At 41.1% G+C, this 72,089-nt stretch overlaps 2 protein-coding genes and 1 long non-coding RNA gene across 3 annotated transcripts; 1 reads left to right on the top strand and 2 right to left on the bottom strand.

Moving 5' to 3' along the window:
• Positions 1-5,200: 5,200 nt before the first annotated feature.
• Positions 5,201-7,761, bottom strand: LOC137282705 (uncharacterized). Its single transcript, XR_010956835.1, has 3 exons — positions 7,691-7,761; positions 5,943-6,291; positions 5,201-5,419 (listed from the first exon to the last, which is right to left on the bottom strand). It is a non-coding gene; the product is annotated as an uncharacterized lncRNA (long non-coding RNA).
• A 28,150-nt stretch (positions 7,762-35,911) lies between these two features.
• LOC137282704 (protein O-mannosyl-transferase TMTC4-like) lies at positions 35,912-67,982 on the top strand. The gene is made up of 17 exons (XM_067814492.1): positions 35,912-35,979; positions 37,828-38,154; positions 38,870-39,089; positions 51,386-51,473; positions 53,289-53,401; positions 54,514-54,615; positions 55,307-55,471; positions 55,975-56,177; positions 56,590-56,770; positions 57,591-57,647; positions 57,847-57,918; positions 59,495-59,577; positions 60,441-60,548; positions 61,500-61,641; positions 65,577-65,691; positions 66,258-66,437; positions 67,106-67,982. The coding sequence occupies exons 2-17, from the start codon at positions 37,841-37,843 to the stop codon at positions 67,237-67,239; spliced, it is 2,277 nt and encodes a 758-aa protein (XP_067670593.1). The 5' UTR covers positions 35,912-35,979; positions 37,828-37,840; the 3' UTR covers positions 67,240-67,982.
• Positions 67,983-68,810: 828 nt separating this feature from the next.
• Positions 68,811-71,221, bottom strand: LOC137282703 (uncharacterized). The gene is made up of 2 exons (XM_067814490.1): positions 71,047-71,221; positions 68,811-70,317 (listed from the first exon to the last, which is right to left on the bottom strand). Exon 2 carries the CDS (start codon positions 70,314-70,316, stop codon positions 69,210-69,212), a length of 1,107 nt encoding a protein of 368 aa, XP_067670591.1. The 5' UTR covers position 70,317; positions 71,047-71,221; the 3' UTR covers positions 68,811-69,209.
• Positions 71,222-72,089: the final 868 nt, after the last annotated feature.

Genomic DNA, 72,089 nt, shown 5'->3' with positions numbered 1-72,089 from the left:
AGCAAATTCTCTCCATGTGATCTGAGTTACATTGACCTAAAGTAAACCATAGCAGAGTTATGCCCCCTTATCTTTATACGTGCATGACCTCTCTGTCGACGTTTGACGTCATAGTAGAAAATCGATTTTTGACATTTATTGCGGGTCATTTTTGATTTTGTGAGTATGACGTTATGCATCAGCACATACATCCATTTCATATACACTTATGTCGTTCAGATATCAAGCTGTATTTTCTTCGCTCACACTTTCCGTAAAGATGCCAAATTAAAAAAATCGTAGCAGAGTGCTTTTATTGGTGCACGATATGTCTATTTCTCAAACCCCAGAGGTAGCCGCAATTATATTTATACCAACGGATAGGAAATCAAATATTCTACATGTCTGTGCAATTTGATAGTCGTACGCAGATCCAGGACCACGCGAGCGCAAATCTCGCACAACGTTCACTTTTCAAACTTTATGAAAATGTGCGCCTGAATAAAAACTCGGCATCCAGGGGGTTAAAACTGCCACCTGTCACTATATAAAAGGATCCTTTTATATAGTGTTACAGACACGTTAGTGACAGTACATACATTAATGGCAATTTTTAGCGTTACAAGCCCTGTGGCCTACATCATGATGCAGTCACAATTTCATATTATGTAAAACCATATGTTATGTTGTTTACTCATGGTGCTCAAATATTGATTACTATACCCGGCATCAATCATATTGAGGCTGAACTTTGATAAAGATATTTCATTATTTCATGGGATTTTCTATCTAGAATATGTAGGCTAACCCAATGAAATTAAATAAATTTTTAACCATTTTGTCAATCTGACTGTAGATTGTTGTCATGTTATTTTGACAGGATGACATTTCTTAGAGAAATTTTGAGTAGTGTAAGACTGATCCGAGGATGTGAATTTCTTTTCCTGTCTTGCTCCAATTATTATATGGCACACCGGACACCTCTGGGTGTGTTTTTTCTATTTTTGTTGTTGTCTAGGTGACATGACCTCTCTTGCAGGACCTCTTGGGAAAATCATCCCACACAAGTACCATCACCATGTCAGCATATATGTGCTATCGACATATGTGGTGTCAGATATGAGAACGAGTGATGCCTTCGTGGAGAAAATGGGCAAGGGCGCATCAGTAATAGTGATGGATTACTCTGAGCAGGTTTATCCACACATACTCCAAAACCTGACACCCATTGGAGAAAAGGCTGTGGCAGAAATCCACCCATGGATCTTAAACCTGTTGGTTGATTGGTGCAACTTTGACTCAGTTATCTGCAGTCAACCTCTTGTGAGTTTGTATTTAGTAAAAATGATTCGATCTACTCTTTCTTAACTTCTCGGACACTTCACACGTCTACTAACATTTACATTTAATCTGGCAAGCTGGTAATTGTAAGAAATGATCGAGTTACATCCCTTGTCAATTAAATGTCATACTTTTCTGTAACAGTTAACAGTTAAAAATATGTGTTTGTGCAGATGTCAAATGACAGTAGTCAACCTGCAAGTATCTTGCATACTGAGGAAGGACCCATGACAGAGTCAGAATTAAATTTGGCCGTTCCATCATGCAGCAGCCACACAGTCCAGTCCAGGTGACAACATTCATGGTATTGGTTGGTAATATATTTTCTTCAATCATTAATGACATGATTGTCACATTATGATTTGTTTGATTTTAGCAAATTATGACCATAATCAGTAGTGGTTATATTTTGCAAGATTGAAGAAGTAGGCCAAGTAGTCACTGAAATGAGATTGGTTATCAATTTCATTATTCATAAACACAAAACATTTATTCCAACATTTAGGATGTGAAGCAATTTCATGTTGTGATGTATTAAGTTCATCATCATATCAAGAGAAGAAATATGATCAAAAAATGTTTTGTGTCTACCTTTTTGTACCTTCAGTTCTATACCAGTTTTATACTTATGAATCTATCTTTCACAGAAACATTCGAATGGAACTGCCAGTCCACAAAGCTCCTGTTGGACAAGTACCGGGAGCATAAGGAGAAGTTCAATCAACCAATCAAAAAGATATCTGTTTGTCGTATTATTGCTAAGGAAATGCGCGATTATCGCTACAATATCCTCAATACTGATGCTGAGCGCAAATTTCGCAATCTAAGAGCACATTTCAAAAAGACCATTGCCCACAATAACAAAAGTGGGAATTCCCGCAGTAAATGGGAATACTTTGATCAAATGTTTGAACCTCTTACAAATGACCATGCTATCTGCCCAAAAGTTGTGAAAAGTACAATGGTGCCCGAAATGTCAAAGACAAACCTAGAGTCCCTAAGTATCACTCAAGAACAAAACACACTTGAATGTGAATCAAATTCACTCACTACAAAAAAGCCACAAAAACCACAAAAGAGAAAATCAACTCCACCCCTTTTGTTTCAGGTCCACATGGAACAAAAAAAAAAGAGAAAGAAGCCGGACTTGCCGCATTTCAGAAAATGCACGATGAAAATATGCAAATGCAGAAAAAAAGTTGGAAGAACAGCACAACATGAATGCAGCATTCATGCAGTACCTACAAAACTTAAAATGAATTTTGTCATGACATTGGAAACAAAAACAAGCAATATGGTTTGTTCACTTCAGTATTCGTTTCTAAATAGCTTTATTTTGTCCCAAATAATGAGACAGTACTAACTTCACACCCATGGTATTCAAAATTTCACCATACTTAGAACACTGGCTATACACAATAGAACATATCTTCAGATTTGTCAGGGTCTGAAAACTGCTTTAATTCTTAGAAACATCACTTCAATACCTAAAAGTCATCACTGAATATTTCTTGAAGACTCCAGAAGTTCATGTTCAAGATATGCTAGTATTATTATTTACCATCATTTTACAGTAGCACATTGTATCACATTTCTGTGACAACATGAATTGGAAAATTAAAAAAATAACACTTGCCAATTTTTTTGATGATTTATAATGGTTATGAGACGATCACCAATTGTGAGATTTCAGGAAATTGCCAACACTAAAATGAATATTGTGATAAACCTAAATTATTGCGCACCGTTTTAAGTTGGGTCAGTAGCTTTGTTTATCTTTCAAGAGAAAGTTTCAAGTTACATTCCATGTTATTGGAGAAAAGGTGACTCAAGAGAACTACATGTATATAGCATGATAATGATTAGCTCACACGATAACCATGTAGGTGAGTTTAGGAGTGTAGGAGGTTTTTTTTAATCCTCACATTTCAGTCATCAGACTTGTTATGTTCTTGTTATGTTAAAGATATTTCTGTCATTTTGTCGAAGTTAGCTTCCCTTTGCCTGGCATACATGAGAAAGAAAGGGAATGAATTAAATTTGATTCTTAACTTGCAGTAGTAAGTATTTCTTCTTGTTTGTAAATATCACATATTTGTACAAATAGGAACCGACACATTTCTAAACTTATCTTACCTCACGTGACGGATAGCGTGAGATAGGATGAATATATAAATATGCAGTTTATGTTAAAATTTTCAAATTTTTAAACTTATCCTACCTCACGGTAATCCCCGAATCATATAGGATAAGTATACAAATATACTTTTTGTCTAAAGTTTTCGTTTCACCACGTCTCGTAACTTCTACACAATCAGCAGCATCAGACATTGTGGCTGCTAATAACTAATCATTATATTCAGTATAGACCATACTATGTTTTTATACAGGATATGGGAAACATCTAACACACACTTCATAAATAATTTGGGACATTCTCATATTCACTCTATTTGGAGGGATTGATTTAAGAGATGTTAGCCCACTTGCACTATGCGCAACTTAAGATAAAACCCTAGTTGCACAATCCAAATGCTGCAGTGTAGTGTGTTAAAACATCAGAGGTTTCCCCTGATGTCATAGCAACACAAAGACGCAGCCTATTCCTGCTGTCATAACTGAAACGTGTCTACAAATAGCAAAATTTTGATGCCACATCTTGCAAAGGTTAGGAGGAAAATTACCTGACATGTATGCTTATATAATCTTATAATGTTTATTTATTTATTCTCAAAAATGGACTTGCATCTGGTTCAAAGTTGACTAATAACTAGGTTGCACTTTGTAATACTGATTTGTACCATTGCCAGTAACACAACACTAAATTGAGCCCCGATCACATATAGAGAGAATACTAAACTATGTCCCTTGTAATAACATATATATGAAACAAGTGAATCTTTTGGTATTTAGCGAGCAAAAAGCGAGTTAGATACCAACACCATTCAATCATTTCATAAGTATGATGTTATGCAGGACATAGTTTAGTATATTTTTTCATTTTTTTTATGTATCAAGCAAAGTGCCCCTTCCCTAGGTATTGAACGAGTGAGCTGACACCTTCCCGCGAGTCAAGCAAGGTCTAACACTATTATGACAGAAGTACATTTGTATTAGCAAAAAATAGCATTGTGACGTCATAGTCAATGAGTCTAGTTTTATGCTGCACCCAGCAATATTCCAGCTATATGGTAGCGTTCTGTATATAAACTAGTCTGGACCACACAATCCTGTGATCAACAGCATGAGCATCGATCTGCACAACTAGAAAGCAGTGACGTGTACCGATTAAGTCACCAAGCCTGACCATCCGATTGTCTCTTATAACCAGTAAATTGCCTTTTATGGCAAGCATGGGTTGCTGAAGGCCTATTCTATCCCAGACCTTCATGGGTCTGTAATGTCATAACTCTAACACACTTTGATGTCATATGTACAGCATCACGCAATGTTATTATACAATGTGCAATAACATCCTAAACTTATTAAACAGTGATATCTTCAATGGGTGAGTAACAAAAGCTTTTAGTTCCCACATAATGATGCAGCAGTGCATATAATTTCACTACAACTGAGATGCGGTGTGGTCCCTTTTAGACCCAGCTAATCTGGTAACATTGTCTGGTTCTGCCTTATCTACCATCTCAGTGTCTGGCTGATAGTCACTTCCATGATCATCGCTGCACTGAGATTCATGTGTCAGAATTAGGTTGTGTAGCACACATGTTGTGACCACAAGATCAGGTATACAGGTAGTGAGGTCCATATCTAAATACTTCAGCTTTTTAAATTTTCCCTTCAACAGTGCAAATGCTCTTTCTATGACAGATCTACAGGTGCTATGGACATGATTGTATCGCTTTTGGCAAGGAGTGAGATGACCATTATCTCTGTATGGTGTTAGGAGATATGTTTCGAGTGGGTATGCTGCATCCCCTAACAGGTGTCCCTCCTTAACAATACCTTTTTATTCAAACATTTCAAAAATGGGACTCTTTGAAAACCCTAGCATCATGCACTGATCCTGGGTAACCAGCAAACACGTCCACAAACATCATCTTGTCATCACAGACAGCTTGCACATGTATGGAAGGCCGACCTATAAAACAAAGAAAAAGATATAGGTTCATTATTTTAACTTTTGAGTGTTGTTTAAGCAAGCCTGTACTGCATGACACTTTAAAAAACCAGTATTTGCTCTCTCCAAGGCATAGGTCCCCATTTCATCAGAATCTCGTCACCCCTAATCACAAACATAATAATGTGGAAACACGCATTAACAAGCCTAGAGTGTTATCCAAAGTATACTGCATATGACATAACCATAAAAATTATGAAGCCTAGACTAGTGCATAATATGTGCCATAGCAACAGCACAGAGAAATACATCTTAATGTCGTGGAAAAAGTGGCATGTCTCCTTAGGTGTGAAGTTTCAAGTTCATGTGGTGCAGTGGTTCCATGTTTATGCTGGAGAATAGTCTGGTGAGCTAAAAATATGTAAGTGACCTGTTGTTACTTACCTATATCCGGAAACCCCTGTCGTGATATTGCTAGAATTTTGTTACATTGACAATAAACTTAAGAAACATACGCACACCACTGTTGTCAGTTTCCTAATACCTTTCCTATTGATATAGCTTCCTCTGTCATCGTTGCCCTTGATGTCAACATGGGTTCCATCAATGCAGCCAAGAACCTGAGGGAATCCTGTCTTGTTCTCAAACATCATCATGATTCTTTCAGCTTGCACTTCAGATGGCCATGCTATGTAACGAGGACTAAGGTTGCTCACTGACTTGCAGAACTCCATTACAATTCGATGTTGATGTCCCCTGTCAATACCAAACCTATCTCCATCTTCTCTGTAAGATTCCCTGGTACAGAGGAACCATATGGGGGACAGTACTTTACCTTCGAGAGACTGTGAAACACATCTACTCATGGAGCTTGTTATTTCACCCATTAGAATCTGCCATAAAAAAACCCAACATATTCCATTTATGTGAACTAACTGGGATTAGTCAATATTTCTTTCAGGAGAAATGAAATTTACTGATATGGCTTCCCTTCCAAGCAAGTTAACATTTCAAGTGCTGCTTGAGTGCAGACAAAAGCATGGTAAATCATAATCATACTGGTCACCTAAAGAACACAAAGCAATATTAACAGCTGTCTCCTATCGATCTTTCCAATAAATGGTTGAAAATAGCTTGTGTATGAAAAAAAAGCATGTGTTTAAGAATCAGTAACTGTATAAAATGAGTATCATTCTTTACACAAAATTACAAACCTTTGAAATCCAGTTCAATGGTGAAATGAACTGAAGTTGAAGTATATGTCATTCAATACATATTGCATTTAGATGGATGTGCAAACAGGACTAAAACTGCGAAACATTAAGTGCAGCAAGATTCTCGATACAGGCCTTTGACCAGAATCGAACCGAAGTCTAAAGAAGAATCTTTAAGACTGCCATTCAAAAGCTTCATTTGAGCATCTTGTTAAATATACATGTCAACATTATAAATACAAACTGTGTTACGATTATTATTAAGTAAATGGAGTCACTGAACCCATCACACAAGCTAAAAAAATCAAATTGTGTGAACCCATCACACTAATAAAATTATAAATTGTGTGAACCTATCACACAAGCTAATATAATTATAAATGTGTGAAACCCATCATTTTAGCTAAAAAAAACAATTTATGCACAAACCATGAAAGGGCACTCACTGCATAAAGGATGATGAACTTGACAGTCCTGTCTAGCCAAGGGGGTGCAGAGCTCCAGGATCATTATTGTGTACATTTATTTCCAGCAAGGAATCAGCAAGTGTCATAATTCAAAATCTGTACCTGATATGTACTTTTTTTCATTTCTTAAACAAATAAATTAATTCTCCTTTACTCCTTAGGGTGAACTGGGACTGTTTTGGAGTTTATTATGAGATGTATTTATTTTGCAAGGTAACAATCAAATTGCCCCTGCTTCAAAATGCCAAAGACTTTTTGATAAATTACCATAGGCGAGAGTCCAATATAATGAATAAAATTACAAGAATCAAATGAAATGAGTAATCGCAACAATACACAAGTATATATAGTATAATATTTATCTGAACAATCTAGAGTTTTTGGTTAGTCTTGTGCAAAGGTGAGCTCACTGAGGATAAGAGCTGAATGTAAAAACCACTTGACATTCACGTGCTATGCTGTTGTCTAAACAGGCAAATAATTCAATCCCTCCCACACCAACCACCAGTATCATGGCAAAAATCTGTTCCGTGAGTATCTTCTTGTCAGCTACAAATCTGATTGTGTGATGTTATTTGAAACGCTTAAACTGGGATGACAAACAACGTTACCCCTACCGTTGTGCGTGACATCCGGAAATGCATATGGCAATCGTCCGGACTGTACCTGTTGACCGTAGATTGTATATACTCTTTCATACGAGCGTGCTCCTCCTCTGGGAAGTTAGCAAAGGCCGCTAAGGTGATAATGTGCTCGTCCTGCCCTGCATCATCAAAGAACTCATCCATGGTCATTAAATTAGTCGGTTCGTCATCGATGACTTCTTCGTTCATATTGTGGCAGAGTCAACTTTGTATATAGTTACTGCTGTAAATATAATAAACATGTGAATCTTTTAAAGTATCTTGTCATGGTATTATTTTGATGAGATATACTATCTCATTAAATAGCCTAAATCTACCTAAATTTATCAGTTATTTTACCTTCAACATTTTATATCCTAACCCTAGCTCCCTAAACACCAATCTAGTCTCAATGTAATCTATTTCAGTAATACTCATTTGCACTGCATGCTTTTCTCCTGTCAATCCCTCTTAAAGCATGTCCTTTGCTCAGGCTAGTGTGTAAGTTCTATTGTTCTGTGTTCATCCAAGCATGTAAGGTATCATGGTATTTAAAGTTTAAGTTGATCTAGTTTTATGTCAGTATCTTATGTGGTCAGCGTCAGACAGGTTGTGATTTTTTGGGATCGAGATCATGGTGATCTGGACTGTGTTTCATATATGAAGATAATGTGGACAGGATGACGTAGGTGTGTCAAGTTGGCAATAGCACAGGTGTCACCAACCTGGCTAAATCGTCTTTATTACAATTATGTAATAAAATATCCACCTCCTCACACCCCAGTGGCTTTGTGGTTTTGTCCGCATCCTAACGCTACTACATCTTGGAGCCCCCAGTGAGGAAGTTGGACAGGACACTGCCATAGACGACGGACCTACGTCTACCACAGATGATGAAGTAATGACCACAATAACCATGGGCAATGATGACACCACCCACGACCCATGATCATCGTTCAGTGAATACACACTGTTGGAAACTGTTTGCCTGTTGACATGTGTGTCTGTGTGTATATATGGACACTTGTGTGACCAAACAAATGGACACTTGCATGACCCTGACCTCCTCGTGAAGTTCGGCCAACTGCACTTCATACATTGAATATTATTTTCAAGATGTTATCCTAACTGAAGTAACATTGGGTACCCTTTAGTATATTGCTCCGGAGCTAGTATATCTTATCACTAAGGTGTTTACTTTCTAATGTGAATTTATGGTGCTGTCTTTAGTTAAGTATTAGTTAAGATTAGTTCATGTACTTAGCTGGATAACTTAATTATTAGTATTACTTACACATCCGCGCTATACAACCACGTTGTGTCTGTGTGTATGAATGTGTATTAGTAGTGTTAAGTAGTTAGTAAAATTATTATTTATGTTCATAATCACTACTTAGTTTAGTTAACTTTAGTAGTGTATCCTAATAAACCTGTATGTTTAGGTTATATTAGTTAGTTCATAGTTTAGTATACTGGTTCCCTTTGTGGTACAGTTGTAGGGTTTGTGTTGTGTTCATTCATTCCTTTAGTTATTTCATTCAGGTAACTAGGGGTTGTTATCTCATTGTCTGCTTCTTATATCTTCATTTGGTATTGCCTGGAATCATTCATCATGTAGCATACCATATACCGGTATATAAACCTCCTGCGTGTGTACCCCTGCACATATTTACCTGATTTAATTTATCATCTAAACACAAATCAAAGTAAACATGTAACTTATACTCCTTAAGTTAATATTTCATACCACTGACGTAATTAAATATGAACAGTCCCTAAGCCTTATATATATTTAGGGTATCATTGATGGCTTCACCGTAAGCTCTACGTTGTAAGCCGTGATACAAACTCTGCGCATATTTCATGCAGCACGTGTTGCATGTTGTATTTTCCGCGAATTTTTCTCACCAAGTTCCTGCGTCTTATATTATTTAGTTGTTTGTCATTTGTGTACTTTATTTTCGCAACATGGCTGAATCGGGAATGTCAGAAGAGGAGGTGAAACAACTTGTTTCATCACTGAAGAAGTTGGATTTAAGACCCAAAGCTGATACACCTCAGGATCTCTTAGCTTGGATCTCATCGGTTAGCAAGTCGACTGAGGAAGCTAAACCATCGATTCCACCTACAGTTACGCTGGCTAAGACGCCACAGCTTCCTTATTTTTCAGGGGATAGGAAAGGGGACGTCGACTTCGACCAATGGAAGCATGAATACACATGTCTTTGCACAAGATATTCGGAGCAAGATGTCGTGGACGCCGTACACAAATCACTTCGTGGGAAGGCAGCAAGGGTCGCCATGCACATTGATAAGGATGCCCCGTTGAATTCCCTCATCACCAAGCTGGACAGTGTTTTCGGGATGGTGCACACAGAACACAACATCATGGCCGAGTTCTATACTGCTAGACAAGGAGAAGAGGAATCAGTTGCCGATTGGGCATGCAGACTTGAGGACATCTTGGATCAAGCCATCATGTTAGGAAAGGTGAAGACAGGAGAAAGGGATGTCTTGCTTCGCGACACTTTGTGCACAGGGCTTCGCTTGGACCTGAAGGACATGTCAAGCCATAGATATGACCAGGGAGGAACACTGGAAGCCTTTCTCAAGTACCTGCGACAACTGGAACAGGATCTGCGACAGAGGCAACCAACAGCGAGGAGACCTGCAACTAGCAAGTCATCTGTAACCAAGGAGCAGTCGGAACTACAAGAGATCAAGGGCATGCTCAAGTCGATGACAGCTGAGATTAACAAACTCAAGGAACAAGTCAAGAGCAACGAGAGGCCTCAAGTCAAGGAACATCGTCAAGGTAACCAATGGAATCATCATGATCAAGGTCAGGAGGATGGATACTTGCCACCCAGAAACTGGACACGCCAACCAAGGTCAAGAGGGAACAAGCCTTTCTGTCAAGGTCATGGACGAGGCAATCCTACAGGACGAGGAGATCCAGGATGGTTTCAAGGACCTCAGACCATGGATGACATACCTAGATGTTTCCGATGTGGACAGCCAGGTCACATTCAGCGTGGATGTCGTGCACCACTTCCGGGCCAGGGAAACTTGCAGAGGCCTATGGGGAGGGGCGGCCATGGGCCTAGGATACAAAGTCAATTCCCATCAACAGTTAGTGTCCGAGTTGGTTGGCGAGCCAACTGAAACCAACATACTTGTCAACGGGATCAAGACGAAGGCTTTACTTGACACTGGAGCTACGATCTCATCTATAGCTGAGGCATTTTATCGCCAGAACTTTCCTGATGTTCCCCTGGAACCGCTGAAGCAGCTTCTCCATGTCGAGTGCGCGGATGGAGAGCTTCTACAGTACAGTGGTGTCATTGTTGTCGATATAGATGGTTCTGGAAATGCATCTACCAAGATACAGAGTATGCTGCTTGTTGTACCAGACAGCCAGTACAACAAGACAGTACCTATCACACTCGGAACCAACATTTTGTCCATATACCTCAACCAGTGCCAGGACAAGTTTGGACCAAGGTTTCTCCAGAAAGCCAATCTCCATTCACCGTGGTACTTAGCCTTCAGGAGTATGGTGATTAGGGAGAAGGAACTAGCCAGGAGGAACTTCTCCATCGGTAAAGTCAGGAGCCACGAGCCAACTGGTAAGATAGTGCCTGCCAACTCGGAGATTCATATCTCAGGTTACATTGACCAGCCCCTACCGTATCATGCTACTCATGTAATAGTTCAGCCTACTACTGGATCACAGATACCAGATGACCTTGACATCACGCCCACACTTGTTTCATATGATGGAAGCGGTCAAAAGCTCTATGTGGATGTACATGTATCTAACCTCACTACAAGAGCCATCAGCATTCCTAGCCGTGCTACACTCTGTGAATTGCAAGTCGTCAAGTTGGAGGATGTACCACGCCCTACTTCTAATCAGGACTCTAGTGTACTGGACCTCATGGACTTTAAAGAGTCAGCCGTCTCAAATGAGGAGCTAGCACATGGAAGACAAGTCATCACTGACTACTTAGACGTCTTCTCTACTGGCGACACAGACTTGGGACACACAGAATCAGTTAGACACAGGATTGACCTCAAGGATGACATACCATTCAAGCAACGTTATCGGCGCATACCACCTGCCATGTATGAAGAAGTCAAGGAGCACCTTAATCAACTTCTACTCTGTGGCGTCATCAGGCGCTCACGTTCTCCATGGTCGTCCAACGTTGTCCTGGTTAGGAAGAAGACAGGGAAATTACGTCTATGTGTGGACTTTCGCCAGTTGAACCAACAAACCATTAAAGACAACTATGCCATTCCAAGGATTGAGGAGATGTTTGAAGCGCTTGCAGGATCTCGGTATTACTCTACGCTGGATATGAAGTCCGGGTATCACCAAGTGGAAATTGAGGAAACTCACAAGGAGAGAACCGCTTTTACAGTTGGACCACTAGGTTTCTATGAGTACAATAGGATGCCCTTCGGACTCTGTAACAGCCCAGCTACCTACCAACGGCTCATGAACGAGTGTTTTGAGGGACTTCACCTGAAAATCTGCCTCATCTACTTGGACGACATTATCATCTTTTCATCATCATTTGGAGAGCATCTGGATAGACTGAAGCAGGTATTTCAGCGAATTAGAGAAACTGACCTCAAGCTCTCACCAGACAAGTGTTCGTTCTTCAAGAAGAAAATCAAGTTCCTTGGCCACATCGTTTCAGAAGAAGGTATCATGGCAGATCCAGAAAAGGTTGAGAGAATACTGAATTGGCCACGACCATCAAGTCCAACAGCAGTACGACAGTTTCTTGGTTTCGCTGGATACTATCGAAAATATGTCAAGGACTTTGCCAAGATAGCCAAGCCACTTTCAGCCCTCATGCCCCATGGAAAGTCAAAAAAGTCGAAGAAGCTACCAGAGGGACCATGGCATTGGGGGGAGGAACAGGAACAAGCTTTCAATCATCTGAAGGAAATGCTAACCTCACCACCAGTCCTAGGTTACCCTAACTATGGGACACCATTTGAACTTCATACAGATGCCAGCAGTAAGGGAATCGGCGCTGTACTCTATCAGGAGCAGGATGGCATCAAGAAGGTAATAAGTTATGCCAGTCGAGGACTAGGGAGATCTGAAAGAAACTACTCAGCACATCGTCTGGAATTTCTTGCACTCAAGTGGGCCATATGTGAGAAGTTCCATGACTACCTGTATGGAGCAAAATTTACAGTTCTAACGGACAACAACCCGCTGACTTATGTCCTCACAAGTGCCAAGTTGGATGCGACAGGCCACCGATGGCTAGCAGCACTTGGATCCTATGACTTTGACATATTCTATAGACCAGGGTTGAAGAACACAGACGCAGATACTTTGTCAAGGCTACCAGAATACCAGAAGCTTTCCTCAGAACAGCTATCCATGGACACAGTCAAGGCAATCTGTGGAGTCGTTCATACCCAACCCTACGTGGAATCCCTCTGCCTCTCAGCAGCACCGGTCGATGAAGAGATATGTTCCAAGTCAACCGACCTGAAAGGAATGTCTGATAGGGACTGGCGCATGGCCCAAGCTGAAGACTCTACCCTTAAGCCATGGATCCAAGCTGTTAGGATGAAGAGGAAACCACACAGACAGGAAGTTCCAAGCACGAGGGTCAACACATCGATATTCAGGTCCTTCAAATCACTTGTACTTGACAGAGGAATTCTACATCGGCGAATCAATATGGATGGAGAGACAAAATTGCAACTCGTACTTCCATCAAGGTTCATCCAGGGAGCATTGCAAGGCCTTCACAATGACGTTGGGCACCCAGGACGTGATAGAACACTCTCATTACTCAGGGACCGTTTCTACTGGCCAGGGATGCAAACTGACACTGAAGACTGGATACGAACCTGCAACAGATGCTTGAGGAGGAAGACACCAACCAACATCCGAGCTCCGTTAGTTTCCATCACAACCTCGCAGCCTTTAGAGTTAGTCTGCATGGACTTCCTTACGCTGGAAACGTCAAAGGGTGGATTCCAGCACATCTTAGTGATCACAGACCACTTCACAAGGTATGCTTTGGCTGTTCCTACAAAGAATACAACTGCCAAGACTACAGCAGAAGCATTTTATAAGCACTTTGTGATGCACTATGGTATGCCATTGAGGATCCACAGTGACCAGGGAGCCAATTTCATGAGCAGGATGATGAAGGAGCTCTGTTCTACCCTTGGAATCTCCCAATCAAGGACTACTCCCTACCATCCTATGGGAAACGGTATGACTGAGCGCTTCAACAGGACTTTGCTCAGTATGCTAGGAACCCTTAAGCCAGAACAGAAGCAAGACTGGAAATCATTTGTTGCGTCTCTCGTCCATGCATATAATGCCACAAGACATGAGTCAACGGGCTACTCCCCTTTTTATCTCATGTTTGGAAGGGAACCCAGACTACCAATTGATCTTGCCTTTGGAATAGAACTAAATAGGGAGCATAGTAGTTTGACCACCTACGTCCAGGCTCTAAGGGCAAGACTGGAAGAATCCTACAAGATAGCAACAAGAGCATCTAAGCAATCCCAGGAGAATCAGAAGGCGGGATATGATGTAAAGGTTAGGGGAGCTACACTACGGCCTGGAGAACGTGTTCTGGTGAAGATCCTAGCTTTTGATGGCAAACACAAACTTTCTGATAAATGGGAAGAGGACCCGTACACCGTTGTTTCTCAGCCTAACATGGACATTCCAGTGTTTGTTGTGAAGAAGGAACGAGGAGAAGGAAGGTCTCGGACCCTACATCGGAATTTGCTCCTACCCATCGGATCTTTGCCAGACGACCCTCAGGAGATCAGACCTGAGCCACCTAAACCAAAGCCAAGAAAGAGGACTGCCAGGACTGTGACAGAGCCAGCAGAAACTAATGTGTCAGAGGTGGATGAAGTAAGGTCAATCACAAGCCTTCTAGTAGAATTTCCTACAGAGCCTGATGCTTTCACAGTTGTCACTACTGAATCTGTGGAAGAGGAGATGGGCAGCGCATCTTCTGATGGTGACGACCATCAGTCAGGGACTGGGAATGATCCCGGCATAGAGGATGTATCTGTCAAGGAAGAAGTGCTTGAGGATAACGCGGAACCAGTGTTTGATACGAATCCAGAGGACCTAACAGGAGAAGCCAGACCTCCTGACTTGCCACCAGTCCGACCCAGACCTATGCCTAAACCACCACCAAGGACATCACGTCGTCAGAGGAGACCACCGGAATGGCAGCGCTCAGGGGATTACGTCATGAGGCAGACGACATTCAACGACTGGGATGACAGATCTGACTTAGTACAGCGCTTGGCCTCAGCAGGTGTCTTCGAGCAATTTGGTGGTGCGATGTCACAGTTTGTTGTAAACCTTCTTCACTCAAGTAAATGACGAGGACGCCATTTGTGTGGAGGGGGAAGTATGTGGCAGAGTCAACTTTGTATATAGTTACTGCTGTAAATATAATAAACATGTGAATCTTTTAAAGTATCTTGTCATGGTATTATTTTGATGAGATATACTATCTCATTAAATAGCCTAAATCTACCTAAATTTATCAGTTATTTTACCTTCAACATTTTATATCCTAACCCTAGCTCCCTAAACACCAATCTAGTCTCAATGTAATCTATTTCAGTAATACTCATTTGCACTGCATGCTTTTCTCCTGTCAATCCCTCTTAAAGCATGTCCTTTGCTCAGGCTAGTGTGTAAGTTCTATTGTTCTGTGTTCATCCAAGCATGTAAGGTATCATGGTATTTAAAGTTTAAGTTGATCTAGTTTTATGTCAGTATCTTATGTGGTCAGCGTCAGACAGGTTGTGAGCCGTCAGTTTGAAAGAGAGCGGAAGCAATTCGAACTGTTGTAAACCCCGGATGAGCGATTATTTTGCTTACTCCAAGCGATTCATGCCTTGCAACGCACCCATACTGTCACTGCCATGCCTCCCGTCGTTTCATATGTAGGGGCAAAAAGCACTTCCCAGAATCTGAACACAATAGGCTTGAAATCGTCTTCGTTCGAGGTTGTAGGTTGTGCTATCAGACCTAATTTTCGGCGTAGTCTTTGACATACACATCGGTTCTCGACCAGCTAAGGTACATAGCGTTCACTACATGAACGCTATGCCGCACCTCCATAGGCCGCAATGGTGGAAATCCTTTGTCGCACTTTCGCGCACTCGTTACGACTATTGCGCACGAAAAACTTATATGAATGGCTTCTCTGTACTCATACCTATATGTGTGCCCTAGTTTCGTTATCAAAATATTAAAAAATAAATATTTGCAAGACATCAAACATCTCTGTCGATCGGTCGCATGAGCGGCGCCATTTTAAATCACATTCATGTCAATATATGACTATAATAACTGATTCATTGACTGTGAAGCCAGTTTTAATTAGATATATGCTTACCTTCAGTCACACTGGTTTCTTCTTTGATCCTCTTACTTTCCCAGTCACTATAACATGGACATGCAAGTTACTCTGGAGGTGGAGTTTATAATTCTCATGAACCATTGGTGCACATGATGTTGTCTTTACAGATATGACCTAACTTGTAACTTGATAACTTGATATATATATGATAGTACCAGCCAAATGAACAGTTTGATAACTTTCACTTTAAAAAGTCATTAGTACCGAGTGGTACAAGATGTGACCAAACATATTTTATATTAAGTGAAGACTTAATTTGTCACCTGACACTTTGATTTCTTCCTTAAATTCAACTGACTGGTGAATAAGGGGCAAAGAATTCCTCAATTTCTGAAATTGAAATTTTACATCTGCGTTTACATATGTAACACAACACGCTTCGTCAATCCAGGCTAATTTTATTGTAAGGAGAAAGTACAGGTTTAAACGGGCGATGGTTATGGCTCTGGCTCTGACCCTCAGTCTCACTCGGGACCTTTTCTGCTGCGGGCTGCTGGAGAGGTTGTTGGTTGTGTCTCGGTCGTCTGCCTGCCGCTGTCTGCCGCCTCTGTCTCTTCTCTCAGAAAAACCTTCGTTCTTATGGGCAGAAGTGTGTGTCCTACTTTGAGCCCCCTGACCCAATTCGTGACCCTATCGTCACGTTTTCTGTCAGGCATGTCGTACCGACATCTTTAAGCTGTTTGTCACACCTGGTCGTCGACTCTTGGTCCATAGCCACAGGCTGAAGTATCTGGTCATGATCCTTCACCTACTGTTCCAGGCTGTTTAACTGTCACAGTGTCCCACAGTTTAGTACATGAACCAATTCTTTAGACCGATGGTCATCTATCAAGACTGTCCATCGTCAGCCAAAACATACACACACTTGTTAGCTTTAGTAACCAGTCCAAGCATACGTGACTCTCTTCAGGTAGCTTGACCCTCGTTACAGTTTTTCACCACATAGCTGTGTTACACTCGCCCCCATCTACTAAGAAATATCCGGAGGAGATTTCTTTAACACCGAGCCAGTGTCAGAGCCCTTTAACAGAACCAAGTCTACTACAATAATGCCCATATTCACATTATAAGTACAATCATATCCGCATTATCCATATTATCTATACAAGTGCTGACCGATTTACCAGTATATTCGATATACATAACTGACAGTGTCCGTGTTTTCCTCTTAACCGAGTTAGGGTCACACACTTGCACAATATTATTAGCAATTCCAGTCACCATTATAATCTATGTATGTACTGACTGTTTCTATTTACACATGTGGAGAATTCCGTCCTCCCAACACTAATTGAAAGTGTCCTTGAACTTCTGTGCATTTATTTCACTTCTAAATGCTAAATGCATTAGTCCCTTTATGCTTCACAGTAGACCAGGAAGATCACATCACACACTGGTTACATTGATGAGGTCTCCCAACTTATGTACACATTATGATGCCCGTCCCTTAGGGCTCTAGGAAACACACCGTCTTACCGTCAGACGAACACACCCTTCTGGCCTTCCCTGGACACCTTTCCTCATGAATCCAAAGCCGGATAGAGGCGACGAACTGCATGTTTCACAGTCTCCACGTCTTCTTCTTTAAATGGCGCAGAGGGTATCCCCTCTCTGTGGGCAATAACCCTGCCCTCCGGTTCAACCGTCGCCACCTGGTGTCCCACGACCAGCCCTGTGTTTTCTTCTCCGTCCTGACGTAGAGGCGCAGAACAACCACCGTGTCTGAAGGAAGAAACTTCTCCTCCCGAATTAATCGGCGCCATCTTGTAACTAGGAGTGCCCCTGGCATCTCTCCTACCCCTCACTCTCTGGGTTAACCATCTCTTAAACCTGTGCTATCCTAAAACTATCCCTATGATACTAACTACAATTACTATAGCCAAGATGGCATATGGCCATTTTGGATCTTTATCCTCTATAACCTGATTCTGCATTCCCTTCAATTCATTTACTAACTGGTCCATTGATATTGTTTCGAGGTCTTTTAACTGATCTGGCAATTTCGTTGTGTTCATCGTACTGAGGGTAGAATGAACCGGTTCCCACCATTTTAGACTTGTAATATTAAATACCTTGATAGCTTCAAAGAAAGATTCTTCTACATGAAATTGACTTTGTTTCTGGTAATGTGGTGGCAATGTCACGTGATCATTTGAGGCATAACAGCCTATATTTAGCCTCACGATGCCTAATGGGGGTTCAACAATGACTGTCGAGGCTATTGCTACATTATCGTGGCAGATAACAGAGAAGCTTAGTTTTCTCATGGTTGTAACTACCCACACGCCATCAGATAAGTATTCTGCTAAAGGTAAAACAGATTTCAACCTGATAATGGCTTTGCATTTGTCTTCAAAGTCAGCTTTCTTATTCACGAATAACGTAGTGATACACAACTTACTTAGGTTTATAGGATAAACAGGGCTTTTAATAGAACAATAACCAGTACATTTTTCTAATTCCTCGGAGGTAAGTAATACAAATTTAGTCCGCTCCACATTTACCGCAAGTGAATCTGCTTCCAGCTGGTATTGTGCCACCATGTTATCTAATTGATTAGACTGGAGATTCTCCATAAACCTGGGTACTGGTAGATTATGAATTTTATAAACTTCATACTTTCCACTAACATCTAGCAAAGGAATTTTTAAAATCACTAAGATCTTATGTTCATATATAACCGTAGAACTTTGCAAAGTTCTGTAACATCGCCATAACTCTTTGCTAGGATCCTCTGGCAATTGTACTGTTTGAGGCAAGTGGGTACTAATATCGATGAGTAATTTCTTCAAATTAGATGGGGTAATAGTACTTGGTGTCAATTTTCCTAGTGCCAGGATGTTTAACTGTAACTGTAAATGTTGTAGATAAAACATTGTTTTCTGTATAACTTCACGAATTTCTCCAACGACCAACGAACATCCCAAATACACTATTACATAATGTTCAAACTTTAACATTCTATCTTCTAATGTTCTGGTGATATTTAGGAACTTCATGTCCACTTGGTGTAAATCATCTGCTAGTTCATTGATCATATGTCTATTTTCTGAAATTTCAACCCTGGAAGTGTACAGTATAGAGAGGCTTTCTTCCACAACATGCGTTAGAGCTTTCTGATTCCTAAACAAAATTTCCACATTCTTATGTATTGCTTCCAGGTCTTCCTCGGATGCTGTGCCAAACAGAAAACTCAGTGCTTTTCCTACAAAGGTCAGTACCGATCGTTTAGATCTGCCTTTACTTAATGTTTGAAGGTCTTCAAACATTTCCCTTAGCTTCACTTGTGTAGCTCTCAGTGATGAAATATCACTGCTTAAACCGCTGAATAACACAAAAATATCCTTCTTAGTTGGGTTGTAATTGACTGACTATGCTATTTGTAACTGATGCAACTCCCTCTATATCTGCTTGTAACTTGTCGATAAGCCGTTCATAAGGTTTCAAGTCTGTAACAAATGTTACCAGCCAATGTGACCTCATTATGGAACTGTCCTTTACCTTACGGAACACTACATTTTCACGTATTGATAGTGAATTAACAATGGTTAACCCTAAGAGGAAGAAGATTACCGTTGTTGTCATTCTTCTGTGAACAGAGACAACAACTCATAACCTATCATATTATATTTCTATTTCTACATCTCATCCTAGGATGACTCCTCACTTCAAAAGGCTTACAATCGCCTCTAGTAATCGTCTTGTCTTTGCATTGTGTTCTTTTTACCAACTGCTTCTGTGTCTCGTCTGTTACTGTCAATGACATTGACCTCCATCAACACAGTATCTGAGTCCATTAGTCTGTCACTACTTTCATTGTCGCTACGGACGGGAGCAAGTTTTGTGGGTCCAGCAAATCTTACCTTCTTGTGTGTCATTTCAGAGTTACTTTCTGAATGTGCATCGTGTAACCGACTTCTCATACGTCTAGATAATTCCATGAGGGGGATATCGTCTTCCTCTGAAGAGTCATCCCTTTCCTTCCTGTATCTCCTAGCTATTCTATCGAGAGGGGTGTCACTGTCATCATCACTGTCTGATTCACTACTTTCCGGGGGTACTACCAAGGTTGCCTTTCGACGGGCTCTACTGTTTCCTGATTGGGGAATTTCCCATTCATCAATTTTGGCTGACCTTAAATTTCCTGCATGGGCCTCGACAGTCGATCCATCTAACTGATTTCTGATGACAAAAGTAAGAGGGGACTTTTGTTCGACCACTCGATAATATGGAACCCACTTACTTTGAAGTTTGCTTTGCCGTTGGTTACGCTGGTAGTAGACGGGGTCACCTACTTTAATTTCTACTGGCTTGGCACCCTTGTCTGCATAATGTTTCTGCCTACGCTTTGATCTCTTCAAGTGTCTATGCACTAATATGAAAGCTTTGTACTGCTGTTGCAAGGCTATCTTGTGTTGTTCATCGCCTGCATATTTTCGTCTGGGTTTCAGAAGGTTATCTAGGGGTAACACAACATCTCTGTTGTAGAGTAGGAAGAAAGGGGAAAATTTGGAAGATTCACTTACATTAAAACGAACTGCAGCCAAGGTTTGGTTCAAATATAAGTCCCACGTAGTGAGGTCATCTCTCAACTTCTTGGAGAGTACATCATGAAGGGTTCTGTGAAACCTTTCTACCCTAGCATTACCCTGGGGCCGGTAATAAGATGTAGTGACGTGATCAATGTTTAATGCCTCCAACGTTTCTCTCATTACTCTATTCACATTTTCAGTGCCATTATCTGTGACAATTTGTAATGGGCAGCCAAATCGGGGGAAAATTTCTTCAAGTAAAAGATGTACTACGTTTTCTGCACTTTTGTCAGGTAGGGCAAAAGCCTCTGGCCATCCACTATAATGGTCCACAAAACTGATAATATATCTGTTTCCCGACAGAGACCTGGGATAAGGTCCTGATAAGTCTAATCCTGTTTTCGCAAACGGGTATGGGGGAATGTCTGTTTCCTGAATGGGTGTCTTGTGTTTTCTCATTACTCTCTCCTGACAGGAGACACACTGATTGATGTATGCATAGAGATGTTTGTACATCTTGGGCCAGTAATATTTTTGCTTGATGGAGTCATAAGTTTTGTCAATACCCATGTGACCATTGTCGTCATGGTACTGCTTTACAACTAACTTTTGAAGATGTGTTGGTATCCACAGTCGCATGATTGGGTCGTCATCAGGGTCAGATATAAAGTATACTACGTCGTCCATGATGATCATTCTATTTTGCTCTACCTTGCCACCCTGTCCCGTTTGAATAGCTCTTTTTGCCTCCATGATCCCGACATCTTTCGCCTGCTCAGTTGCCATGTCATATCCCGACATTCCTGCTTTGGACTTAACAGGGGGTTCCTGTTGTTCAATATCGCAACTAGCATATGTCTTTGGAGCAAACCTATTCGAATTCAGTGCATTGATCTGAAATGTGTTCTCACTGATTTCAATTTCACCTTTCTGACCCTGGTCAGCCTCGTGTGTCATAGCTTGTACGGGTGCTTTGTCCTCCGGTAGCCTAGACAATAAATCAGCACATGTATTCTCAGTCCCTGCAATATATTCTATCTTGCAGTTATAGCCACTAATTCCAATCGCCCACATTTGAATCTTTCTGTTCTGCATTGGCGATTCCAATAGATACTTGAGGGGTTTATGGTCAGTTCTAATGACAAATTCTGCATTGTGCAAGTAGTGGTCTAGCTTCTGTAACGCAAAGTGTATAGCAAACTTCCTTTTCTATTGTAGACCACTTAGCCTGAGAGTCACTTAGTTTCTGTGATAAAAAGTAGATTGGCCTCTCATTGGGAATGCCTGGGAGGAAACATGAATCTCCCTCACAAGCCTGAGTAAGACACGCTCCAACACAAGTGTCACTGGCATCTGTGTATAACACATATGGCTTGTTAGTGTCAGGGTATGCTAACAATGGGACAACAGTCAGACTGTCTTTTAAGAAGTCAAATGCTTCTTGACACGCTATCGATCATTTGAACTTGGCATACTTCTTTGTCAGCGATATTATAGGTTCAGCTACTTTTGAAAAGTTTGGTATGAACCTCCTGTAATAACTGCACATTCCCATAAAGCTCCTGACCTCTCTTACCGAGGAAGGTTGGGACATCGACCTTATGGCCTCCACCTTTCTCATGTCTGGTTTCACTCCGTCCTTATTGACAACGAAACCCAGATATTTCGTCTCCTCCTTCATAAAGCTACACTTACTCAGCTTTAACTTGAGACTGTGTTCTCGCAGTTTGTCAAGCACTATGCCAATGTGTTCTATATGCTCATCCTTGCTTGATGGGAATATCAGAATATCGTCCAGATACGCTATAGCAAAAGCTTCACAACCCTGGAGCACTATATTCATGAGTTCCATGAATATAGAAGGTGCATTGCTCAAACCAAATGGCATAACTGAGAACTCAAAAAGACCCCTGTGGCAGGTGAAAGCCGTCTTTTCACGGTCATTTTCGTCCATTAACACCTGTCAATAGCCTGATCTTAAATCCAGCGAACTGAAGTATGTTGCATTGCCTAATAACGCCAAAATATCGTCAATGATCGGCAGAGGATGAGATATCTGTTTCGTGATACGGTTCAGTTCTCTAAAATCGGTACAGAAGCGTTTAGTTCCGTCAGACTTGTCTACTACTACAATGGGGAAGCTCCATGGTGATCGAGACCGTTTAATAATCCCTGCCGCTAGCATGTCATCTATTGCTTTGTCCACTATCTTTCTTTTGTTCAGAGGGGTCCTGTAAGGTTTTAATTTAATTGGGGCATGGTTGCCAGTGTCTAATGTCATCTTAACTGTGTCTGTGTGACTCAAGTCCATATCTGTCCGCGCAAACAAGTCCTGGTTCCGCTTGAGTAATCCTATAACAGCTTCCTTGTGTTCTCTTGGTACATCAACCTCTGTTTCAAGTATCTCATTAATCTGTTCTGTCACTTTGGGGTTCAGCTCGTCTGTTATTTCTTTCAGACCTACACTATTTGTTTCAGGCACGGCTTCTATCCTTCCTATGATACATCCCTTCCTTAATCGGAAAGTTTTATTAGTGCTATTCACTATCATCACAGGTATTTCTCCCTTCCTATTTAATTTGCCTACAGAATTCCCTAGCATTAAACCTGGTTCCGAGTTGATATAATCTTCACTTTTCCCTTGGATTTCATATGAAGTATTTGTATCAAAGTATGTTTTTTCTTAGTACGGGCTTTGACCACATTATTTGTCTGGGGCTTGATGACTGACCTTGTTGTGAGTCTGATTACTGATGCTATTTGTATATCCTCCTCTAAGGGAACATAAGCTTCACCTACTTTTAACCTCCCTAGGTCAAAATACAGTCGAACTCCGTTGTCTGTCAACCACTCACGACCTAGAATCACATTGCGATTGATGCCTCGTACAACATAAAACTTATGTTCCATAGTTTGTTTCCCTATCTTGAACGGTACCTTTATACATCCTTCCACTGTCAACGGATTGCCATTCACTGACTGCAAAGAAATATTTTCAGATATTGTTGTTGGGGTTCCCCGTAATGCTTCCTTTACCCTGGGGTGAATCAATGATACCTCAGCCCCTGAATCCACTAGCGCCCTATACCTACGTTTTCCTATTGTTATTACACACGAGTTTGGATTCCCTGCCAAATTAATAGTAAAGGTGTTTCCTTTTGTAGTCTCCGCCTGTACCTCACCAGGAGGAGACATACCTAGTTTAAAGGCCTGCGATCTCTCCGTCCCGCGTTTATGTCCTGTCTCCTAATTGGGCACTGTGCCTTGAAATGTCCCGGGCGGTTACAATACCAGCATAGCCTGTTATCCTGCGTTTTGTTTTCAGAGGTAATTGCATTAATGGTTCCCCGTTTACATTCTTTCGTCCTGTGTCCTGGAATGCCGCATTTGAAACATTTTTTTGGCGTCCTGTAATGGTCTACTTCCATAGGTTTAGGTGTAGCCCTGCCTATTCTATCAACCCTTTCATGTGTCCCCAACCTCAAATCAAATCTCTTTCTCAAATTTTGTTCCTTCATTGCTATCGTTACAGCTTCCGCAAAAGTATTCGGGTTATCCCTCATGATTTTCATTTTCAAGTAAATGTGTCTTAGACCTTCTACAAAGAATCCTATCAGTTGGCGTTCTACTGCAGTGTTACTATTTGGTCCTTGATTTACATAAGCTTCTTCTGCCAAAGCTAATAGCCTCTCGGCAAACACTTGTACACTTTCATCCGGGTGTTGCCTCAATTTTTGCAGTAACGCGAATGCATACTGGGGGTCTGTAACTTCCGCGTAACGTGACGCCAGTTCTTTCTTTACTACTGCCCATGTACTGCCTTTGTTATCTTGAATATATCTCTGTAGGAAATCGCTCACTGGACCTCGACTACTTTGAAAAGCCACCAATCTGATTCTATCATCGGGAATGCCGGCCAAACTGACATACTTATCCAGAGATTTTATCCACTCCTTATACTTCCAGGGGTCGCCTTCATATGGCTTTACATACTGGGACAGGCTTTGAGACGTTATAGCTTGCGCTAATTGTCCTACCTGTGACTCCACCGTCACTAACACTGGCCTCATCCCAGCCATTATGGTTTCCGGGAGATTTCCAAACTGAACAGCAATATGCCCAAACAGAGTTTCAATATTTTCTGCCATTTTTGTTATAATCCCTTGAATTTCCTATACACTAACCTTCAGTTTACCTAGCTACTTGTTTCTTCAAATAATACTGACTTACTTCCTCAGTAATACCTTACCTACTGTGTCAAATGCCTAACAATTACCAACAACAAGCCCACAGTCAGAAAATGGTACCCGAGGAGAGATATGGTATCAGAGAGAAACCAAAAGTCACCTACCTAGTACTTGATGTCCTTGCCTTGATCCGGGTCACGGCACCAAAAGAAGAGGGAGTCCCTTACGCGTAACACAACACGCTTCGTCAATCCAGGCCAATGGTATTGTAAGGAGAAAGTACAGGTTTAAACGGGCGATGGTTCTGGCTCTGGCTCTGATCCTCAGTCTCTCTCGGGACCTTTTCTGCTGCGGGCTGCTGGAGAGGTTGTTGGTTGTGTCTCGGTCGTATGCCTGCCGCCGTCTGCCGCCTCTGTCTCTTCTCTCAGAAAAACCTCCGTTCTTATGGGCAGAAGTGTGTGTCCTACTTTGAGCCCCCTGACCCAATTCGTGACCCTATCGTCACGTTTTCTGTCAGGCATGTCGTACCGACATCTTTAAGCTGTTTGTCACACCTGGTCGTCGACTCTTGGTCCATAGCCTCAGGCTGAAGTATCTGGTCATGATCTTTCACCTACTGTTCCAGGCTGTTTAACTGTCACAGTGTCCCACAGTTTAGTACATGAACCACTTCTTTAGACCGATGGTCATCTATCAAGACTGTCCATCGTCAGCCAAAACATACACACACTTGTTAGCTTTAGTAACCAGTCCAAGCATACGTGACTCTCTTCAGGTAGCTTGACCCTCGTTACAGTTTTTCACCACATAGCTGTGTTACACATACCTTAAATTTCAAATTTACAAATAATTAACAGCAGAATACATTTAAAAGTCCATTTCAGCATAAGTGACTCACGCTACCTTTTCATTTACTGTGGCCAATAAATGCATGAATCCTGAATTCCCTACATGGGGCAGGTGGGATCAACTGCGGAACCTGTAACAAATCCATATTGTGCAAAAACTTATGCTTACATACCCTATTTTCTTTAGAAGACACCTCTTCTGGGGATGGGCCTGCGCCAGCTATTTCATTCTGTCCCGCCTCGCTGTTTTGTTTGCCCCTTTAAGCCGGTCCATTTTTTCCTTAGCTCATGCTCGCTGCTGACGGTCTTGCTGACGGAGTTTTACTCTGTGTAATTTATTTATTTAGTACACATAATTAATATCAATATAATTTCATCAGCAAGGGATGAAATGTGTAGGAAAGATGTAGCAAATCTGGCCTGTCCTCAAGACTGGCTAGTCACATCTTTTACCAATCCTGCCAACATCTATCCCTCAAAACTACATAAAACGCCATTTCAAGACTTAAAAACGACATGATCCGGCATGAGGACGGACTAGCATTTTGTAACCCGTCCTCCACAAAGTTCACCCGTCTCGGACGCTGGGACGGACTATCTTTCCTACACTGTAATATTAAGTGGCAGCGAGTGCTTGATATGTCAGTAACGCTTCAAAGTATAATGTCTTACTCGTTTGTTATGTCCGTCCAACATTTTTCTTCAGGTTGTTTGTCACAACGCTTCAAAGTATAATGTCTTACTCGTTTGTTATGTCCGTCCAACATTTTTCTTCAGGTTGTTTGTCACAACGCTTCAAAGTATAATGTCTTACTCGTTTGTTATGTCCGTCCAACATTTTTCTTCAGGTTGTTTGTCACAACGCTTCAAAGTATAATGACTTACTCGTTTGTTATGTCCGTCCAACATTTTTTCTTCAGGTTGTTGGTCAGTGTTGAATTGGTAATTTCAATATTGGACTCCATGCCATGAATCAAGACATCTAATTCTGTTGACGAGACGTTTGGTTTCTTCGTTTTCTTCTTGGAGTCCTTTCTTCAGAAGGGTATCGTCAACGAACGATACCAAGGGAAATCTCGTACTTAACAGCGATGCTAGGATTATTTTTTTTTCAGATATCGCCAGTTCGAAACCGTCATATTTTAATTATAATTTATATCTTATACTTTTCAATGGGATTTAATGAGAAAATCCTAAATAATTCATTTATTGATTTTTTAAGGATACGATAAGATGTACTTTCAATCAAAAACATTACGTTTGCATAATTATTCAAGTTGTCTTTGCATTTTGAAATACTTTCGAAAATAACAAGATATGCAAGTGCCCGTTCGGTCTCGCTTTACGCGTTGCTGAGCAACAAAGTACCTCCTCAACGATGTACGACATGGATTTAGGACCCCGTGGTATGACATGAATACAACGTCATTCTGAAACGGTCGCAAAGGAGGTCGGAAGAGAGTCGTTAACAAGGTCATATGGGCTACGACCTCCTAAATTTAGGAGGCTTTTGTGAAACGCAGCCCTGGTGGTGCTAGTAGAAGGTGTGGCCCGATCGCTTCCGGATTTGTTTCTCTCGCTCGGAGAACGAAACACGGGAACACTTCTCCAGTATGACTTCGGCCATGTCGGAAGTTGACTTCTTTGAGGCTCGGGGTCTACCTCGGATTCTCGTATATCTAACTTGCGATGCGGTATATACTCTTCGCCTTCCGAAGGAACAATCGACCGATCGGATCTCGGCATAGGCTTCGTGCGATAGCTTAGTTCCTGACATTTTTCCTACATGTATGCACCCATAATGGCTCTAATTGGAGTGCACTTCCACCAGCCGAATTGGCAGAAAGAAATTTTGTCTTTCGGAACTAGATTTGCACAAAACTCTACTCTTTTTCATGGCTGTGGGAGCCGAGGTCATTGTCTCGAGACTCCTAGGCCCTGCAGTACCTTTGCGTCACAGAGCCGTTATCGTGTGTGCAACTAGTGGAAATGTTATAAGTTCGATTTATTGTGTAACAGCAGATGCTATTTCAACCCTGTTAATGTTATTGATATTTATTATATTTTTAAGAGTGATACTGTAAATACTGATGAAAATAAAAATGATATTTTCACGGAGTGGAATAACATGTTATTTCACTGAGAAGAATATCGCGTTTGCAGACTTACTCGATGTCTTGATCATTTACAAACAATGACGAAACTATAATAAATAGAATATTTTGTTAATGTATCAGATAACATGTATATTTCATCTCGTGGTCTGACAAAGCTGATATATGTGTTCACGAGTGACCACGAGATGAAATATACATGTTATTTGACAACATTAACAAAATATCCTCCATGTACGTTAGTTTTACGTAGCTGATATAATTTCTTTTACATCAGAATATAATGGCAATTTTCATTTCAGTATTAAATGTTCTCATCACGATATGGCTGAGATATTGCCCATGTGACGTTAAATATTAACTCACTCACTGTTCTCTTTCTTAATTACTGACACGCTGCAACTAAAATAGAAACGTTACCAGAATCATGTAACGTGATTTACGATGAGTTAATATGTTAATGCCAATGCACTAACGGTTCGGTGACATATAGCTATATGGTTAAGGTGTCCTTTCGTCACGCTGACGACCCGGGTTCTATTCCCCTCGTAGGTAGATGTTAAGCTAACTCAGTGCATCTTTTTCACAAAGGTGGTATTTTCAGCCATTCGAGACGAATACTATGGCTGAAAGTAGGGAGGAACAATAACGACCCTTACCCTGTCGCCCATTACTTCATGGAATATGTCCAAGGTATTGGAGCTATGTGAACAATCCCTTACTTCTTTTTACGTGTTTTCATTTGCGTATTTTACAAATGCTTTCTATATATTACGCTTTTGTTTACGAGGTGTTTCACGATGCATAAAAGCTGACCAAGGCTGTGAAAATGTCCTTATTGAGGACCTTCAAAAAGCTATGAGGTCGGAGCACAGTGATGACATGGCTGCAGAAAACAGTTTCGTGTATGTGAGTTCTCACCGAAACCAGGTCAGATCAAACTCATTTGAAGTAATTACAGAGTATCATTGAAGCATTTTCATACTTGATAAACTGGAAACATATTCCTTCGAAACCAGATATGAACTGTGACTCAAGTAACGTAAGTAGGTAATTTGTTAAGCAACGCATATACGCCTGCACCCTGTAGTAGGGAATCATAGTAGCAATATAATCAGTAAAATAAGTCGAAGCTATTGGGAAATATTTTTGAATGTCCTCAAGCGGTGCGAACGGTCTATGTACGTTGACGCACACTCTCGATCATGTCCCAAATGTGTTCAGAATGTGCCCCCTTGACATACTGAGGCTGCCTGAGGGGGGCACTGCACAAACACCATGTCTGTACTCTATTTCTCATTATTCGACAAGGAATTCGTATTTTGCTAAACGTATACAATGATGGATCTGTAGTATTCGTCTTTTGACCTCACTTTTCTCGCCATGAATGAAAATGAATGGCCAGATTCAGGATTTCCTGGTACGTTTGCTAATAACATACTGAGACACGGCGTACAGTACGCTGAGTGTTTCAAACATGCCACTGTCCATTGACGAGGGCAAACGATAGTTACATCGACAGTAGATAAAGAAACTAGTAAAATAAAGCATAGTTCTATGAAAACAGAATAAACAACTGGACCACAGAGACATACCGATCTTCCTTGAAAGTGTCAAAGTGGGAAAAAACCAGTCAGGTCCTTGTTTGAGGCAACTATAAGCGAATTTGGTTTTGTGTAATGTTTCACTTGTTGTTTCATAGGATGTTTTCTTCTAAACGGGTCTTTGTTCTAGTTAAAGCTGTTTGTCGATATAGATATGTTTGTTGATATTCGTTGACTAAAGGTCAATATTGGAGAAATAACATTGAGCAAAAGTGCAGGAAGAAAACATTCTTTACATCTTTGGTGAGCACATACATTTATGCATGGACTGTCGAACATGGCGCAAGAACATATTGAAACTGTCCACGATTAAAGATATTACTATGCGTATTGTGTGTAGAGATTAAAACTGAATTTCATCTCGATGACTTACAAACGATATTATCGATGAGAACATGTTCATATCGATAAAAATTCATACAGCCGGCTAATTGTCCTGTGCATTAATGATATTAATATGCCTATTTCATTATACCCTTTTGAGAATAATACAATACAAGAAACGTTTTTATTTTAATGCATGAATAGAAAAGTTTATTTCTATTTGCACACACACACGCACACACACACACACACAACATTGACGTTTTGAAGCGTGGTAAACACATTTAGTTAAATGTTTAATTATCATGCAATATATGTTTGTTCTGCAAAACAGTTAAGGGTATTTCTATATTTTCAACAGAGAATAGAGATATGGTGGCTCACAATGCGGCAAAGTGGGGGCGATTTTTGGTTAAAGACATGGAATCGCAGGGTATAGTTGCCACAGACAGCAGGCCTCACGTGTATGAGTATTATATGATGTTGATATAAATATCTGTGTTTTTATATGAATGAATTATTAGCATGTATGTAGATACTATAAGAGTAATATATGAGTAACCAGTTAGCTACCCACGAGTAAAAGAAAGTTTTGGTGAAAGTTTAGTTGTCATTTTCACTTTTAATGTCTTCAGTATCATGGATATTCGTGAAGAGAATCACCCATCACGTGACAGTCGCGATAATGTCTTACTTTGAAACTTTAATATTACGGCCAATGGTCCATAATGAAAAATTACAGAAAGCAGAAGTGATATTGTCTCGTGGTATAACTGGGTTACCGGGCAATAGTTTGTGCTTAGGACCAAATTGTAGTCAATCAGTTAAACGTCAATTTGACTCAAACGGATCCATATGCGCATAACCATGTGACTTCCGCCGCTTATCTGATACCGATGTAAAACAAACATATCCTTGCAGTCTTCGCTGCACAACTAATAACATATGTGACGAAGCATAATATGGTATTTTGTGCTCTGACAGAGAATGCATCCGGTTCTGCTTCACTGAGCTGATTCAGTGGGAACTGGACAAAATTGCAACAGAGTGGTATCAACACACAGCAAGACGCACGGCAGAGAGCTCAAGCGGAATATTCTGTATTTTCTGCCGGAGAGACATTTTGTGTAAATTAGTGTAAATTATCACGCCTTTAAATTACACATAGATTCTTTCGCTATCATAGGTTTTCTAAATTGTGTGCAGTATGTTTAAAATTTCAGTGCATGCATATTTCAGTACGTGGACATCAAATATATATCTTGAATACAGGAGAAATCAGAACTGAGTGTCACGTTTGGCAGAGAAGACTAGTCGAATGTACTATGTCGTCGTAATTTAAAGTTTTAATGTTCTTACAGCGTTGTCAGCAACATACAGAGATGAATACTCCAGTAAATCTACACAATGAAAATAATAATTATTACTTTCATGCTTTTGCAGTCATTTTTGCTAATGAACATAAACCCCTCGCTGGCAATTCTAATCAACTGAATGAGTGTGTAACCGAAAAAGATACGTGTTGCAATATTAATGACAATGTCTATTGAATGCCATTTTTCAAAACAGGAAGCGTAGATTACAAGACAGAATTTTATCCACGAGATATCCAATCATTGAAAACGATGTGTCAACCCAGTCCGCGAGCCTGACCACCCGATCCCGTTAGTCGCCTCTTACGACAAGCAAAGTCGCCTCGTGAAATAATTTTGGTTTGTCACGAGCTTTAACTTGATATGAAAGGGGAAGCTCGTTTAATATCCTATAAATATCTCCTTGGCAACTGTACAAGAGTATGCCTAGAAACATCGCACTCACGAAACAATAGAAGTTGTTAAGGTTTGCCAGTATTGTAATAAACACTTTAAGGACACAATCAAAGGATGACAGAGGCATTTGTAACGTGATTCTCAGTTTTAGTTTTCTGTTGAACGGGCATGGACCTTTTGTGGATTATTTGATTGTATTACTCATTGAACATATTTTTTGCACCTGACATGAGCTTCACTGTTATTTATGTAATAAAATATGATATTTGTAGTTGTTTATCGAAGAGTTTCGAATACACATTAAACACCTGCAAATGACGGCGTGTATTAAAGACGATGGTTTGCGTTCCACTGTATATTTCAGACAGCTCCTCATCATCGTCGTCGTTGTCCATGACTTGTGAAGCCTAATAGAGAGTGAAAACAACTAACATTTGAAAAGAATTCAAGTAATTACATTTTTATCACTAGTATGTGTATTTCATTTCCACATGTAAAATACAATGATACAATATAATATTTCTTTCACGTCTATCGTTGTCCGACATGTACATAATTACAATTTGCCTATGATCAAACTATAAAACAATTGATACGGAAACCCTTTATGGTTTATAACAACTGTTATCAGGACAACTAAATATAGACCTCTTTCATTTGGGTGATTAGGTCGCAGTGAAGTCATCAGTAGAAGTTCCGTTGACAATCTGTGGAAAGACGGAAATACGCATTACATATAAATGGAGGAACAAGGCGCAAGACTAAACAGATAACTAATGTAACTGCACATATATGACAGGCTTTGGAAATCTTCAGACAAGTTGTGAACACAAATGACTCCATGGAACAAACTGGTGTATAAGTGAAGACAGTGCCCAACTGAATGTTAATAATTTATCATTTACCAGTCAATACTATTTACCTGTTCCGTTTTGTCATGTGTGTGGGGATACACCCTAATTGGGTGAGATTTCCTACTTCTGTAAAATAAATCTACAATGAAGGGTTGCTCATTAATGGTGTCCTGCAGGTTTGAGCCACTGAAATAAGCCAGATAGACATTGAGATTTGACAGGAGTAAGTGCTGAACTGTATTCTGTCCGTCTGGAAAGTACAGCTGGCACATTTTGTTTTTCAGCTCAGCCAGCGAGAGGTCCTTCTCCGCATCAATATCATGGGAACCCCCACCCTTACTTGCGGGTATCAGTTTGAAAGAGCCGGTTATTTGGTGTTTCCGTCCTATTTCGATTTTCTTTGTTGCTGAGTTCGCACCTCTGAAAGTTCTGTTGTCCGCCCTGCATGATCCCTACAAACAAACAATGAACATTCCATTACATATCTTCTGAAATATTATATCGTATGTTCCATGGAACTTATGACGTTATCAAAGTTTCAAAATAATGTGCTAATAACCTAAGAGCCTATAGTACAGAAATTCAGAATGAGTATAAAATTAACATGAGTTAAATCTGAAAAAATGCTTGTTACTCAAGGGGTAAAAAAATTCCTTATATAGAGTGTATATCATTTACAGACAACAGAGAACATACTGGGATATACTACGAATACCTGTCGTCGCCTCTTTGACTGAAACATTTTCACTCGTTGGACAATTGGTGACTCTGGTATAGATTCTGCTGATGAAATAACACCAAACTGCTTAAACACATTCAACATGAATGTAAACATTCGTTTGTAACATATAAGAAACTATCTACTACACCATACCATATTATGTATATCAGTGCACACCCTTTCTTCAGTTATTTTCCTACATAGACGTATTTTGAGAAAACATAACTGCAATGTCGCATAGTTTAAATTTAAGTCATTTTAATATGATAATTTTACCACAGATGAAATCTTTGCAACATTGTCTGAGCTTAGTCCTTTCGCCAAAGGTTTCGATCCCAAGTGTTTTGAACTCCTCGTTGGTCAAGGAAATAACTTCTGAAGGACCAACCTTGCGTGAAAAAAGTATGGAACAGAATACATGTTAAATATACAATTTAAAGTATTTGATGAGACGAGTGTAAGGTACATACAGTAAACTACTTTGATAATAAACTAAACGGGACAGCTGTTTTGTTTGTTATAACCGTGGTTCGCTATATGTATGCATTTCAACACAAGATAAGGACACGTGTTGGATAACGTCAAGTGACATGTACAGCTGTTTTGTTTGTTATAACCGTGGTTCGTTATATGTATGCATTTCAACACAAGATAAGGACACGTGTTGGATAACGTCAAGTGACCACATCATATCACTATGTAAATAACAACAGTTTGATCTGTATCATGCATAACATCAGTCAATACATGCTACAAGTATTTTTAGACACTTTCATAGTCAGACATATGCCGACAGTTGATGTGTGAGGCTTTCCGTTTGAGAATTGTGACTGCAAAGTGCCTTAAAAAACTTATTTACCTATCTCGAAACGATGGATGTATGCATAAATGTATGTAGTCCTCACACATTGCCACGTAGGTTTTAATAAACCGATTGGTGACACGTGTATTAAAGTAACTTTTCTAGTGTGTAACCATTTTGTTTCCATTTGATGACTCAAATAAATGGATTCATTTGCCAGCACTACTTCGTTCAGCTAATGTTGCAACGATTTAAATCTAATGAGAACACTCACGTGGATGCAGATAAACAAACCTTCCAACGTATCTACAAAACATTTATCGTGTCTACACGGGAGTGCGCTTCTGCCGTCCTCCATTCTAATGATCGATAATGATCAACTAAATTCCGCATATTACAAAGCCCTCAAAATAGGCACAAAGACTGGTACTTTCATTCCACCCACCTGCAATTGCAATTCTATACAAAGTACATTATACAGCAAATAAATTAGACTGGCAGGGCCAGGGTCTCATTATTTCCCAACAGCCCAGCCCTTTCTACGATGCTAATACCTTCATGAAACAAGTGTAAACTCCAGACTATCCCGACTAGCTCACGACCGTCACCCACCGCACGTTTCACAACCACACCATGAATATAGTAGAGACTTAGCCTTAAGTTAACCTCCTTCTTTGTTTGGTAACCTCCTTAATTTTTATCAGCAAGAGCTGAACTGTTCGTGATTATAAGCCACAATATACTGTACACAATTTTCCATGTTCAATTTACGCGCAAACTTGGTCTAGTTTATTTTCCGCTGACCGCCTTCCCCGCCTTCTTGAAACACACCCCCATCAACAGGAACGTTCCGCGTCTTACTGGTGATGTTGGTTAGTTTCCGTTATTCCCGTATCAATAATATTATTCGTTGTTATTAAATACAACTGCGTCGGAGGTGAAACAGGCACAGTATGAACTTGAAAGGTGGGACATGGGAAGAGGTGGAGGTGCGGACTCTTTTAGCTGCTGGGGTAAAATCTCATGACCTTACAGTCGTGCTTCCCTATAGTTACCCAAAAAACCAGATCCATAAAATACCTAAAGATATCTCCTCCTTTAACAGTAACATAACAGGCTGATAACATTCATTTTAAAACAAACACACTCTGCACCTGTAGTTGTAGTTGAGTTATTGTTTGGACACGTTAAAACGTTAATTACAAAAATACCATTGAATTGTGAAAGCATGTATCATTTGTTTCTATACAACCCAAACACATACAGTAGTTGGTTGATGTCTGACGCCGCACTCAGCAGTATTGCAGTAGTTGGTTGATGTCTGATGTACTAAGTGCCTAACACAATCCTCCATATCAAGCCTCGGGGAATCACGGTCAGGCATCTCCTGCTTGGCTGTCTGGGCTGGGACGGCTTGGTAAAGAGATGGACCCGGGCACCCGTCTCAATACTCAGACTCATTTGGGTCATGTGGCTAATTGATTAAACAATGTAATATCTTATTCTTTCATAAAAGCTTGTATTCACTCTGAAAATTTAAACATAATCCAGACATTTCTTTTGAGTATAATACATTTTTAAGATATTGAAAAAGTCGAAACTTTAGCCTCCTGCTGAAGAAAGTATCGCCATTACTTTCACATTTGATGTCAAGAATAAACATAGTAGGTATCCGGGTAAGACAGGGTAGGGTAATAGGGGTGAGGTACCCGAGCTCTACTGGCTGTGTTGATTTTTCCATCACAAGGGATAACTATTTAAAATATTTGTGTAGGATCTTCTAAATAGAATTATTCATAATTTCATCATTGAGTTTTAAAAGAAATGGAATAATTGATAACGTTTTACTTTCTTTTTCTTACAGGTTCCATATGATTATGAACTTAATTGGTTTGAAATAAAAGTTAAAACAGAAATTGATGTTTTGCCTTGCAGCCTGACTCCTGGCTCTGCTACGGAAATAGCTCGGAGTTATCCATCGATTTTGTGGCAACATGTGGATATTAGTTACACGAGTATGTCAGATGGAATTCATGTATCAGACGTTAGTTGTAAACTCGACAAACGTAAGTAAATTACCTATCTTTAATCCATACGCGCAAGATTGACCACTGTCCAGAGATAACATCTTATATCAAAATACTTGATCTGCATATAAAATACGAAATGATACTAGCAAAACCGGATTGGGGGTGAAATGTATTTCTCTATTATATGGAAGCTTGTTATTGTATACAGCCAAGGACACAGACAAATAAGTTATGTTACGTAATACATGCCATGTGTGATACTGACTTAGAGTTAGATATACGCGACACAGCCTCTTCCACAATCATATAAATGAATTATTCATTGAGCAATTGTGTACACGTGTAGGCTTGTAGAACGGACACTCATGAATATGACGGAGGTGTGTGTATATTCACGCCTGGACCAGACAATCCAGTGATACGATGGCAGAGGATGTGTCCATGACACTAATGTGTTTGCGACTGTCCTTTTTGTTTTTTAGCACGATTTTGATTCCGGTGTAAACTTTTATTTTCACTCTTTCTTGAATTGTGTTAGATAACTTATTGCATTATAGTGAAAAAGCATCTTTCTGTCATTATGACACGAACAAGGACAGGCCTAGGGTTGGCCTAAAATTCGGGCCAAATATATTACTATAAGAACATGTCCCACAATACAGTTTCAACACGCTGCATGTGCCAAAATTAGTCCCGACTCACTCTGCATACTGCACACTCAACGAAATGTGTGCGAGAAGCATGCCGCCATACAGGTCAATATCATCAGCTGTTGCGTCCATTCATAATGACACAGCCTTGTATTTACAATATGAGCACGTGGACATACTCTCAAACTAAGAGCGAGTATCAAAAATCGATTGTTCACGTTGGGGGCACCGTTGAAACGTTGCCTTGCTATTTCAATTGTGAAATGTTTTGTTAACATATATCTATTAGCCTACTACTACTGTGCCTTGAGACAGAATACTACATAACACATTTCCATTGGTAGTACACAGTCAGTTATTCTTCGTCTCGAAGTTTGGGCGGTGGCATATGCTAAAAGTAACTGCACCTGCTCGTTTTGTGTGGAGCCGTTTCTCGTGTCCCCGGCCCTGGCGTGCTCTTGCATGAATAGAGGTGTAACAGCATGCTTACTCACTGATTTGCCGAGTCGATCGTTTGATTGCCTGGCTGGCTGTGGTGATCGGTACAAATATGGAATATGAGATCGTGATACGAGGCTATTGGTACTATTCATCGATATTCACTTCCTACTGTATGGCAATAAGCACGACTGATCACAGGTGCTATTGATTTGAATTTCAAGGTACATTTATTGAAAATTTTCTTTCTATTTGAAGTATTGATTATTTACTGTTTTATAGTATAGTTATTTCTAAGAGTGAAGATCCGGGTTAGAATTGACCTTCATTAACCCATGCTCCTCGCCAAAGGCTTGGATGGTCAGTGTAGCTTACTTCGTAGACACATGTCATCGTATGCCAGTTGCGTAGATCGATGCTCATGCTGTTGATCACTGCATTGTCTGGTTCACACTCGATTACTTACAAAACGCCGCCATATAAAGCTGGAATATTGCTGAGTGCAGTGTAAAACGAAAAAAGAAAACTCGCTCGCTCCTTGACAGTCAGTAGCATTTTTTGTGCTCCCAAAACTGTCATAACAGATTCTATTGTAATGCAATGTCTTATTCAATTCCACCGAATACACGTACCCAATTGCATAACTCCAATATCTTTAATATGTTTTCCAGTGCCATAACCGTAGAAAATGTCTGCGTGAGCCTGTTTCTTTATTGTATTTTTGTGTGGATATATAGACTGAAATGTGTACCCGTTTAGTGAATCTGTCACACGATGACAACCATACTGTCTGCAGAATACTCAGGACGATGGCAAGCAGGAATGGATGGCCAGGTAGATCGTCCAAGACCCACTTCCAGGATCTACAGTGGGATGATGTTCTGCCGGTACCCAAACTCAGCTTCTCTGTGGCATCAGCTCTCGTCTTCTGTCTCTCTGTCCTGTGTTTCGTCAACAGCCTTAATGCAGGCATGATATTTGACGACGAGCGGGCGATCCTCAAGAACAGGGACGTGTTACCCGAGACTCCGCTTGCTGATGTATTTTCTCATGACTTTTGGGGTCAGCTGCTGGACAACAGAAGCCACAAGTCATACAGACCTCTCACTGTGATGACCTTCAGGTGAGATCTGCAAAACAATCAAAACAATCAAATATTCACACGTTACAACAATATTGGTAAGTGGGAGTAGCCTAGAGGTTAAAGTGCTTTTTTGTCACACTAGGGCCCGGGTTCGATTCCCCACATGGCTTCGTGTGAAGTATTTCTGGTGTAACCCGCCGTGATTTTGCTAAAAGCTTCGTGAAACCGTAAACACTCATTACAACATTAGTCGGATATCAGTTTCTTTAGGATAGTCTTTCCAAGTAATAAATACCCCGTGAAGATCCGGGTGAGAATTAGTCGTCAGCAACCCATGCTTGTCGTAAAAGTCGACTAACGGGATGAGATGGTCACACTCGCTGACTTTATTGACACATGTCATCGTATCTCAGTTGTGTAGATCGATGCTGTTGACCACTGGATTATTTATAGATCACAGCCATATACCGGAAGTGTCGAGATGTCTATCAAACGCCGGTTGACATCGTCAGGGGAAACTGAAAGCTGGAAAAACCGTAAGATCTTATACCCCGTGTATAATGCGTCTCCCCTTCCCGACCCGCAAGTCGCAAGTTAACAACTTCACACTGTGCATGAATCTCTGACTGCCACCCCACATGGTTTCTATTCTCGGGGTCTGAGTAGCCAAGCAGTTGGGCCGTTTGGGTCCACCCTTACCCTATCAAATGGACAAACGATCCTCATGACCTACTTCTCTGGTGTTTCATTTCAGGTGGAACTACGCATGGGCAGGTGGTTTCCATCCCCAGGGTTTCCACTTTGTCAACGTCGTCCTGCACGGCGTGGTGTCGGTCATCTTCCTGGCAGTATTCTCTGTCCTCATGTCTGGTTACCAGGTGGATCAGAAAACTGCCAGGCCGGTGTTTGCCTCACCCCGAGCTGCTCTGCTATGTGCTGTGTTGTTTGCTGTGCACCCCATCCATTCTGAAAGTGTGAGTGCAAAGTATGTCTAGCTGTCCAGGAAGTATATGTAGTTCACCCATGAGTTGTTTGCTGTGCACCCCATCCATTCTGAAAGTGTGAGTGCAAAGTATGTCTAGCTGTCCAGGAAGTATATGTGGTACACCCATGTGTTGTTTGTTGTGCACCCCATCCATTCTGAAAATGTGAGTGCAAAGTATGTCTAGCTGTCCAGGAAGTATATGTAGTACACCCATGTGTTGTTTGCTGTGCACCCCATCCATACTGAAAGTGTGAGTGCAAAGTATGTCTAGCTGTCCAGGAAGTATATGTAGTACACCCATGTGTTGTTTGCTGTGCACCCCATCCATACTGAAAGTGTGAGTGCAAAGTATGTCTAGCTGTCCAGGAAGTATATGTGGTACACCCATGAGTTGTTTGTTGTGCACCCCATCCATTCTGAAAGTGTGAGTGCAAAGTATGTCTAGCTGTCCAGGAAGTATATGTAGTACACCCATGAGTTGTTTGTTGTGCACCCCATCCATTCTGAAAGTGTGAGTGCAAAGTATGTCTAGCTGTCCAGGAAGTATATGTGGTACACCCATGTGTTGTTTGCTGTGCACCCCATCCATACTGAAAGTGTGAGTGCAAAGTATGTCTAGCTGTCCAGGAAGTATATGTAGTACACCCATGAGTTGTTTGCTGTGCACCCCATCCATTCTGAAAGTGTGAGTGCAAAGTATGTCTAGCTGTCCAGGAAGTATATGTAGTACACCCATGAGTTGTTTGCTGTGCACCCCATCCATTCTGAAAGTGTGAGTGCAAAGTATGTCTAGCTGTCCAGGAAGTATATGTGGTACACCCATGTGTTGTTTGCTGTGCACCCCATCCATTCTGAAAGTGTGAGTGCAAAGTATGTCTAGCTGTCCAGGAAGTATATGTAGTACACCCATGAGTTGTTTGCTGTGCACCCCATCCATTCTGAAAGTGTGAGTGCAAAGTATGTCTAGCTGTCCAGGAAGTATATGTAGTACACCCATGAGTTGTTTGCTGTGCACCCCATCCATACTGAAAGTGTGAGTGCAAAGTATGTCTAGCTGTCCAGGAAGTATATGTAGTACACCCATGAGTTGTTTGCTGTGCACCCCATCCATTCTGAAAGTGTGAGTGCAAAGTATGTCTAGCTCTCCAGGAAGTATATGTAGTACACCCATGTGTTGTTTGCTGTGCACCCCATCCATACTGAAAGTGTGAGTGCAAAGTATGTCTAGCTGTCCAGGAAGTATATGTAGTACACCCATGAGTTGTTTGCTGTGCACCCCATCCATTCTGAAAGTGTGAGTGCAAAGTATGTCTAGCTGTCCAGGAAGTATATGTAGTACACCCATGAGTTGTTTGCTGTGCACCCCATCCATTCTGAAAGTGTGAGTGCAAAGTATGTCTAGCTGTCCAGGAAGTATATGTAGTGCACCCATGAGTTGTTTGCTGTGCACCCCATCCATTCTGAAAGTGTGAGTGCAAAGTATGTCTAGCTGTCCAGGAAGTATATGTAGTACACCCATGAGTTGTTTGTTGTGCACCCCATCCATACTGAAAGTGTGAGTGCAAAGTATGTCTAGCTGTCCAGGAAGTATATGTGGTACACCCATGAGTTGTTTGTTGTGCACCCCATCCATTCTGAAAGTGTGAGTGCAAAGTATGTCTAGCTGTCCAGGAAGTATATGTAGTACACCCATGAGTTGTTTGTTGTGCACCCCATCCATTCTGAAAGTGTGAGTGCAAAGTATGTCTAGCTGTCCAGGAAGTATATGTGGTACACCCATGAGTTGTTTGTTGTGCACCCCATCTATTCTGAAAGTGTGAGTGCAAAGTATGTCTAGCTGTCCAGGAAGTATATGTAGTACACCCATGAGTTGTTTGTTGTGCACCCCATCCATACTGAAAGTGTGAGTGCAAAGTATGTCTAGCTGTCCAGGAAGTATATGTAGTACACCCATGTGTTGTTTGCTGTGCACCCCATCCATTCTGAAAGTGTGAGTGCAAAGTATGTCTAGCTGTCCAGGAAGTATATGTAGTACACCCATGAGTTGTTTGCTGTGCACCCCATCCATTCTGAAAGTGTGAGTGCAAAGTATGTCTAGCTGTCCAGGAAGTATATGTAGTGCACCCATGAGTTGTTTGCTGTGCACCCCATCCATTCTGAAAGTGTGAGTGCAAAGTATGTCTAGCTGTCCAGGAAGTATATGTAGTACACCCATGAGTTGTTTGTTGTGCACCCCATCCATACTGAAAGTGTGAGTGCAAAGTATGTCTAGCTGTCCAGGAAGTATATGTGGTACACCCATGAGTTGTTTGTTGTGCACCCCATCCATTCTGAAAGTGTGAGTGCAAAGTATGTCTAGCTGTCCAGGAAGTATATGTAGTACACCCATGAGTTGTTTGTTGTGCACCCCATCCATTCTGAAAGTGTGAGTGCAAAGTATGTCTAGCTGTCCAGGAAGTATATGTGGTACACCCATGAGTTGTTTGTTGTGCACCCCATCTATTCTGAAAGTGTGAGTGCAAAGTATGTCTAGCTGTCCAGGAAGTATATGTAGTACACCCATGAGTTGTTTGTTGTGCACCCCATCCATACTGAAAGTGTGAGTGCAAAGTATGTCTAGCTGTCCAGGAAGTATATGTAGTACACCCATGTGTTGTTTGCTGTGCACCCCATCCATACTGAAAGTGTGAGTGCAAAGTATGTCTAGCTGTCCAGGAAGTATATGTGGTACACCCATGAGTTGTTTGTTGTGCACCCCATCCATTCTGAAAGTGTGAGTGCAAAGTATGTCTAGCTGTCCAGGAAGTATATGTGGTACACCCATGAGTTGTTTGTTGTGCACCCCATCCATTCTGAAAGTGTGAGTGCAAAGTATGTCTAGCTGTCCAGGAAGTATATGTAGTACACCCATGAGTTGTTTGTTGTGCACCCCATCCATACTGAAAGTGTGAGTGCAAAGTATGTCTAGCTGTCCAGGAAGTATATGTAGTACACCCATGTGTTGTTTGCTGTGCACCCCATCCATACTGAAAGTGTGAGTGCAAAGTATGTCTAGCTGTCCAGGAAGTATATGTAGTACACCCATGTGTTGTTTGCTGTGCACCCCATCCATACTGAAAGTGTGAGTGCAAAGTATGTCTAGCTGTCCAGGAAGTATATGTGGTACACCCATGAGTTGTTTGCTGTGCACCCCATCCATACTGAAAGTGTGAGTGCAAAGTATGTCTAGCTGACGAGGAAGTATATGTAGTACACCCATGTGTTGTTTGCTGTGCACCCCATCCATTCTGAAAGTGTGAGTGCAAAGTATGTCTAGCTGTCCAGGAAGTATATGTAGTACACCCATGTGTTGTTTGCTGTGCACCCCATCCATTCTGAAAGTGTGAGTGCAAAGTATGTCTAGCTGTCCAGGAAGTATATGTGGTACACCCATGAGTTGTTTGCTGTGCACCCCATCCATACTGAAAGTGTGAGTGCAAAGTATGTCTAGCTGACGAGGAAGTATATGTAGTACACCCATGTGTTGTTTGCTGTGCACCCCATCCATTCTGAAAGTGTGAGTGCAAAGTATGTCTAGCTGTCCAGGAAGTATATGTAGTACACCCATGTGTTGTTTGCTGTGCACCCCATCCATTCTGAAAGTGTGAGTGCAAAGTATGTCTAGCTGTCCAGGAAGTATATGTAGTACACCCATGTGTTGTTTGCTGTGCACCCCATCCATTCTGAAAGTGTGAGTGCAAAGTATGTCTAGCTGTCCAGGAAGTATATGTAGTGCACCCATGAGTTGTTTGCTGTGCACCCCATCCATTCTGAAAGTGTGAGTGCAAAGTATGTCTAGCTGTCCAGGAAGTATATGTGGTACACCCATGAGTTGTTTGCTGTGCACCCCATCCATTCTGAAAGTGTGAGTGCAAAGTATGTCTAGCTGTCCAGGAAGTATATGTGGTACACCCATGTGTTGTTTGTTGTGAACCCCATCCATTCTGAAAGTGTGAGTGCAAAGTATGTCTAGCTGTCCAGGAAGTATATGTGGTACACCCATGAGTTGTTTGCTGTGCACCCCATCCATTCTGAAAGTGTGAGTGCAAAGTATGTCTAGCTGACGAGGAAGTATATGTGGTACACCCATGAGTTGTTTGTTGTGCACCCCATCCATTCTGAAAGTGTGAGTGCAAAGTATGTCTAGCTGTCCAGGAAGTATATGTGGTACACCCATGTGTTGTTTGCTGTGCACCCCATCCATTCTGAAAGTGTGAGTGCAAAGTATGTCTAGCTCTCCAGGAAGTATATGTAGTACACCCATGTCTTGTTTGTTGTGCACCCCATCCATACTGAAAGTGTGAGTGCAAAGTAAGTCTAGCTGTCCAGGAAGTATATGTAGTACACCCATGAGTTGTTTGTTGTGCACCCCATCCATTCTGAAAGTGTGAGTGCAAAGTATGTCTAGCTGTCCAGGAAGTATATGTGGTACACCCATGAGTTGTTTGTTGTGCACCCCATCCATTCTGAAAGTGTGAGTGCAAAGTATGTCTAGCTGTCCAGGAAGTATATGTAGTACACCCATGAGTTGTTTGCTGTGCACCCCATCCATTCTGAAAGTGTGAGTGCAAAGTATGTCTAGCTGTCCAGGAAGTATATGTGGTACACCCATGTGTTGTTTGCTGTGCACCCCATCCATACTGAAAGTGTGAGTGCAAAGAATGTCAAGCTGTCCAGGAAGTATATGTGGTACACCCATGAGTTGTTTGCTGTGCACCCCATCCATTCTGAAAGTGTGAGTGCAAAGTATGTCTAGCTGTCCAGGAAGTATATGTAGTACACCCATGAGTTGTTTGTTGTGCACCCCATCCATTCTGAAAGTGTGAGTGCAAAGTATGTCCAGCTGTCCAGGAAGTATATGTAGTACACCCATGAGTTGTTTGCTGTGCACCCCATCCATACTGAAAGTGTGAGTGCAAAGTATGTCTAGCTGTCCAGGAAGTATATGTAGTACACCCATGAGTTGTTTGCTGTGCACCCCATCCATTCTGAAAGTGTGAGTGCAAAGTATGTCTAGCTGTCCAGGAAGTATATGTGGTACACCCATGAGTTGTTTGCTGTGCACCCCATCCATTCTGAAAGTGTGAGTGCAAAGTATGTCTAGCTGTCCAGGAAGTATATGTAGTACACCCATGAGTTGTTTGCTGTGCACCCCATCCATACTGAAAGTGTGAGTGCAAAGTATGTCTAGCTGTCCAGGAAGTATATGTAGTACACCCATGAGTTGTTTGCTGTGCACCCCATCCATTCTGAAAGTGTGAGTGCAAAGTATGTCTAGCTGTCCAGGAAGTATATGTAGTACACCCATGAGTTGTTTGCTGTGCACCCCATCCATACTGAAAGTGTGAGTGCAAAGTATGTCTAGCTGTCCAGGAAGTATATGTAGTGCACCCATGAGTTGTTTGCTGTGCACCCCATCCATTCTGAAAGTGTGAGTGCAAAGTATGTCTAGCTGTACAGGAAGTATATGTAGTACACCCATGTGTTGTTTGCTGTGCACCCCATCCATACTGAAAGTGTGAGTGCAAAGTATGTCTAGCTGTCCAGGAAGTATATGTGGTACACCCATGAGTTGTTTGTTGTGCACCCCATCCATACTGAAAGTGTGAGTGAAAAGTATGTCTAGCTGTCCAGGAAGTATATGTAGTACACCCATGAGTTGTTTGCTGTGCACCCCATCCATACTGAAAGTGTGAGTGCAAAGTATGTCTAGCTGTCCAGGAAGTATATGTGGTACACCCATGAGTTGTTTGTTGTGCACCCCATCCATACTGAAAGTGTGAGTGCAAAGTATGTCTAGCTGTCCAGGAAGTATATGTAGTACACCCATGAGTTGTTTGCTGTGCACCCCATCCATTCTGAAAGTGTGAGTGCAAAGTATGTCTAGCTGTCCAGGAAGTATATGTGGTACACCCATGTGTTGTTTGCTGTGCACCCCATCCATTCTGAAAGTGTGAGTGCAAAGTATGTCTAGCTGTCCAGGAAGTATATGTAGTACACCCATGAGTTGTTTGTTGTGCACCCCATCCATACTGAAAGTGTGAGTGCAAAGTATGTCTAGCTGTCCAGGAAGTATATGTAGTACACCCATGAGTTGTTTGTTGTGCACCCCATCCATACTGAAAGTGTGAGTGCAAAGTATGTCTAGCTGTCCAGGAAGTATATGTAGTACACCCATGTGTTGTTTGCTGTGCACCCCATCCATACTGAAAGTGTGAGTGCAAAGTATGTCTAGCTGTCCAGGAAGTATATGTAGTACACCCATGTGTTGTTTGTTGTGCACCCCATCCATTCTGAAAGTGTGAGTGCAAAGTATGTCTAGCTGTCCAGGAAGTATATGTGGTACACCCATGTGTTGTTTGCTGTGCACCCCATCCATTCTGAAAGTGTGAGTGCAAAGTATGTCTAGCTGTCCAGGAAGTATATGTGGTACACCCATGTGTTGTTTGTTGTGCACCCCATCCATTCTGAAAGTGTGAGTGCAAAGTATGTCTAGCTGTCCAGGAAGTATATGTGGTACACCCATGAGTTGTTTGCTGTGCACCCCATCCATACTGAAAGTGTGAGTGCAAAGTATGTCTAGCTGACGAGGAAGTATATGTAGTACACCCATGTGTTGTTTGCTGTGCACCCCATCCATTCTGAAAGTGTGAGTGCAAAGTATGTCTAGCTGTCCAGGAAGTATATGTAGTACACCCATGTGTTGTTTGCTGTGCACCCCATCCATTCTGAAAGTGTGAGTGCAAAGTATGTCTAGCTGTCCAGGAAGTATATGTAGTACACCCATGTGTTGTTTGCTGTGCACCCCATCGATACTGAAAGTGTGAGTGCAAAGTATGTCTAGCTGTCCAGGAAGTATATGTAGTACACCCATGTGTTGTTTGCTGTGCACCCCATCCATTCTGAAAGTGTGAGTGCAAAGTATGTCTAGCTGTACAGGAAGTATATGTAGTACACCCATGTGTTGTTTGTTGTGCACCCCATCCATACTGAAAGTGTGAGTGCAAAGTATGTCTAGCTGTCCAGGAAGTATATGTAGTACACCCATGAGTTGTTTGCTGTGCACCCCATCCATTCTGAAAGTGTGAGTGCAAAGTATGTCTAGCTGTCCAGGAAGTATATGTAGTACACCCATGTGTTGTTTGTTGTGCACCCCATCCATTCTGAAAGTGTGAGTGCAAAGTATGTCTAGCTGTCCAGGAAGTATATGTGGTACACCCATGAGTTGTTTGCTGTGCACCCCATCCATTCTGAAAGTGTGAGTGCAAAGTATGTCTAGCTGTCCAGGAAGTATATGTAGTACACCCATGTGTTGTTTGTTGTGCACCCCATCCATACTGAAAGTGTGAGTGCAAAGTATGTCTAGCTGTCCAGGAAGTATATGTAGTACACCCATGTGTTGTTTGTTGTGCACCCCATCCATTCTGAAAGTGTGAGTGCAAAGTATGTCTAGCTGTCCAGGAAGTATATGTGGTACACCCATGTGTTGTTTGCTGTGCACGCCATCCATTCTGAAAGTGTGAGTGCAAAGTATGTCTAGCTGTCCAGGAAGTATATGTGGTACACCCATGTGTTGTTTGTTGTGCACCCCATCCATTCTGAAAGTGTGAGTGCAAAGTATGTCTAGCTGTCCAGGAAGTATATGTGGTACACCCATGAGTTGTTTGCTGTGCACCCCATCCATTCTGAAAGTGTGAGTGCAAAGTATGTCTAGCTGTCCAGGAAGTATATGTAGTACACCCATGTGTTGTTTGTTGTGCACCCCATCCATACTGAAAGTGTGAGTGCAAAGTATGTCTAGCTGTCCAGGAAGTATATGTAGTACACCCATGAGTTGTTTGTTGTGCACCCCATCCATTCTGAAAGTGTGAGTGCAAAGTATGTCTAGCTGTCCAGGAAGTATATGTGGTACACCCATGTGTTGTTTGCTGTGCACCCCATCCATTCTGAAAGTGTGAGTGCAAAGTATGTCTAGCTGTCCAGGAAGTATATGTGGTACACCCATGAGTTGTTTGTTGTGCACCCCATCCATTCTGAAAGTGTGAGTGCAAAGTATGTCTAGCTGTCCAGGAAGTATATGTGGTACACCCATGTGTTGTTTGCTGTGCACCCCATCCATTCTGAAAGTGTGAGTGCAAAGTATGTCTAGCTGTCCAGGAAGTATATGTAGTACACCCATGAGTTGTTTGCTGTGCACCCCATCCATTCTGAAAGTGTGAGTGCAAAGTATGTCTAGCTGTCCAGGAAGTATATGTGGTACACCCATGAGTTGTTTGCTGTGCACCCCATCCATTCTGAAAGTGTGAGTGCAAAGTATGTCTAGCTGTCCAGGAAGTATATGTAGTACACCCATGAGTTGTTTGTTGTGCACCCCATCCATTCTGAAAGTGTGAGTGCAAAGTATGTCTAGCTGTCCAGGAAGTATATGTAGTACACCCATGAGTTGTTTGCTGTGCACCCCATCCATACTGAAAGTGTGAGTGCAAAGTATGTCTAGCTGTCCAGGAAGTATATGTAGTACACCCATGAGTTGTTTGCTGTGCACCCCATCCATTCTGAAAGTGTGAGTGCAAAGTATGTCTAGCTGTCCAGGAAGTATATTTAGTACACCCATGAGTTGTTTGTTGTGCACCCCATCCATTCTGAAAGTGTGAGTGCAAAGTATGTCTAGCTCTCCAGGAAGTATATGTAGTACACCCATGAGTTGTTTGCTGTGCACCCCATCCATTCTGAAAGTGTGAGTGCAAAGTATGTCTAGCTGTCCAGGAAGTATATGTAGTACACCCATGAGTTGTTTGTTGTGCACCCCATCCATTCTGAAAGTGTGAGTGCAAAGTATGTCTAGCTCTCCAGGAAGTATATGTAGTACACCCATGAGTTGTTTGCTGTGCACCCCATCCATTCTGAAAGTGTGAGTGCAAAGTATGTCTAGCTGTCCAGGAAGTATATGTAGTACACCCATGAGTTGTTTGCTGTGCACCCCATCCATTCTGAAAGTGTGAGTGCAAAGTATGTCTAGCTGTCCAGGAAGTATATGTAGTACACCCATGAGTTGTTTGTTGTGCACCCCATCCATACTGAAAGTGTGAGTGCAAAGTATGTCTAGCTGTCCAGGAAGTATATGTAGTACACCCATGAGTTGTTTGTTGTGCACCCCATCCATTCTGAAAGTGTGAGTGCAAAGTATGTCTAGCTGTCCAGGAAGTATATGTAGTACACCCATGAGTTGTTTGCTGTGCACCCCATCCATTCTGAAAGTGTGAGTGCAAAGTATGTCTAGCTGTCCAGGAAGTATATGTAGTACACCCATGTGTTGTTTGTTGTGCACCCCATCCATACTGAAAGTGTGAGTGCAAAGTATGTCTAGCTCTCCAGGAAGTATATGTAGTACACCCATGAGTTGTTTGCTGTGCACCCCATCCATACTGAAAGTGTGAGTGCAAAGTATGTCTAGCTCTCCAGGAAGTATATGTAGTACACCCATGTGTTGTTTGTTGTGCACCCCATCCATACTGAAAGTGTGAGTGCAAAGTATGTCTAGCTGTCCAGGAAGTATATGTAGTACACCCATGAGTTGTTTGCTGTGCACCCCATCCATACTGAAAGTGTGAGTGCAAAGTATGTCTAGCTCTCCAGGAAGTATATGTAGTACACCCATGTGTTGTTTGTTGTGCACCCCATCCATACTGAAAGTGTGAGTGCAAAGTATGTCTAGCTGTCCAGGAAGTATATGTAGTACACCCATGTGTTGTTTGCTGTGCACGCCATCCATTCTGAAAGTGTGAGTGCAAAGTATGTCTAGCTGTCCAGGAAGTATATGTAGTACACCCATGAGTTGTTTGCTGTGCACCCCATCCATACTGAAAGTGTGAGTGCAAAGTATGTCTAGCTGTCCAGGAAGTATATGTAGTACACCCATGTGTTGTTTGCTGTGCACCCCATCCATTCTGAAAGTGTGAGTGCAAAGTATGTCTAGCTGTCCAGGAAGTATATGTAGTACACCCATGAGTTGTTTGTTGTGCACCCCATCCATTCTGAAAGTGTGAGTGCAAAGTATGTCTAGCTGTACAGGAAGTATATGTAGTACACCCATGAGTTGTTTGCTGTGCACCCCATCCATACTGAAAGTGTGAGTGCAAAGTATGTCTAGCTGTCCAGGAAGTATATGTAGTACACCCATGAGTTGTTTGTTGTGCACCCCATCCATTCTGAAAATGTGAGTGCAAAGTATGTCTAGCTGTCCAGGAAGTATATGTAGTACACCCATGAGTTGTTTGCTGTGCACCCCATCCATACTGAAAGTGTGAGTGCAAAGTATGTCTAGCTGTCCAGGAAGTATATGTAGTACACCCATGAGTTGTTTGCTGTGCACCCCATCCATTCTGAAAGTGTGAGTGCAAAGTATGTCTAGCTGTCCAGGAAGTATATGTAGTGCACCCATGAGTTGTTTGCTGTGCACGCCATCCATTCTGAAAGTGTGAGTGCAAAGTATGTCTAGCTGTCCAGGAAGTATATGTAGTACACCCATGTGTTGTTTGTTGTGCACCCCATCCATACTGAAAGTGTGAGTGCAAAGTATGTCTAGCTGTCCAGGAAGTATATGTAGTACACCCATGTGTTGTTTGCTGTGCACCCCATCCATACTGAAAGTGTGAGTGCAAAGTATGTCTAGCTGTCCAGGAAGTATATGTAGTACACCCATGTGTTGTTTGCTGTGCACCCCATCCATTCTGAAAGTGTGAGTGCAAAGTATGTCTAGCTCTCCAGGAAGTATATGTAGTACACCCATGTGTTGTTTGCTGTGCACCCCATCCATACTGAAAGTGTGAGTGCAAAGTATGTCTAGCTGTCCAGGAAGTATATGTGGTACACCCATGAGTTGTTTGCTGTGCACCCCATCCATACTGAAAGTGTGAGTGCAAAGTATGTCTAGCTGACGAGGAAGTATATGTAGTACACCCATGTGTTGTTTGCTGTGCACCCCATCCATACTGAAAGTGTGAGTGCAAAGTATGTCTAGCTGTCCAGGAAGTATATGTAGTACACCCATGTGTTGTTTGCTGTGCACCCCATCCATACTGAAAGTGTGAGTGCAAGGTATGTCTAGCTGTCCAGGAAGTATATGTGGTACACCCATGAGTTGTTTGCTGTGCACCCCATCCATACTGAAAGTGTGAGTGCAAAGTATGTCTAGCTGACGAGGAAGTATATGTAGTACACCCATGTGTTGTTTGCTGTGCACCCCATCCATACTGAAAGTGTGAGTGCAAAGTATGTCTAGCTGACCAGGAAGTATATGTAGTACACCCATGTGTTGTTTGTTGTGCACCCCATCCATACTGAAAGTGTGAGTGCAAAGTATGTCTAGCTGTCCAGGAAGTATATGTAGTACACCCATGTGTTGTTTGCTGTGCACCCCATCCATTCTGAAAGTGTGAGTGCAAAGTATGTCTAGCTCTCCAGGAAGTATATGTAGTACACCCATGTGTTGTTTGCTGTGCACCCCATCCATTCTGAAAGTGTGAGTGCAAAGTATGTCTAGCTCTCCAGGAAGTATATGTAGTACACCCATGTGTTTTTCAAAACAATCATACCCGTGGAGATGCGGTCCAGGAAGTATATGTGGTACACCCATGAGTTGTTTTTTTCAAAACAAGCACACCCGTGGAGATGCGGTTCAGAGCTGGTCTTCAACAATACATACTTGTAGTTAAAGGCGACTGACGGGATCATTAGGTCAGTCCCGCTGACTTGGTTGACAAATGTCATCGTATTACAAATGCATAGATCGATGATCATGCTGTTCATCACTGGATTGTCTGGTCCGACTCGCTTATTTACAGACTACCGCCATTATAGCTGGAATGTTGCTGAGTGCGGCGTAAAACGAAAAAAAACCAAATGGAATATAGAAATGAATAGACAACACATATGAATAAGTGTGACAGATGACAGAAGTTCGAACCATTTTTATTGAATCATGTCAGATTTATAAATCGTTAATTACATATTGCTACTGAAGGTTACCTTTGATATGTGGTCCATTGATAGTGTTACATAGGGTGTGAATGAATATAAAATATGCATAGTGGCTGTGGACTTATTAAATCGGTTGATCGCCTGATGATCCAAATGGTATCATGTGTCAGTGACAGAATCATTTTCAAAAATAACTATCTGCACCATTACGGGTTTTTCACAAAAGGGTAGTCCTGAAAAGAATCTAACACTCTCTAACTGTTTTAGGTTGCAGGGGTCGTTGGTCGAGCAGATCTCCTTTGTGCATTGGCTGGTCTTATGGCATTCCTCTTGTATGCTAGGTCTTGCTGCTCATGTAAGTTGTATTGGAGAGACAGACGGACATTTAAAACTTGATTTTGTTTTCAAGCCCAACGACACTTACTTGTTATGTAATGTTGCATTTAACGACATACTTGATGACAGTAAGGTATTGAAACCAACTGAAATGTCAAACCGCCAGGACTTGTGAAGATCTGATTTAGAATTAGAATTTCAAGGCTTACTGACTTGGCATGTTACCGTATCCTAATTGCCAAGATCGGTGTTCATGCTGTTGATCACTGGATTGTCTAGACAAGACTCGATTATTTTCAGTAAGTGAGTGAGTTAAGATGTAACGTCAAGTAATATTTCAGGCATATTGTGACGAGAACATTTAACTGTGTTACATAGTAAATTATGGTAAATTATAAAAACCTGTGGATGACAGGTTCGACAAAGAGTAAATTCGACTTGAATATCACAAAATCATGAAATAACAGTAGCACATTTCTTTAAAATAAGACAAATTAGGACAACACAATATAAAAAAGGACTGGCGATCGCCAACAACTGAGAGTAGACCACCAATCTAGGGACTGTGGGGTCTTACAGTACTTTGGCTACCTGCATGGGCCCATGCTGGATGTATATCTTCCCTTCAGCCACAGAAGATGGCACTGGTAGTCAGTGACAGTAAAGCAACAAATGTTCTACGATTGGAAATCCTGTAGAGCGAAATAGACTTTGACAGTTGTAGGACTTACGTACCCTCTCAGGAAGACATTATTTTTACAGTTCCCCATAAGAGGATATTGCCACTAACAATAGAAGTTACTAATCTAACCTACTACTCATTGAAATACATCTGTTTACAGAACATATTAATCAGATTTCATCAATGAAATCAACATCCTTTCGCAAAATAATAATTAAATGAGAACTAACAGTGTGAAAAAAAGATCCTTAACTGTTTAAACAGTAAAATATTTATTTTTTGTGATGGGGAATTCAACACAGTCAAGCAGGATATGCTTGACCGTCACTCTCTCATCACAGTGGATACAAAACGGAGGATCTTCACCTCTTAACAAATATTTGTGAGTATATCGAGTATGGCCAATACGACATCGTCGTTTGATGACCTCAGACTGCATACTGCAACGATATTGCTGAGCGTGGCGTTAAAATACACACCAAATATTGCCGTGGAATATTGCCGTGTGTCGCGTTAAACAACAAACCAACCAATCAAATGAAGTTTTCAACGCTTTACAAACACGGGCCATTAAGATACTTATTAGCATATGTGCTGAATAGTTGGAGACTTTCCTGCAGATTGATTATTGAAAATCAGTTGCGATAACCACATTGAACATCATTTACTGATCATCTGATCTAGATACCTTTCGATCATTTTGTACATGTAACGTTAATGCAGACTGTATTGACTATCGCCAGAAACTAATTCCACTTGTGTAAACGGCATGATTAAAGAAGTGAATAACTGTTGCATTGTTCCACATAATCTCTTGCAGACATTCGCGACAATCAGTTATCAATATCGTCTGTCAATACAGGGTCGTTTTTCTTCCCGCTTCTAAATTTTAGACAATGGGAAGTGATTACATTTAAACCTAAATTTTCACTTTTGAAATTCAGTCCAATATTTGGTAACTTTTAAATACAGTACTGATTAAAGGTATTGACAACTGTTGACAAGTTGATGTCATGGAGGAAATTCTGACTGAAGCAGACATAAAATGCATGTATAAGTTCGATCACAATACAAAATTATTAATCACTTTACATTTCCAGCGTGTTCTGCTATAGACTGAATGTATTGATTCTGGTATGTTTTTTATTTTAGCCTCAAGCATGGTCACTTACCGTCCCGAGTCCTTTTCCCTGGTGTCTATATTGGCCAGTATGTGTCTGTGTGCAGTGTCCACGTTCTGTAAGGAGCAGGGCATCACTGTCATAGTGAGTACTCTTATTAACAGTAACAACGACATCAGTTATAATTTTGACCAAATTTCTATGTAACGCAGAGCGTTTGAATTCCCTGCAACGTATTCTGTGTTTAAATAACGAACTTAAAGGTAGGGCTCAACGTATATTTGAGGATCCGTTGGTTACGCAATTACAATTAGTGCCATACAATTATTCACGTTTACTTTGACTAGCGAAGGGACTTAAAGACTTAACACGTCGCGACGAAGATCCGTGTTCGATTCCCTACATGGGTACAAGGTGTGAAGCCCATTTCTGGTGTCTGCGGCTATAATATTGTTTTAGGACATGGCCATTTTTGTTAAAAAAGTTCGTAAATTCCTTCTCACTTCTTAAATTCCTATCTTCAAGAGGCGACTAATAAGATTGGCTACTAACACTAAAATGTATATTGATTGAATTGCGTAAATCGATACTCATGTCGTCACTCACTTCATTGTTCGGTCCAGACTTGACCGGTTACGTAATGCTATCATTTAGCATGAGTATGGCTGAGTACGGCGATACAGAGCACGAAATCATGCCATGTCCGTACACAGACGCACACACCGATTTACTGATGTTGTTCCTTTTCGTAAACACCTGTACTTTTTACAGTTTGATAGTGGTTGTTAAACATATGCCGGGATCAGCTGGTCAGACTCACTGATTTGGTTGACACGTCAGATGTTGATCATTGGATTGTCTAGCCCAGACTCGATTAGTTACAGACTGCCATCAAAAAGCTGGAATATTGCTGAGTGCGACATTAAAGTAAACTGACCACTCACTCTGAAACAGATGCTTGTGACATCGTGTCGCCAGAAGGTGACTACGTGATGCTAATCTGATGCTGTCGTCCGATCAGACGTCGCGAAAGCAAAGGTCATTACTTACTTCCATGAAATCTGATTTTATTTTCCGTCATTGTTGAAATTCGCGTTTTCGCTTATTCTACGCAGATGCCACAAAAGTTGCTACAAAATAAAATAAAATGTTTTTTCTTCTGCTTTAAACATGATGCAGTTACCGTGTTGGAATGTTTTTAACGTATTTATGATATGGTGTTGTTCAATGTTCGTGTCTATATTTTGCATCTGTAGGGAATTTGCAGCGTGTTTGACATCGTCGTTGTATGTGGAGTCGACCCCTTCCAGCTGCGGACGAACAGGAAACGTATAATCAATGATGTTGTCAACAGCAAGGTAAGACGTGAAGGAACACCTCAAACATTTAGATGTACAGGTTCACTAGCGATGTTGTTCTGGTTTGTCTCGTAACATGACGGTTGAGTAATGATGCGTTGTCATGTGAAACCGAGAATATGTCGCTGTTGAAATCGTCGGGTTTTATCATACGCCTAAAACACTTTTTAATTATTCTGAATCAGCTACCAAATTGATTGACTGATTGCTGTGCAAGCCTACACTCGGTTCTCAGGTATATAACGTCGGCTTGTAAATAATCGAGTCTGGGCCAGACAATCTAGTATCAACAGCATGAACATCGATCTTCGGAACTGGGATACGATGACATGTGTCAACCAAGTCAGCGAGACTGACCATCCGATCACGTCGGTCGCCTTTTACGACAGGCATGTGTTACTGAAGATCAATTCTTCACGGGTCCAGCTCAAACAGAAATGTTTACACGGGAAAGCTAAAATTGTAAGACTATTGTAAGAGGTGACTAAAGAGATCGAGTGATTAGGCTGATTGTTTGGTTTTTTTTTTTGGTTTTTTTATTGCCTTGACCGATGCTCATGATATCAATCATTAAATACCCTTCTGCAGATGTGATTATATACGGACGTCATATAGCTGGTGTGTTGACAACGGCCAACAAATGAAAATCTGCTTCCATTATTTGAATGTCACGTATATACATCTCTTGCAGAAGAAAATGTCACGATGGGTAAAGAGCCTCATCAAGCGTCATCTGATCCTGTTTTTGACCGGCATGTCTATCCTTATAACTCGAATAAGGGTCATGGGATCAACAACGCCCATATTCACGGAGAACGACAATCCACATTCCTTTGTTAATGGCACTATGCTGCGAGTGAGTTAAATATTGTTCGACACTGTTAAACTCACCTTAAACTAATGCTAATAACACTGACACTTTCTAATAAAACTGAAGTATTGCAAACGTGATTTTGAACATAAACAATTTCGTTCTTCAGCCTTTGTTTTTAGGAATGTTTCACTAGATTTCCCAATGGGTTATTGTGGCAATGAATATGATTTCATCGGCAGTGAAGCTTGTATTCTCCAAATGTCCAATCCAGTTAAATGAATATCAATAAATATATATCTTTGCTGACATCTCGTCAGTTAAAACCCTGAATAAATGTACACTAAGGTACGTTATGACACGCTCATCCTTTTCTTACCCCTTGTGCAGTTGAGTCGAAATGCATATATCAAACCGCGAACTATAGTTAATAACCAATTTCAGCTCATTAAAACCTTCGTTTACGTGAAATTGATATTGTACTAATCAGTCTTAGTTACTGAGTTTTAAGATCATTTTGATTCGTTATGAATCATCTCTGATTTCAGATTTTGAATTACAACTATATATACGCAATGAATGCTTGGCTGCTGTTGAACCCATGGTGGCTGTGCTGTGATTGGTCGATGGGTTGTATCCCCGTCATCACGTCATTGGCTGATTCCAGGATACTCGCAGACATTGCTCTCTGGGTTGTGTTTGGTGCTTTGTGCTACCATTGCTGTCTTGGAGAGCTCACACGAGCCCGCAGGTACAGTTTCCTGTTGCTGAAGCTAAAAAGGCTAGTCAAGGACTAGAAACTGCCTGAAACAAGGAAAGTTTGTTTACAGAAATGGAAACTTAGAGTAAAGTATCATTGATCGTTTCCATTAGCGAGAATGCAACGATCAAAGAGTAAGTAAATTTAACTCCGTATATATCCAGAAACCACCATTAACCTACACTAAACCGCATATGTACATCGATTGTACCAGATTTTACAGTTTGTTCCCGTACATAAGTCTATGGTTTCATGCAGGAAGTCAAAGGGAGACTTTATCATACATTCATTTCATCACAGGAACATACTTAACCAATGTGCAGTTGAAACATGTTATGTGTTTTTGTTTCAAATCACTTAAAAATCTGAAAGTTTAAAGACATTTACATGCAATCATTTTCAGTGTCTTAATTATGTCCGTGGCAGTGTTGGGTATTCCGTTTCTGCCAGCTAGCAACCTGTTTTTCCGTGTGGGCTTCGTGATCGCCGAGAGGATTCTGTACCTGTCCTGTGCTGGCTTCTGTATGTTGGTGGTGCTCGGGGCGAGGCACGTCTGTCTTCATCTGCATAGTACTGCCAAACAGGTAAGTGACACATTGCCAAATTTTGAACATCGTACTAAAGTGATAACTGATCTCATGCACCGTATAGGTTTCATTAGGAATAATATCAACAGTGATCAAGCATGGCATTCATCTATCATTTTAATGATTTGATTTTCATGATCTGTTGTAAACAAACACATAATTGTTTGCTATCTTCAGTGCAAATAACTAGCAACGACATTTCGATTGTGAACAAAAAAGGACTTGCTGTGGCACGAGTTTGTGAGATTTACTCCCACTAGTTAGATACCCTCATTAGTTATACATCCCAATTGTCAGACACAGGACAGCGGATTAATTACTGCAACCCTAGTGTATAAATGCTATGTCCCAGTTCAACCAGTTAGTTAAATCTAAGGAACACTGTACTGTATGTAAATATCTTGGTGTCATTTTTCGATAGAAAATGATCTTTCACATTCTCAGAAAATTCTGTAATATCATGCAATTGTAAAACCTGCCGACTAATTACTATTCCGCCAAAATATTATCATTCATTAACATTTGTACATTTTATACTGCTGATATCGGTCTGTGTGTAACACAGTTCTGTTCTCTTCATCCCTGTTTCATTAAGAAGTAACAGACATGGGATGAGCAAAGAGTTCTTTACCATTGATGTGTAATAACACTGCTATGTTGAAGTTGAAGGGACTCACCTAATTACTTCGAGTTACTGGAAGATCGCGACAACCGCAAAATGATAGCTAAGAATGAATACGCAAAGACCTCACGTTTACTTAACTCAAAGTTCGACATAGTTGCGTGTGACTATACTGTATAATATGTTGCACTTCAGTTGGCGACGGGTGGATTCACCCTCCTCGTACTGGTGTTCGTGTTGCGGTCAATGAGGGTAAGTGTGTTTTTACCTTGAGTTCAATGTTTGCAGGAACTCAGTGCCGAACCATGATCGTGACAAATGTCACTATATATTTCTGCTGGAGCACAACATGGTGGATAAGAACATTTTATTTAGAAGTGGATGTAGGTAGAGTTTACTTGTGTAGCAACAGTGACGCGTAGTATACATGTACATGCATGTATTTTTCTAGAGATGCCAGGACTATGGAGGGAGAATAACACTGTACACCTCTGCACTCAAAGTCTGTCCCCTGAATGCTAAGGTAAGCAGTACATGTTTCACTGTTATTTTGTACCAACATGTCTACAATAGTACTGGAGCCGTGAAGGTCCCGGGGTAGAATAGGCCTCCAGCAACACATGCTTGCTTTCAAAGGTGACTATACTTGTCGTAAGGGGCATACTTGGGACCAGGAGGGATACGTGGAAAGGATGAAAAAGAGTGGGTTTGACAAATGATTGGAGACATATAGAATGGGTGAGGCAAGGGAATGAATGGGACGTGGAGAGGAAGGAACAGGAGCGCTCATGTTCACTATTTACCGTGTGGACGTCCTGTTTCTCTATAAAAGGTGAATGAGAACGTCCCATGGTTCACAATATGCATGTGACGGTCCTGTATATACAGGTACATCACATGCTGTGCATGAAATAGTCCACAACATTATAGGTGCACTGTACACAGTGTTTGTTACACAGTCATGTATGTGCAGGATAACTGTACATGCACACGGTGATTGTTGTTACACAGTCATGTATGTGCAGGATAACTGTACATGCACACGGTGATTGTTGTTACACAGTCATGTATGTGCAGGATAACTGTACATGCACACGGTGATTGTTGTTACACAGTCATGTATGTGCACGATAACTGTACATACACACGGTGATTGTTGTTACACAGTCATGTATGTGCAGGATAACTGTACATGCACACGGTGATTGTTGTTACACAGTCATGTATGTGCAGGATAACTGTACATACACACGGTGATTGTTGTTACACAGTCATGTATGTGCAGGATAACTGTACATGCACACGGTGATTGTTGTTACACAGTCATGTATGTGCAGGATAACTGTACATACACACGGTGATTGTTGTTACACAGTCATGTATGTGCAGGATAACTGTACATGCACACGGTGATTGTTGTTACACAGTCATGTATGTGCACGATAACTGTACATACACACGGTGATTGTTGTTACACAGTCATGTATGTGCAGGATAACTGTACATGCACACGGTGATTGTTGTTACACAGTCATGTATGTGCAGGATAACTGTACATACACACGGTGATTGTTGTTACACAGTCATGTATGTGCAGGATAACTGTACATGCACACGGTGATTGTTGTTACACAGTCATGTATGTGCAGGATAACTGTACATACACACGGTGATTGTTGTTACACAGTCATGTATGTGCAGGATAACTGTACATACACACGGTGATTGTTGTTACACAGTCATGTATGTGCAGGATAACTGTACATACACACGGTGATTGTTGTTACACAGTCATGTATGTGCAGGATAACTGTACATGCACACGGTGATTGTAACGCAGTCATGTCTATACAGGTTCACTGTACATGTACACAGTTATTGTACTGCAGTCATGTCTATACAGGTTCATTGTACATGTACACAGTAATTGTACTGCAGTCATGTCTATACAGGTTCACTGTACATGTACACAGTAATTGTACTGCAGTCATGTCTATACAGGTTCATTGTACATGTACACAGTAATTGTACTGCAGTCATGTCTATACAGGTTCATTGTACATGTGCACAGTGATTGTAACGCAGTCATGTATGTACAGGTTCATTATAACATGGCAAGGGCTCTTGTAAGTGAAGAGAACGACATTGACAGTGCGATAGAAGAATACAGTGTGGCTTTGAAGTAAGTGTACATAGTGTGAAAAATATTGATCAAAGTGAAAAGTTTGCTCTACACACTGCACTTTCATTATATATATATATAATGCACCCAACCTCGAGATGTGATTACGTAGCAGTAAAATATATCACAAACTATATACCTAGTGTATACGTATAGAATTTCAATACTGGGTCCTATCCGGGATCTGAAACCTTTCTCTCAGAGTGAATAACACAAGGTCAGAGATTTTAACCAGACACTTTTAGTTTCAACATATTGTATTCACGAAGGGATAAGGACTAATTGCAAATTATAAAACCTTTCTCCACAGATATTTACAACAACTTGTTCCATCACAACCGATTATTAGAAACAGAGGCAGAGGAAGATTGACAGTTCAGGGGAAATGTTATAACCAAAAGGTGTATTAGAAAGACGACTACAGTCGAATTCCGTTTACCCGGACACTACATATCCGGAAACCCCGCCGTCCGGGCGAATTTTATGTGAAACGAAACTTACAATCAATAATTGTATTCACTTAACCGAACCCCGCACTTCCGGACCCGGATGGCGAATTTTTCAAAACCATTGCCATAGGTTTCTATTGAAAAATGATCCCGCTATCCGGACGTGTATTAGTCACGCGAGTACCGTTTACCGCGCGACTATGTTATTTCATTCTTAATCCTTCGGAAGGAATTTGATGTGAATGGATTAATTAGCCAGAACATTAGGGACGCGTGTCACTCGTGTACTCGAATCGTTTAGATTCAGATTTGCCTTTTTTCTTGTGTGGCCGTCACCCGTGGTTCAAAGCCATAGCTACACAATTTGAACTATTGCATTAACTAATTCCAGTATTTGATATGGCTCTCCTGCAGGTTGTCCCCTCATTACGTCAATGCCATGAACAACCTAGCCCTCATCTTCAGAGACAGACGCCAGTTCCAGGAAGCAGAGGAGTTGCTGGAGAGAGCTGTCAGTATAAGGTACCATGTCTTTGATTCCTGCTTTACCGAAATAGGTGCTGTTAGAATTGGACTTCAGCAAGTCTTGTAAGGCCAAACTAACGGGATCGGATGGTCATGCTCGGGGACTTGGTATTGTAGCTCAGTCGATTTGGTGCATGCGCATGATGTTAGTACCGGCGATGCTCATGATGTCAATCTCTGGGTTGTCTTGTTCAGACTCCATTCTATGCAGTCAGCCGTCATATAGCGAGAATAGTGAAGATTTGTGAACAACAAAGTACCAATTCATATTCTGTAGGTATCAATGATACACTCGGAGAAATGCCTCTGCTTATACCTATACATCTGAACCATGTTGTCTCAGACACTACAGTGAGTGAGTTAAGCGTTTACATCTCTTACTAAAATAGTGAAACCTTGTAGAGACATTGACAGAGGGACCAGAGAACTGTTTTGACTCATCTCGGAAACATACAAATTGTCATACAACTTGAGCAATGCTCTAGCGAACATGTGCTATTGATGTGTTTGAGAATTTTCATATAAGCAAGGTAATCAAAGCTGCCCATACGTATACCCATTAGACCTTGCGCTGGGTTGTACATTGAAGACATTCCGTTTGATGCAGCAGTGACAAGACGTATGTCCGATTCAATTCCCTATTTTGACTTACGTTCCATACGTTCGACATAGTTTGCAATATAAGACTGTGTGACAACTTATTTATTGAAATGTTCGAGGTAATTAGTTTACATTCATGATCTCCTTTACGTTAGCGGTTTACTGACTTCAGTTGGCAAGTATTTATCAATGACTGACACGTTATTCATCACTCATTCAGAATGTGGCATCGTGGACTGTATGGACACGTAAAGCTCTTTGAACCTTTCAACGTTTCACCGTGATTACACCACCACCCCAAAGTTATACTCAGGAAAATACATATTCTGCAATTTGTGCAATTAACAGGCCAAGCGACGCGGAATCCTGGCAGAATCTTGGGGTCGTACGAGTAGGTCTGCAGAAGATGGAGCCCGCTGAAGCCAGCTTTCTTGAAGCTCTTCGACACCGCAGAATGTTTCCGAACTGTCTATTTAACCTAGGCAACCTGGTAAAAGTTGCTATGTCATTAGGGTGGATACGCTATACATTCAGACACACTCTCTTACGCATAATCGCACGTGGAGATCCGGGAACTGTCTATTTAACCTAGGCAACCTGGTAAAAGTTGCTATGTCATTAGGGTGGATACGCTATACATTCAGACACACTCTCTTACGCATAATCGCACGTGGAGATCCGGGAACTGTCTATTTAACCTAGGCAATCTGGTAAAACTTTCTATGTCATTTGAGTGGATACGCTATACATTCAGACACACTCTCTTACGCATAATCGCACGTGGAGATCCGGGAACTGTCTATTTAACCCAGGCAATCTGGTAAAACTTTCTATGTCATTTGAGTGGATACGCTATACATTCAGACACACTCTCTTACGCATAATCGCACGTGGAGATCCGGGAACTGTCTATTTAACCTAGGCAATCTGGTAAAAGTTGCTATGTCATTAGGGTGGATACGCTATACATTCAGACACACTCTCTTACGCATAATCGCACGTGGAGATCCGGGAACTGTCTATTTAACCCAGGCAATCTGGTAAAACTTTCTATGTCATTTGAGTGGATACGCTATACATTCAGACACACTCTCTTACGCATAATCGCACGTGGAGATCCGGGAACTGTCTATTTAACCTAGGCAACCTGGTAAAAGTTGCTATGTCATTAGGGTGGATACGCTATACATTCAGACACACTCTCTTACGCATAATCGCACGTGGAGATCCGGGAACTGTCTATTTAACCTAGGCAACCTGGTAAAAGTTGCTATGTCATTAGGGTGGATACGCTATACATTCAGACACACTCTCTTACGCATAATCGCACGTGGAGATCCGGGAACTGTCTATTTAAACTAGGCAACCTGGTAAAAGTTGCTATGTCATTAGGGTGGATACGCTATACATTCAGACACACTCTCTTACGCATAATCGCACGTGGAGATCCGGGAACTGTCTATTTAAACTAGGCAACCTGGTAAAAGTTGCTATGTCATTAGGGTGGATACGCTATACATTCAGACACACTCTCTTACGCATAATCGCACGTGGAGATCCGGGAACTGTCTATTTAACCTAGGCAACCTGGTAAAAGTTGCTATGTCATTAGGGTGGATACGCTATACATTCAGACACACTCTCTTACGCATAATCGCACGTGGAGATCCGGGAACTGTCTATTTAACCTAGGCAATCTGGTATAACTTTCTATGTCATTTGAGTGGATACGCTATACATTCAGACACACTCTCTTACGCATAATCGCACGTGGAGATCCGGGAACTGTCTATTTAACCTAGGCAATCTGGTAAAACTTTCTATGTCATTTGAGTGGATACGCTATACATTCAGACACACTCTCTTACGCATAATCGCACGTGGAGATCCGGGAACTGTCTATTTAACCTAGGCAATCTGGTAAAACTTTCTATGTCATTTGAGTGGATACGCTATACATTCAGACACAATCTCTTACGCATAATCGCACGTGGAGATCCGTTTACAATTGATCACAGTAAACCTTGTTTGTCGTAAGAGGCGACTAACGGGATCGGATGGTCAGGTTCGTTGTCCTGGTTGACACGTGTCATCGTATCCCAATTCCGTTGATCGACGCTCATGCTGTTGATCACAGGATTGTCTGGTCCCGACTCGATTATTTACAGACCGCCGTCATATAGTTGGAATATTACTGAGTGCGACGTAAATCTAAACTCATTCACTCACACATAATAACACGCACACACGCACGATCATAAAGACACGAATACGATCCCACACACACACAGACGCACGAATGCACATAACCGCAGGCACACAAAGACACCCAATCTCACACACGCACACAGACCATTAAACATACAGGATCACACTGACAGCCATACACAATAAATAAACAAAGAAAACGAACACAACACAAATACATATGAAGGCAGCAGTCCAACCTGTGCAATGGTGACAAAACAAAATTGTAAACTATTGTCAACGGCGTTCTCTATAGCAACGTTACCACATTGAAACTAGTTTCGTGTGGGCAGCTTCTTGTCAGCTTAGCACTCAGGCCATGTAGATAGCGTAACCAATAAATGACTGAATATGATCTGTCTCACACACAGAAACTAAATTGTTTCATGATGTCATCCAATGAGTCTGAAAACTGGTATAAATCATGATGCAGATTATGTGTATTTCACACTTCTAGTCTGTATATACTCGTTTGGCTCACATAATGCTGAAGATGTTATTGACAGAAGTTCAATGCACTCTGGTGAAGTTCGAAATGCCGTTACGATCTGATATCTTAGAGTGACAGTTGTTATAGCCTGTTTGTGGTGAAAACGTGCCGATAAATTTCACTTAACGTCAAAAAAAAGGAAATCAAATCTAGTGAAATTAAGATAGTGTATCCACATAAAATTACCTTACCAAACAAACAGTTAAATTTTATAGCACTGTCGGAAATAGATAAAACGCTTTTTTTCACGTTTATCTATACGCGTTGTAGTTGATATACAAAAGTGTGAAATATCTATGCAAGAAAGTCCGGACTAACTACAGTTCCAGTGGTAGGGAGATAGGAAACTTGAAAAAGGGACTTTACTGAAGAGCGTATTTAGCGATGTATTTGGAACAGATCACAGCTTTACTCTTTATTCAAGTTTGTGTGTGATGATATTGTATTACAAAGGGTACTTTTTAAATGGCCATTTATATTTGAAATTAGGCTGCATTATAAACGATAGCTGTCGTACAAATAATAACTCATTGTTGAAGAATATCACTAGAAAAAAGAAACAAGAGGGATTGTCTCAAAAGCAAAACTAGGACAGGTGAAGCAGACGGTGTTTGAGATCTGAGGGAATAGAGATATCAGCTACATTAAGATAATCCAGTAGGGGAATTTAAGTGGGGAGGTAATCGACATGCTCTAACATATATAACAATATCCAAACTTAATGAAAGAAAGACACGTAAGATGTTAATCAACATGTGAGACACATTCAACACACATGAAAAAGCACAAAATATCTTTGAGATGACCCCTTGCGCCAATGGGCGGCGCGTGCATTGGTGGCAAGGGAGTGGACTATCTACCTACCTGGATGGGCGACCTAATTTCCGTCTATACTCTGCACTATTGTTTCCAGCAGCTATTCGCATTTTTTTGTAAGTTTTGCCCGAATTTCCGAGTAAAGAGGTGTTTCTGGATATCCTCTTACACATCCCACTAAGTGCCCAGTTAGGCCGAAGTGAGCCATTTCGACATTATCCTATTTGCAGTTGTGCAAAGGATGCAGAGTAACAGTATGAAAACATTTTTTTCTATTTCCGACAGTACTTTAGAATTGGACCCGTGAAGGTCCCGGGGTAGAATAAGCCTTCAGCAACCCATGCTTGCCATAAAAGGTGACTATGCTTGTCGTAAGAGGCAATCGGGATCGGGTGGTCAGACTAGCTGACTTGGTTGACACATGTCATCGGTTCCCAATTGCGCAGATCGATGCTCACGTTGTTGATCACTGGATTGTCTGGTCCAGACTCGATTATTTACAGACCGTCGCCATATAGCTGGAATATTGCTAAGTGCGACGTAAAACTAAACTCACTCACTCACTTTAGAATTGTATTTAACTTAGAATAAAGGTTGTTGAGCAAACAATTGTAACACAAACTTTCAACTATTATTAGTTTGTATTACACGTAGGTATGCACATTACCTGAAACCCCGAAAACAAGTAGGGTTGAGTCTGAGTCAACGCTAAACACGTGCACTTGTTTCACAGTTCCACCTACAACGCTTACCGTATTTTAGCTATCTTCAAGGACCCTAGTGAGCTGTCTCTACCTGCATGCTAAATGACATAGTCCAACCCACAGACGAGCTTCATCCTGTAAACGTGAGCATAACATTGATTGTTCCAGTACAAGTACCTAGGACGCCATACTGAGGCAATCGCAGCATGGCGGAATGTTACACAGATAAATCCTACCTACACCGGGGCCTGGAAACACACAGTGATGCTACTACAGGATCTGGGTAAGTGATGCTATCGGGTATCCCCCACCATTGATGTTGAAGACAAAGCCTCAGAAACATAATTTACTTTATTTCAGTTTTGTGAAAGTGAAAGAATTTAGAGAACATGATTGTAGAAATATTATTGAAATAACCCATTTGATATGTTAAGCCTGATTGAACCTTCAGTGCACCTACAGAATACCATATACCTACCAGCCATATTGTTTAGTGTCACGTCACCCTAACCCTAACACTAACCCTAAAACTTACCCTGACTCTAAACCTTAACCTTACCCTAACCAAAAGTAAACTCGTTTTGCTTTAGAAGAAGGTATTCTGTATTCTTTTTCCATCAACATAAAACGAACTGGATTGACTGAGAATTATACTGACATGCAACAGAAAGGTCACATGGGATTTGGGGCGATTATTCTTACTGAAAAACAGCGAAAAGCGTCCTATCAACTTAAGAGTAGCACTGTGTACTCGTTGGCAAAACACCAGAGATATCCTACGATGTCAGTGTGAATTTTTTACAATCATGATTATGTTTTACGTCACCTCGAATGTTTTTCCCAATACAGGAAAATATGATCGTGCTATCGCAGTTGGAAAAGAAGCTCTAAAGTTTCTCCCTGACTCAGCCGACTTGCTGATTAGTCTTGCAAGCGTGTACACGAAGGCAGAGAGGTACGAGGAAGGGGAACGGCTGCTGCATTCTGCCATAGAGAGAAACCAGCATCCGCATCTGCATCATAGTCTAGGTATGGGGTAACTATATGATGTGATATAATCAGTCCAATTAACGTCTTACCGCCAAGTGTTTTCATATCTGTGTCACTGACACTAGGAAGACTGGGCTGGTAAAGAATATCGGAGCACCTGACTGAGTTAGAACAGTCACCTCTTCACTATTTCAGTCGCGATGAGACTCTAGCAATAGTATTCCCACGTAGCACAAAACTCAATTCGAGAATCTACACTTTACATGTCATTATTATCATAAAATATCCTCTTGTTATTTAACATATGTTAAATCTTGGAGTACACTTTGATAAACCCATGGATCAGGTATCGTTGTCCGATAATAGTACAGTATCTGCATTGAGCCCCATTCCTAATTCGAATCCACACGGTAACGATCCACTTAATTCTAAAAGTCCTATCAACTCTTAGTGAAGAACGGATGCCAGTACTTATATGCATCAGGAGTTTGAAACCACATTCTCAAAGTGAGGCACACAATGTCTGCGACATAACATACGGAAATACAGTGTGGTCCTCAGAAATCCACAAACATGGCGATTGATAGTCTTGAATGTATACTTTATTGAAAGTGAAATCCCAAGTATATTATGTTACTTTTGACCAGTTTCTAAAGGTCAAAGCGTACTCATGCCATTTAACCAGGTCCTAATGTGTTCTTTTCCAGGCATGTTATATTACCGATGGGGAAAGAATGAGAAAGCAAGGACAACCCTTCTAAGGGCAAAGCAACTATCACCAAGCGACTCTCTTATTCTAAAGGACCTACAGATGCTTAATGAACAAACAGGGGAAAAGTAGTAAAATTAACTTGTACATGGATCATGCTTGCATCTTGTGACGTGTTTGAGGGTGAGGCGCTGTCACAGATCGGGTAGGTGACAGGTACATCGACCATCTGCCAGAGAAGACTCATACACAGATGATAGCAGATACTAGCTTCATGTAAAGAGCACGTTATATGGTGTAAACACCGAATACAACTCAGAGGGACCAGTTTTGTTCGTTTTAACCATATTTCGTCATACGCGTGTTGAAAATGATACTGCAAGAAGTAGGGGATAAAACACATTTTGTTATATCCTTACGTTTTTTTATACACATATTCGTTATAATTGTAGTTTATTGTATACTGATATATGTGTCTATCCAATTCTCACTGAAACACTATGTTTCGTTTCATTGTCTTTGTTCATTAGTGCTATACTCAACAATTAATTATGTCTCGCGGTCGTTTTTTAATAATAATGTCTGAAACGAACAAGTCAGTGTTGTGTGACTTGGAGTTCCGACGAATATATAATATTATAATTATATACATACAATTGTCATGGTTCGTCACTAAAATGCTGGAACTATGCCGATGTCACGTAGAGCCAAACTCAACACATCCTAATTGTCATGGACGCGGATATTTTAGTCTGCTGAGTTGAAAAGAGATGAAAAACACTTCTATATTGCATTTGATGTGTATAGGTAATTTCCAAATGCTCTGCTCTGCTCAGTTATATTTTCTGTGGAAAAAATAAATCTCTAGCATATTGCAACATGGAAGTTTTTGGATTGTAGGATTCAGTGAACAAGATAAAGACGGAATGTACCACAACATAAACAAGTGTTTTGTACTTTGGTTGTTTTTACTTATATTCTTTCCTTAACCAAATAGGATCTTCTCTTGCGTGTAGAAGCAATCAATACAAGTGAACATTTTAATATTACTTACGTGTAATTACATCCAACATTTCTCATTTAGAGGATTTTGTAATTCAGTGTTTTCAAATAATCAGCCTTTATCCCAGATGCTTAGATCAACGCTCATAATGCTGATTGTTTGGCCCAGCTTCGATTATTTACAGACTGCTGTCATATAGCTGGAATATTGTTGAGAATGACATTAAACATCAAACCAACCAACCAACATTTCCGTGTCGAGTTTACACCAATAGCGTTGGTATATAAATTGTCCTGCTACCCATATCCTCTGCGATTGATAACCCACAGATTCTAGTACAAGTTTGGGATTTGTTTCACATGAGAGATTAACCCACTCAGTATGGTAAAGATCCTGGTACGTTTGTTGGCTAAGCCCCATCCGTGATTGGAACCCGATTTCTCAGAGTGAGGTAACAAAACGCCGTCTCGATGTGTTTTACTGTTAAAGTGTTATCCCCAAAATAACATTTGAATATTACTTTCGACCTTCTACTAAAATTGAATTTGTATTCAATAATATGGGTGAAATAATAAATACATGATAGCACTGTGAAAATGCAAAGAAAACAACCAAAGTTCATACTGCAAAACACTCAGATGTGATCTTAAGCCAGACCCAGTCATCTGTTATTCCGCATGAAAGACAATTCAAACAGTTATTTCAGAAAGCAATTTATTAACAAAACGTGTAGGTTTTCTGTGAGGTAGCATCACATTTGAAACCGTTGTTCACCGGAGGAAATAACGGTACATAACTGGTTCAGATCCTTGCTCAGAGCAATAACGCATCCTGTCCTGGTGATTGATAAGCTTTGTCCAGACTGATGAGAACTGGCTTCTCAGTGCATTCCACGAGTTGGACAAAATCGTATTCGCGTGCAGGAACTGTAATTGTGGGCATGAGGCATAACATAATTCCAATAGCAACAGCTAAAACGCATTGAAATTATGAAATGCTGAGAACCTGCAACAGGCATGGTATAAACGGCTTTGTTCATCATTTGAAATTAATAATTTCCCTGATGAAACCGTTTCATTACCGAACCAAAGGATTTCCGTTACGTCTTTAGTTTATTCAGTCCTAGGTCAGAAACCGCTTCCTCCAATCCTTCATAAGACACCAAAGTTTGGTTCTCCTCCGTCCTGCCATCCTCACAGAACTTCCAGAAAAGTAATGAGACAGCTGAAGCCACTAATATGGGGATGAGTGCGAACACGATCACGTACATCCACGCTCTTGCCTTACAACTGCTCCACATGTCAATGCTCTGGTGACGAGCTCTCCGGCTGCTGTGAAACACCACACTCTGTTCAGGATTAAGGGAGACATCGAAATGGCAAGATGCTTTATCTGGGACAAACGTACAGTTGGATGTCGCTTTGGTCACATCATACAAAGTCCGGCTGATGAAGAAGTTTGCCGTCGTTGATGCATCAAAGAGTCCGTCGTTGAAGAACACAAAGAAATAGTTGTCTGCTTCAGTGGAGTTCATTGCATACGTGTGATGATAAGTGTCAAGAGACTGCAAGTTGTGTTTGTAGATGTAACACCCACTACAATGTCCTTTACCGTCCAGCCATGTTTGGAGGTTGCTTTCACCTTGGATGACAAAAAGGATCGTGAATAATGCATAAGAGCTGCTGCTGTTGAACAGAAGTGTTGACCCGGGGAGAAGATAAAAACCCCAGTATTCGTAATGGTTTGAAACTATGGTCATTGTATAGCTTGTATTAAACTCCTCAGTCCTGTTTGTATCTACGACGGGTTCCTGCTCAAAGGTGTAGGCTTCAAAAGGATCGGTGGAGTTGAGAGTGAGGCTCTCACAGAAGAAGTTATTCACGTGGTTCTCTACTTTGCGCATGTCTGTTGGCGCAGCCTGGAACTTGTTGGTGCCGAGGACTCTGATGTTGATGAGAAGTCCGGCAGTGAGGACGGCTGTGACAACATAGATCCAGAGAAGGGCGATGCGGAGGTAGCGGGACATCTCCCTGATGCAGAGGAGGGTGCCGGCGAGGACGACAAAGCTGCGGCAGCATTTCCCGCACTCTGCGTCTCCTGAGTGGCTGTAATGGTGCATGTGGTAACCCCCACCGCTAAATCCAGAGCCACTAAACCCCCCTCCTCCGCCACCGCCACTGGAGAAACCTCCGGCACCGTGAGTCATCCTAAAAATTGAAAGGGAAAACCTTTGTCGTAACATGCAGCAAACTAGGACTCATAATCAACAATATCTAATTATACATTGCTTGGGTGATATTTGATGTGGATATGTTTGAATTTAATATGATTCACATCAAACCCAAGGAAACATTTTTATGAGACGTTCAACATTGTTCTAATTATATTCTGTCTCTTATTCAAATATATTCCAGGGCCTAGATTTTCGAAGCTCTCATAGCGCGAAGATAGCCGTAAGTGCCATTAATTAACATTCACTTACGACTATTTCTGCAAATAGCTGTAAATGTGGACATTTCAGTAAATGATGCATTTGTTGATAATGCCTATATACTGTGTTGTGAAAACGCCATGTCATACTTACAAAATTGCACGGACTGCTAATATAATCATGTCTCCAGAAATATAACCACAAACAGAGCATGCTATACCACAGTCATACCAAAGGCAGAGCACGTCTCACGACAAACAGAGCTCGTCTTATCACGGGCAGTGCTATGTGACTACGGGGCTACAGAGCTACATTTCACAAGAAAATTTTTTAAAAAGATCTGAGGCTCGCAACCGTATTTATTGTTTTCCACTTTGTTTTTTATGTTCGACCAGCATTTATGATACATCTCAAAATAACGAATCCGTACAGCGTTACAATTAAATAACAAAACTAAACTCACTCATATAATCACCATTAAAACTCAAACCTTCATGTCTCTCACCTCAAATTTCAGATTATTCTCAATACGATCTCAAACAACGTTCACAAAAACCAGCGTATACTAGTATTCGCTCGTGTTGAACAGGTACGTTTCCAAACTTCTCACTTTATGCGTACGATATAGAGCTCGTTGATATTCTCTCCAGTGTGTGTATATGTAGAATGACACGACGCTGTCTCCCTCCCTCTATGTATAGATACTGTAAGGCTGGTGGTGATTTTCCTGCTTGTGATAAATAGGCCACACTGTTGTGACCTACATATATTGTTACATAGACCGTACGGTGTCTCTATCGTATACATATGTAAATGTAGTCGGATTACTCACAGGCAGTGATAAATGTTGTTTTTGTTACAGGCAGTCTTGCGAAATCCAGATATGAAATATCCTGTAACATGATGGACCGGCGCGTAAACATAACGCTGGTAAACATGTGACAATGAATTGGACATTGCGACACACTGTGGGGAATTTTGCAAACCCTGATTAACAGGACAGTTGCTCAAGTCCAAGCAACCGTCAAACAATATATCTTTGTTGCCATTTAAAGAATGTTTTAATGCTTTTGAATGTTTTTATTATCATAGCTGAGGTTGTATAAACTAGTGTTTGGTGAGCTTTCCGTTGACCGCATTATATTCCACAAATGGTTACATCGTGTTGTTGATCACTGGATTGTCTGGTCCAAACCGGCGTCATGTGGCAAGCCAATCTTTTCGTATAAGTCCCATAAGTTGCAAAGCTTTCTTTTATTACGACGGTGTCAGAGTCTTGCCCAGTATTTTAGCAGCAAGGATGTGTAAGCCCTCGCTTATTTTATAATGGCAGTTACGCACCTGAATGTTGCTAAGAGTGGGGTAAAATTAAACTCGTGTGAAATCACTCACATCACTCAAATGGGTATAAAAACTGTTCATTGTCTCCTACAGTCAACATCATCGTTAACATCTGAAACGTCGAACCTATACACATCACCATCAATATTATCTACATAGTTATTTACATAGTTATTACAATTCTCTCAATGCCGTTGTCGTTGACAT

Source organism: Haliotis asinina, chromosome 4 (genome assembly GCF_037392515.1).
Source record: "Haliotis asinina isolate JCU_RB_2024 chromosome 4, JCU_Hal_asi_v2, whole genome shotgun sequence".
Taxonomy (NCBI): domain Eukaryota; kingdom Metazoa; phylum Mollusca; class Gastropoda; order Lepetellida; family Haliotidae; genus Haliotis; species Haliotis asinina.
Note: the sequence above shows the minus strand (reverse complement) of the source record. Positions and strands in the feature narration are given on the sequence as shown.

Bases quoted from the DNA above. Each gene is read 5' to 3' on its own strand.
- LOC137282704 (XM_067814492.1), top strand. From the start codon at position 37,841: ATGGCAAGCAGGAATGGATGGCCAGGTAGATCGTCCAAGACCCACTTC. The intron at 51,474-53,288 runs GTAAGTTGTATT...TTTTTATTTTAG, and splicing joins TGCTAGGTCTTGCTGCTCAT to CCTCAAGCATGGTCACTTAC. The intron at 54,616-55,306 runs GTAAGACGTGAA...CATCTCTTGCAG, and splicing joins ATGATGTTGTCAACAGCAAG to AAGAAAATGTCACGATGGGT.
- LOC137282703 (XM_067814490.1), bottom strand. From the start codon at position 70,316: ATGACTCACGGTGCCGGAGGTTTCTCCAGTGGCGGTGGCGGAGGAGGG.